Consider the following 69,997-nt stretch of genomic DNA (forward strand, 5'->3'; position numbering starts at 1 on the left):
GCAAGACTTTGATTTTTTATTTAAGGAAGCATTCTCCACAAAATTTACAAAATTCTTTTCAAATTTTTACACTCTTTTGACCGAATTCTTGAGAGAGAATGAGAGAAAATTCTTGCACTTGTTCTCTACGTCCCAGCCCCTATTTCAAATCTTCTTCCATTGTTCTTAATGTGTTCTCCAAGCACTCAATCCATACAAACACAAACTCTTGCATGTTTTTGCTAATCCTCGCGTTTATATCGAAATTTTGGCTAGGTGAACTCTTGTTCTTTCTCCTTTCCTTTTCTTTTTTAAAAAACAGTAGTCATGATGAATTTTTACTCTCCTCCATGTATAGAGAACTCCTCTTGAAACACCCATGGAGCACGCCTAAGGAGTTAGAGAGATTCGAGCTCAAAATAGTTGAATTTCGTCGTTTTTGCGACACTTTCGGCCAAAAGCAAAACTGCACCATCACAAGTTGTGCTTCTGCCCTTGTGTGCATGTTTTCTAGTATGTGAAAGGTTTAATAACTGAATTACATAAGAGGTAAGGGTTAGGATTAATTACAGTATGTTTGTGCTTGTTTTCGGTGTTCATATGAGCCACTTTGTGGTAATTTTGTACTTGATTCTTAATTCTGGAAATTCAGTGATACTTTTCTGTTTTGGATTATTATTTGAGTGATATATGAAACTTATTTATCTCTGAAAATTGTATGAAATCACTGAAATTATTTAGAGCACTTGGAATTTAAGTTTCAAGCCTTAAAAGTCACTAAAAGTGGATAAAAATAAAAAACTGCACCCCTGAAAATTCAGCCACTAAATGATCATGAAAGTCACATGTATAAGGGTTAAAAAGAGGTTAGAAAACTGATACTAATCCTATGAAACAAAGGTGTAAAAGTAAAAAGGGTGTTATGGTCATTTTTGAATAAAAAGAGGGTTAAAAATATAATTTAATTGAAAGATAAGTAAAATTCTGAACTTAGTGTTATCAAAGATAAATTAGTAATTATATAAATTAATTGACTCAAAATTGTAATTACAATAAAATTTTGAGCTTAAATAAAAGTTTTAGTAAAAATTAGAAATAAAACAGTAAAAAGTGGTAACTAGAATAAGTAAATAAATTAATAAAGGATAAAATAATTTTTTAGGTCCCTAAAGATAGAATTGATATTAACTAAAAGTATTATAAATAATTTGGTTATAGAAAAATATTAGGATCAATCCAATAACATTTTAACAGTAAATCAAATACAAGGAACATAAATAATTTCAAATTTTTGAATTTAGGCAGTTTTAAATTATATTAATAGAAATAATTATATTATATAAATATAATTAAAATTTATTTTAAATATAGAAGATAATATATATTGACAAATTTTAAGAATTCCTCATATATTTTAAAAATAAAAACATATTTTATACTAAAAAAATATGCATTATAAACCTAAGAGTGCATTAAAAAAAAAGCCGTTTTTACTTTTGCGACAAGACACAAATATAAATGTACATATAATAATAAATTTATTACATGTTCAACATTTCCCTAAATATGTTGTATAAGAAGCACATTTTTTTTTCTATTTTTGGGTTGCTACACATTTAAGTATTTTTTTTTATCTAAGTTCATTCAAGTAGGTCAAATACCAACAAAAATCACTCTCATTAAAAGAGCGTGATTACATGTACATCTTCTTTTTTTCTCACGCTCATTTACACATGCTTCTTCTATCTTCTTCTCCTTCTTCTTCTCACGCTCATTTACGCACAGAGTGTCTCCTTCGCCTTCTTCTTCGCGTTCCTCCTCCTCCTTTTTTTTCACATTCCTTCTTCTTCACGTGTTTTCTCCTTATCGTCATTCTTTTGTTGTTATTGTTGCTGCTGTATTTTTTTTCTTTTCCTCCTTCTCTCCCTGGTGAAAAAGTAGTAGAAGATGAGAAGGAAGAGTTTTGAATTGTGCAGAACAGAAATGAATCGAAATTATATTTAGAATGAACCGAAAATTAAATTCAGAATGTAAACTCGTTTCAAAATAAGCACAGACTAAATGCGCCTTATTTAAATCCAGAATGAATCGAAATTACTTAATGATTGCAACACACAAACTTAATTTGAAAACAAACACACAAACAAAATTGAATCATGAACAAAACCACATCCAAATCCATCAGGTGATTTTGCAGCATTATGTATTTCTTCTCTTTTATTTGATTAGATGAACGAGACAAGAAAAGAAGAACATGATGATGAGAAGTTTTGAGAAATTTTTTCGTCTTGTTTCTTCTTTTTTGTTTGATTTTTTTTCTCTTTTTCCTGGTTTTATTCCTCTCAAGATAATGAAATAAAAAGAATCATAACAAAATAATTCACTCAGAAATGGATCGAAATTATATTTAGAATGAACTAAAATTATATTCAGAATAAACCTAAAATTAAATTCAGAATGTAAACTCGTTTCACAGACCAAATACACCTTATTTAAATCCAGAATGAACTGAAATTATTTAATGATTGCGACACACAAACTTGATTCGAAAATAAACACACAAACAAATTGAATTATGAACAAAAACACATCCAAGTCCATCAAGTAATTTTGCAGCATTATGTGTATTTTCTTCTTTATTTGATTAGATGAACAAAACAAGAAAAAGAAGAACATGATGAGAAGTTTTGAGGAATTTTTTCTTCTTGTTTTTTCTTTTTTGTTTGATTTTTTCTATTTTTCTTAGTTTTATTCCTTTCAAGATAGTGAAACAAGAAGAAGTATAACAAAATAATTCACTCAAAAATTAACTGAAATTATATTCAGAAATAAACTCATTTCAAAATAAGTCTAGACCAAGTGCACCTGATTAAAATCCAGGATGAACCGAAATCATTTAATGATTGTACACAAACTCAATTAAAAAACAAGAACACACACAAAAATTGAATCATGAACAAAAAATGAGAAAAGGAGGAGGAGGAGGAGGAGGAGGAGGAGGAGGAGGAGGAGGTGGTGGTGGTGGTGGTGGTGGTGGTGGTGGTGGTGGTGGTGACGACGGTAATGAAAGTGAAAAATAATAAAAAAGGAGGAGAAGAAGAAGAAGACGTAGCATCAGGAAAGAAGCGCGGAGGAGAAGAAAATGGAAAAAAGAAGCGCATGACTCTAAATTACTTGGATAAACTTGGATACTAAAATTGCTTGGATGTGGAGAATAATTCTTTTCCATCAATATAAACATACAGATAAGAAATTTAATATTTTCTCAATATTCTTTAACAATTATTCTCCACATACAAGTAATTTTTTGATACAAGTCATTTATATTCACGCGTGCACGTTCTTCTTCGTGCCGTTACTGCACGTTATTCTTCGTTATTTTTCTCTTTCGTTATCGTCATCACCAACACCACCTCCTCCTCCTCTTCCTCCTTTTTTCATCGAAATTTTTTCTCCTCCTTCCTTTTCCTCATTCTCCTCCATCATCAGTTATCTCGTCGTTGAAGATAATGAATAATTCAAGTTCATATTGTCAATTGAATCAGAACAAAATTGATTATTGTTTTGAATCCAATCAAGTGGCTGAAGTGTGGTTCGATTCTAGTTAATTCTTCCATTGGTAGTTTATGATTTTGTAGGTGAATAATATTTCATCGTTGATGTTTTGAATTGAATGTAACGTAAAAATTCTGCATTAAAGAAAGTATTTTTTTGTATTTGCAGCAAATTTGGGTGTAACACGAAGATATTTAAGTGTATTATTTAAGAATTTTCGGTGTATGTGTGCTGATAAGTTCTGCATAATTCAAAACTCTTCTTCTCCTCCCTCCTCATCTTCTGTTGCTTCTTCTTCTTCTTCTTCTTCTTCATCATTATCATTATCTTTTTTTTCTTATTCATCTTTTTTTTTGTTTTACCTTCTCAAGTTTCTTCTTGTTTTACTCTTTTAACAAGAGTAAAAACAAAAATATCAAACAAAGAAGAAGAAAAACACATAATGCTGCAAAATTACTTGGAAGATGATGAACTTACATTCATTCAACTAAAAGAAAAAAATAAGGAAAGAAATAAGAAGAAAAAATCCAGCATTAGAGGAAATATTTTTCTGTATTTGCAGGAAATTTGGGTGTAACATGAAGATATTCGAGTATATTGTTTAAGAATTGTCGGTGTTTGTGTGTTGATAAGTTCTGCATAATTCAAAACTCTTCCTCTTCCCCCTCCTCATCTTCTGCTGCTTCTTTTTTTTTTCATCATCATCACCATCTTCTTATTTTTTTCTTATTCATCCTTTCTTTTTTATTTTATTTTCTCAAATTTCTTCTTGTTTTATTCTTTTAACAAGAATAAAAACAAAAAAATCAAACAAAAAAGAAGAAAAAACACATAATGTTGCAAAATTACTTGGAAGATGATGAACTTACATTCATTGAGTTAATAGTCAAAACCGTCCCTGAAAGATACCTCGATCTCCATTTTCGTCCCCAAAAGATAAAATTAATCAAATTCGTCCCCGAAAGATACTCTACCTGGTCACGATCGTCCTTCCATCATGTCCATAGCTGAGTTGGCAAACGTCCACTGACGTGGGCCGTTAACTGCCAAGGTGGCAAATGCCAAGCTGTACCATGTTGTTGCTGACCAGATAAGTCTTGTTTTAGGCGTCAAATTAGTCCTTGAAGTGGATAAACCCTAATCCCAAATTCAACGATAAATATCAGAGCTCAGATTGGTTCCGAATCTTTCATGGCTGATATGATGAAAAAACCAGGGTTATCCAGAACAAAATCCGAAGGAAATTTCAACTTTCAGCGTTTCATACATAGCCTTCAGTTAAAGTAGGTTTCTTCTCTTCTTCTTCCCAGGTTTTCTTCTTATTCTTTTTTGCATCATCTTCAATTCCCAAGCCTTTCAATTCATCAATGCAAGGTTCTTCTTCACCTTCCCCACAATTTAGCTCCTTCTCCAACCACAATTTCGTCCACAACCTCCTCCACTTCGCAGCTGCTACCACTGGAGACCTTCACCTCATCGTCGCTTTCTTCGCATCCTTTCTCGACGGTACATGCTCCGGACAGCTCGTTCTCCGGCTCGATCCCAATCACAGCATCGGAGGTTCCCTCGGCTGCGGCTGGCCACGGGTCGTTGACGCAATCTCCGGCGGTCTCGTCATCGTCATCGGAGAAAATCGCGGCGGCGGACTTCACGGCAGCGGCTGCTTTAAGGAATGCTTGGTGGATGGATTCAGGCAGAAGAGCACAATCTTCGAGGCCTGCATCTTCAAGGCGCGGGGGTAGGATCTGGTGCAGTAACCCGTGTTGTTCTTTGGTTGACTCCATTGGAAAATCAGGTTCCAATTCCCAATTAGATTTTTTATGATTTTTAAATTTTATGAAATGAAACCCTATTTGCTAAATCTCAGGGAGGAAGTTGAGCTATATTAGGATCCGGAATGTGGTGGTGACTTGAACCTCACTGTCTTTGGTCTAATGGCAGAAACTGTTGCCTGGAAAGATTCAATTTTGGGTGATAAGCCATTAATGGCACCTGCAAGAAGCTCAGAGAAAGATCTGAAAGTAGAACAATTAGGCCTTGAAGCAACTGGTTTTGCCACAACTACTCTCTCAGTTTCATTAATATCCATTTTCAGTCAGTACTTTTTACAAATAAATGGTCTGCAACTTCCACTCTTCCTCAAAAATAGCAGGAATTTCTCTTGATGATGACTTCAACTCATCCTAAGATAAGGATCACCAACCTGGAACACCTAACATTATGCCAAGTTTTAATATTAGTTCCTAATACAGAAAGAAATTTCACTATCATGATTATGAGTCTCACTCATGCTACTGTGCCTGGTAAAGATGGCCAATGTAAACAAAAGAGAAGACAAAACGGGGGTAAGGTTTGCAACATTTGAATCTCTCTTCTGAAGACAAAACGACGACGTTTCAAGGCTAGGAGAGCCTTCTACCATAACGGCATCATTTTGGTTGTCTGCCACGTTGGCAGTTAACGGTCCACGTCAGTGGCCGTTTGCCAACTCAGCTATAGAAATGACGGAAGGACCAACGTGACCAAGTAGGATATCTTTGGGGGACGAATTTGATTAATTTTATCTTTCGGGGACGAAAATGGAGATCGAGGTATCTTTCAGGAACGGTTTTGACTATTAACTCTACATTCATTCAACTAAAAGAAAGAAAGAAATAAGAAAAAAAAGAAGAAGAAAAAAATGCAGCATTAGAGAAAATATTTTTCTATATTTGCAACAAATTTGGGTGTAATACGAAGATATTTGGGTGTAACACAAAGATATTTGGGTGTATTGTTTAAGAATTTTCGGTATATGTGTACTGATAAGTTCTGCATAATTCAAAATCCTTCCTCTTCCTCCTACTCATTTTCTGCTGCTTTTTCTTCTTCATCTTCTTATTTCATATTCTCATAATTTTTTTTTTAGGAAAAAATTAAGCAAAGAAGAAAAAAATACATAATGTTGCAAAATGAATAGAAAGAGGAGGAGGGAAAAAATGTAGCAACAACAACAGTAATAAGAAAAACGGCGATGAAGATGAAACACGCGAAGAAAAAAGAGAAAAACGCAAAGAAAAAAGAAAAGAAGAAGGAAAAGGAGGAACGCGAGATACAAAGAGGAACAACGTAATTTTCCGCGCACATTATGTAAGTGACTTATACGACTTATATGTAAAAAAGACTTGTATATATAATCGTACTCATTTTTTAACAATCTAAAATAAAAAAAATTAATTATTGTTCAATCAATACCAATTATTTTTTCAGTTATCTTTTTATTAATTTTTTTTTCAAACACTATAATTTTATTTTTCATTGGGGTTGTCAACTACTATTTCTAGTCACTCTATATCTTAAATTTTAAATTATAAGTTTTAAAATATAAATTTTTTAAAAAATAAAATAAAAATTTAATTAATATTAACTAGTTAAAATTCCGATCCTATGCTTATTTTTTTCCTCGTTACCGAACTTAAATAATTAGGAGTTAGTGCAAAAAGGTCGTGAAGGTATTGGGCAAGTGCCAGATCATATGACAATTGGCATTCTAAGACCATCCAACGAAAAAAATAATCTGACCAAATTAGATTAATTTAATAATTATTTTATTAGTTTAATTAAATAAATATTAAAAAATAAATTTTATTTTGTATATATAATAATTTATTAGTTAATGAGAAATTTTGAAATAAAGTTAAAATTTATAACAAGTTAGTCTTTTACATACCGGGGAGATACTATTAAACGAAAAAAAAGGCACATCTCCACGCTCCACTCTGACGTGCTCATCACTGTGGTTTGTGAAGTGAATTTCTTCTCATTTCATGAGAACAATAGTCACGTCAAAATAATAATAATAATAATAATAATAATAATAATAATAATAATAGTGATTATAAAAGCTGGTACTACATTACACGTAACCATGTGACATATTCTAGAATTTCTTTGAAAAAGTCTAATTACTACTACCACTCTTTGCTGTCTAATAAGCTTCCCTGCTTTGCTTACTTCACTTCATTTTCTTAAAAAGCAAAGATTCCATTCAACCTTCTTTCTCATTCTCTCTCTCTCTCTCTCTCTCTCTCTCTCTCTCTCTCTCTCGTTTTTAGTTCACAGAGGAAGCTTAATTACAAAGCAACTCTGCAACTTCGATTATCCAAATTCCAATCTGTCTTACTTTAGATTCTCGCTGTTCTTCCTTTTTGTCTTTGTATATATCACTCCACACTGCTTCAGTTTGTGTTTCTATATCTCTTATATTTTTGGTCTCTTTTATATATATGCAGAGTCTTAAAAAAAAAACAAACTTCAATTCTCAAAAATATAAACTCTGCTCTCTAAGCTATCATATAATTTCAATTAAGACTTGCTTTATTTATGTTTAAATGAATCACTAAAATTTAGGTGATGAAAAGTTGCTTTGAGCTACGAATTTAGCATACCATATAATATGCCAGCATTAGTTTGATTTATTTCTCCGATGGAAGGTGAAAAATCTAGTCTCTTTTTTGTTCTGTTGTTCTTGAATGTGATATGGTTAGTGGGTTCAGTGAGTGGAATTGGTGTTAACTGGGGAATACAATCAACACACCCTTTGCCACCATCCACAGTTGTGAAATTGCTGAAAGACAATGGAATTCAGAGGGTTAAGCTATTTGATGCTGATCCTGATATCTTGGATGCTATGAAGAAATCTGGGATGCAAGTTATGGTTGGAATCCCAAATGACATGCTTTATACACTTGCTAATAGTGTTCAAGCTGCTGAAAAATGGGTTTCAAAGAACGTTTCTGCGCATCTCTCTTCTGGAGGAGTTGACATCAGGTATCATGTATACATACACTGATTCACCCTATTTCCATTTTTTGTTGACAGATTCATTCTAATGATTCTATTCAACCATTTTGGATTGGTTCTAGAGTGCTGCTCCATGCAGTTAATTTTAACTGTTGTTTGACTTTATTGATTCATGAAAATTAGTTGTTTGGGACTAAAATGAGCAATTTTTTTTTTAAAATAATAGTTTGTGATCGTTGAAATTTTAAGGAAAATGAGAAGGAAAATATATGGGTCCTACATGATTTATGTTCTCCTTGTTAAGAAAAATAATAATGGGCGTAGGGATGAAAATGGCTGTCCAGTTTTGACTTTGATAGGTTAAGTCTAAGTCAGTTATTTTTTATAGACTTTAAAGTTCCACAAGCGCATGAACCTATTTAAAAATATGTTTTGTGAATTAGACTCCAAAAAATAATAAATTTAAAATATTTAAATAGAGATTAAATGAATTCTAAAATTTATAATTTATAATTTATAAAAAAAATAATTATATATATCGATTTTTATATCATAACCATATTTATAATTTATAAATTTTTTTTAAAAAAAAATTATGATCTTAATTAGCATTGACTATTGATTCTTTTTAGTGTTATTTTGTGTTTAATATAAGTAGATGTTTTTTTGTGAGTAATATAATAAATATTTGAAAGTCTAAATTAAGAATAACTTCTTTTTACAAAGCAAATATTTTGACGAGTCGACTCAACGAATTTTGTTAATTTTTTTTAGTTTATGACATGACCTTTTTAACTAATAGGTTTCATAGAAGCTCAAGCCTAGCATGTTTAATAAAACGAGTCGAGTCACGAATTCCAGTTTAGTAGCCCGCCCAACTCGTTAGAGTTATTTATATTGTTATATTCTTTGAGTAATTATGGTGTGGATTTTGCTCATGCTGTCTCTTAATTTGGAAGTTCTAATTTTGTGTAGAAGTAGTTAACATTTTAAAATTAAACTAAATGTCATAAATTATCTGTATAAGTTACCAATTAAAAAATTTATTAGATATAGCCACAACTTTCAAGAACTAACAATTAAGCTTTCTTATTGCACTAATATAATTGTAGATTGTATGCGGATGCTAAGTTCAACTTGTTAGATAATTGTCATGGTTTCTTGGTTGTTTTAAGTTTTTAAAGTTTAGAAGAAGTACAGAGTTACAACTTAATTGCTTCCAAAATATCTTCCAATAATGATCTCTGTGATTTTTTTATCAGTTTGCTTTGTTTTGCCACGGGCTCTATTGCGTGATTACCTACGTTACCAACAAGAATTCTACTAACTTCTGCCAACTCTTGTTTATGATTGTGTTTAATGAAAGTGTCTTTGTAGATGTGTCTAATAAAAATGTCTCTTTTATAACTGTCTCTAATAAAAGTGTCTTTATAAATGTATCTTGGTACCTTATACTTTTCCTTAACTAATATAGGAACATTTTGATGTGATTTTTTTGCAAAGGTATGTTGCAGTGGGAAATGAACCATTCTTGTCAACATACAACGGTACTTATGAATCCACAACGCTTCCGGCTCTGCAAAACATTCAAGCAGCTCTGACGAAATCCGGTCTGAGCAACCGTGTCAAAGTAACTGTCCCTCTAAATGCAGATGTATACCAGAGCTCATCTGAGAAGCCTTCGGACGGAGACTTCCGGCCGGACATCCATGATCTCATGCTGCAGATTGTCAAGTTCTTGAGCCAAAATGGTGCACCATTTACTGTGAACATCTACCCTTTCATTAGCCTCTACTCTGACCCAAATTTCCCGGTAGACTATGCCTTCTTCAACGGCTACCAACCTGCCATCAATGACAATGGAAAAAACTATGACAATGTCTTTGATGCAAACCATGACACACTAGTTTGGGCCCTGCAGAAGAATGGTTTCACAAATGTCCCTATAATCATAGGCGAAATTGGTTGGCCTACTGATGGAGACAAGAATGCTAATCTTCAACTTGCGCAACGGTTCAACCAAGGCTTCGTGTCGCGCTACTATGTATCTCAAAAGGGTACTCCAATGAGGCCTGGTCCGGTCGATGCTTACTTGTTTAGCCTCATAGATGAAGATAACAAGAGCATTCGACCGGGTAACTTTGAGCGCCATTGGGGAATATTCTACTTTGATGGACAACCTAAGTACCAACTTAGCCTTGGACAATCGAAGGGGTTGGTAGCAGCTAGTGGTGTTGATTATCTGGCTAAGAAGTGGTGTGTGTTGAAGCCTTCTGCAAATCTTAATGATGACCAAGTTGCACCAAGTGTGGCATATGCTTGTGAAAATGCTGATTGTACTAGTCTTGGCTATGGAACTTCATGTGGTAACTTAGATGTTAAAGGTAACATATCTTATGCTTTCAATAGCTATTACCAGATTCATGATCAATTGGACAGTGCATGCAAATTCCCTGGCCTTTCTATGATCACTGATAAGGACCCTTCTGTTGGAACTTGCAAGTTTAGGATCATGATTCAGACAGATTCTGCTGAATGGATAGATGGGAGAACTTGGTTTCTAAGAAAAGTGTTCTTTGTGTTATTGTTTTATATTATTACTATTATTATGTAAACCTTGTAATTTGGCTATAGCCTTGATTTATTTTCTGTGGTACAAAATGTTGATAACAAATTCAATTACGCTTGATCCTATGTATCTACTGTAATCAGTGTAGTGCAGTTAGTTAGCCATGTATCTGTTTTTCTTTAGGGTCACACACATCAAGGAAATAACAATAGAGTATGTGGCATATACGTCTTTAGATCATAGTGATGCATGGTACACCATACTTTGTGTGGTCTACTACAACTTACGCCTACTTAAAGAAGCTTAGCTTCCTACAACACAAGTCCACAACCTATGTCTCAAGTTGTCGCTACTTAGTAGACTTAGATTTGTGTGGTAACCCTTTGCGTTTAGGAGAGAGAGCCATAGAGGGAGGGATCTCGTAGCTCATAAACAGTTAAAACCAATTGAGAGTACAAAATTTAAAATTTAGAATTTATTATTTAGAGTTTAGGTTTAGCTCATTTTTTATTTATTTTTTTTTCAACGTTGATAACAATGTTATTCTCTATATTTTATCTTTGGATTTAGATCCTCTAAAGTTTGAATTTCATTTTAGAGAGTAAAGTGTGATCTCTCACTATTAATTTTATAGGTGGGACTAAGAATAAATATGAAAGAGAAACTATTTAAGGATAGAAGATCACACTTTCTTCTCTAAAGTGAAATTCAAACTTTAAAGGATCCAAATCCTTTATCTTTTTATAGGTGTCTTTCACCTTCTATTATTATTTTGGGTAAAAAACCAAAATAAGCCATGGTTGGTTTAATATTACACGAATAAGCCAATGAAAAAATTGATTCAGCAATCAACCAATGTGCATAACTATGTAATTCGAATCACCACGATTCGAACTCAATTTGAATGTAGTTCGAATTAGTGCAATTCGAACTACTTACACCCATGCATCCAACGTAATTCGAATTGGCGCAATTCGAATTAGCTTCACTTAATTCGAAACATGCTGATTCGAATTATGCACGTTTCGCCACAAGTAGTAATTCGAATTGGGGTGTTTCGAATTACACTAGATTTTCCTATAAAAGGAGTTCGAATCCACCCCATTCGAACCACTTCCTCACTCTCAGACCCCACCAAATCCCAGAGAAAATGACCCAGTTTCGCTCCGATAAAGGCTGGAGCAGAGTATTTAGCTGATGGAGGACGATCCAGGCAGACTATATCGGTTGGATGGAGTGGCTCATGTTGCTGGGGTCATCAACGAGGAGGTTAGTTTTTTTTTTTGTGTTTTATTTTTGTGATGCTGCACATGGTTTTTGTTGGTGGTATTGCATGTGGTTTGTTGAAGTGGTTTTGTTTGTGGTTTGATAGGCGGTTTAGTTTAGCGGTTTAAGTTAGCGGTTTGTGTTAGTGGTTTTTTGTTAGTGAAATTGTAAGCGGTATTGTATGTGATTTATGTAAGTGGGTTTAAATGCGGTTTTGGTAGTGGTTTATTATATGGCTTTTGTATGTGGTTTATTATATTGCTTTTGTATGCGATCATTGTTTTGGCAGCCCCAGCGTTGCATCTCGAGCATGCGGCGGCAGCAGGGCATGCCACTGGATGAGAGATACGTTCCGTACCTACAGATGGCCGGATTATACCATCTTGCGAGGGTGAACGATAGATGGTTCTGATTAGATGAGCCCCTTGTTAGTGCATTCGTCGAGCGGTGGCGTCCGGAGACACACACCTTCCACATGCCGTTCGGAGAGTGCACGATCACACTTCAGGATGTGGCATACCAGTTGGGGTTGCCAGTGGACGGACGCTATGTCAGTGGTTGCCTTACGGATTTCCATATATACATCGAGGGTGGCCGTCCTGCCTGGGTGTGGTTCTAGGAGTTGCTTGGAGTGGTTCCTCTTCCGAGCCAAGTTCAGAAGTTCGCTGTAAACTGCACTTGATTCCAGGAGACTGTGCGGCGCTTCGCTCGTGCATATATCATGATGTTGTTGGGTACTCAGCTGTTTGCCGACAAGTTCGGCAACCGCATTCACATCAGATGCCTTCCATACGTTGCTTGGCTTGAGGAGATGGGTACCTACAGCTGGAGGTCTGCAGCACTAGCATGGTTGTACCGGTGCATGTGCCGAGTGGCGAACAGACATGTGGTAAAGTTAGCGGGCCCACTTCAGTTACTTCAGTCCTGGATCTTCTGGCGCTTTGCTAGGTTTAGGCCTGCTGGGTATGATACGTGCAGCTGGCCCTTGGCCTCGAGGTACCGTTCTTAGACCTTTCTATTTCAATTTAAAATAGTTGATTAAATGTTCGCTTCTTATGTTATACAAATCTGTCACACTTTTAATTAGCTGTGACACCGATGTGAGATGCAGGTGGTCAGGTTACAACCCTCCCGGTGGCGAGAAGGGACCTAGAGTGCAGAACTGGAGACTGAGGCTAGACATGTTACAGGCCACCGATGTGAGTATACTAACCGGCTATGTTTATTTAATTAATTAAACTTTATGACTTTAGATCATGGATTGAACTGAATGTTAGAATCTTTCTGCAGTTTATTTGGATGCCCTATAGCTCCCCCGAGGTACTGCAGGTTGTGCATCCGGAGGTGTTGGAGCCTCGGCATACGGCAATGTGGCGATCTGTGACATCACTGATCTACTTTGCCGTGATAGAGTGACATTAGATAGATAGGGTTTTACCGCAGTTCGGCGGAGTCCAGCCCTGTCCACATCCCGCCCTGAACATCGACTTTCTGATGTCAAAGGACGGGAGAGGGGGTGATCATTGGTTCCCGTTGGCTCTTCAGTTATGGCATCTTCATTGGGAGAGCCGTGCCGACCATGTTCTTCGGTTCGATGTTGTTGCAGACCCTGGACCATCACATGATTACTTGCAGTGGTGGAGTCAGCATGGAAAGAGGTTTCTGTCACTAGAGATGTATTTGGGTGATCCGAGAGCCGTTCCTATTCCTGTGGAGGCATCGCAGAGGGGTGCTGGGCGAGTTCCCGACATAGATCATGTTGACGACGTCCCGGATAGGCGTCGGGTCGAGAGGAGAGCTCGTGTGGGGACACGTCGGAGCCAACGCGAGTGGAGGTGGCTGGACCAGGCTATGGAGGAGGGTGATGGGGACGGCCGCCCTGGAGGAAGACGACGAGGCCACGGAGGCAAACGGAGAGGGCGTGCTGCGGCCGACGATCACGGACACCATGGTCATGACGACGACGACGATCAGCACGGGCCCGTGGGTGGGGACGCTGGAGGGCATGCTGCAGTAGGGGGTGTTAGTCCCCATCATATAGGGCATGGAGGTGAGTGATACGGCTCCGGTATGGGTGACGGGATAGATCAGGGTGATGGTGGACTTGGCTCAGGGCCGCTAGGCGATTACTTTGTTGGTGTCCCTGCCGATGATCAGACACTTTAGGAGAGTACGCCTTGGGTTAGCCCGGGTTCGATGTTTTCAGACTTCCTGGCAGCTGACGGGCTTGATGCGGCATACGACGGTTCACACTTTCTAGATGAGCTTACTACCATCATGCAGAAGGATGATGCGGCCCGTCGGCGTAGTCAGAGTTCCGGCACGCCTGCACCTTTAGCAGTCGATCTTAACGAGCCTCCTTCGATGCCAGCTACTGACCCTTTTGCATTGGGTGGTACTCCTCCTTCCGCCTATATTGCTGCGTCACATTCAGGTACCGGGCCGTCTGGGGCCTCCGTCCAGCCTAGGCCACCTACACAGCCTGCCCCGGACGAGGAGGATGATGAGATTGAGGACGAGGAGCCGCTTATCCAGAGAGGCCAGAGGACACGGGTACCCCGTCGTTGCTTCACCAGTTCGCATCTGTTTAGATGATTGATGTATCTTGTATGGCTTTTTTTCATGTTCATTGTTGTATTTTAGCGAACTTTATTATTGTATTTTGACTATTTATGTTTCAGTTCGTTAGAATTTTATCATGATGTTGTACTTTAAAAACGGCATTTCAATGCTACTTTCGGTAACTATGTTATTGTCCCCCACATGTATGCATTTAATTTGTAGAGCTTTTCTTTGCCTTATGTTTTCAACAGACTTCTCGAATAATTTTTTCTCTTAATCGATCCTCTGTGGTGAACCAATATTACAAAACGTGAACATCCTCACTAATTCGAACTAGCACATTTCAAATTGACCAATGTGTAATTCGAAACACCCCAATTCGAATTACTACTTGTGGCGAAACGTGCATAGTTTGAATCAGCATGTTTCGAATTTAGTGAAACTAATTCGAATTGCACCAATTCGAATTACGTTGGATGCATGGGTGTAAGTAGTTCGAATTGTACTAATTCGAACTACATTCAAATTGAGTTCGAATCGTGGTGATTCGAATTACATAGTTATGCACATTGGTTGATTGCTGAATCAATTTTTCTATTGGCTTATTCATGTAATATTAAACCAACCATGGCTTATTTTGGTTTTTTACCCTATTATTTTCGCTAATTTTATCATTTCATTTTTTTCATGTATTTTATCTTTGTTTATATGAATTTTTTACCAGTTATTTTTTTATATAGAATATTTTTTCTTTATATTATGATTCTATTAATTCTATTAGAATATTAAAGAGTAATAAGAATACTAAAAATAATATTAAAATTTATTTAAATATTTAAAATAAAATTATAAAATAATATAAAATAATTATTTAAATTTATATCATTTTTAATAATTTTTATTATATGTGATTTTAAATAATATTATTCAAATAACATTTAATTTATTATAATCTATTTTACTATAAAAATTATCAAACATAAATCACATTAATATCAACTTATTTTTTATCAAAATCAATTTTAAAAAATCAATTCCATACAAACTTTCATTTAAAAATTTTAATCCAAATACATATTACCTAATTAGTAATTACATATGAAGCACGAACACTTTGTTGAGTTGTCGTGTCCACGTGTCAGATCGGGCACGACACTCATCGACACTCGTCTGACACGCGTGTCTGCGGTGTCTAACCGTGTCTTAAAAAAATAAAAAAAAAATTTTCAGACATACTTGGACACACCTAAATACCATCACGTGTCCACGTGTCCAACTTTATTCTTAACATATATGGTTGAAATGAGTTTAGAAATAGGAAAAGTATAGGGAACTAAGTGTGTAACCAGCCAAGAATTGAACAACTCAATTAATTATAATTATTAATAATTAATTTTAAAATTTTTAAATTCAAAATTTAAATAATTAGAAACCGATTAATTAAACCTAATTAAAAACTATAAAAACCCTCTCCTTCTCTTCTATATTAACCTGCACACTCCCAACAACAATACACACAGATTCTCTCTCTCAAAAAGTTCGCCGCCGAATAAGCAAAACCATGCATAAAGACGATCTTGTTCTTGGCCGATTCTTTTGGAACACCAAACTCTTTGTACGCCAAACTGTTTCAGGTGCTTTTCTTGGATGCTGATGTTGTTCTACCCGATCTAACCACAGTCGTAGTGAATGATAATGCAAATGAAATTGAAAGTGTCTCCACTGAAAGTGCTTCACCTGAGGAGTTTTATGAAGTGAAAGAGATTTTTAGCAATGTAATTGATGGACAGGAAGGTAAAGGTGAGTATGATTCTCATGCTAGTAATGACAGTGCTGTCTTTAATGAAAATCATAAAGAGGTTTGGAAGGGGGAGTTGGATTCTCACGGCTTTCAGCATTGTACGCCAGATGATGGGCTTCAAAAACGGCTTGATGAGATGGATTCTGGTATTAATGAAGTAAAAGACATCTTTGTTGATGATGTGAAATACAAGCTTGATGAGAACATGGATTCAGATCCTCATGCAGTGAAGGACATTGCTGTGGATGATGGAAAAATTAAGTCAACCGCTGCAATATTTCCAGACATGAAAACAATTGCAAAAATATATTAAAAAAACATCCATTTAATATAAAAAAAGACATCCTAATGCTTAACAAAAGAAATGTCCAGTTATAGGATTTAAAAAAATCATTTAATTCTTAAAAAAATAGAAATATCTACATCAGTAATACAAAAAATTTGAAAAATACATTAAAAAACATCTATTTTGTAACACCCTATTACACAGAGCTTTACACCTAGGATGTAAAACAAAGGTGGCGAGGCGCTATGACTGCTAAAATAAAATACATACATATAATAGTAGAAAGAATATAATAAACTAGGAGCCTTGAAAAATGGGTAAAACAAAACTCGTAAAATAAAAAGCGCAACGCTCCGAAACGGAATAACTTGCGTACGAAGAAACCTGAAGATTAAAGATATGAATAAGTGAAAGAGTGAAAAGAGAGCCATGACTACAGCATAACTAGCTCCTGACTCAGCCTGCGAAGCCAAGGCACATATATATATATATATATATATATATATATATATATATATATATATATATATATACACACACACGTACATATACAAGTATCCCAAAAGCCAAAATACAAAAATAAAGTCCTAACTCTCCTGTAATCTCTATGAGGAACAAAATAATTGAGTTTCATGGAGAGAAAGCTAAGTAACTAAGTACATATATACATAAGCTGATAAACCAAAATATCCCAGGACTACTCCGCTTCAGGAATCCAGACGCCTAGCGAGAAGCCTTTCTACCTACATCTGAAAATAACAACACAGTATGGGGTGAGAACCGGAGGTTCTCAGCATGGTAAATGTGCCACAAATATAATATATAAGGTCCTGGGAATGCCAGAGACAATCCTAGAACTCCAACATACAGTTATAAAACTTAAACTCTAAGCAGAAGCCATAAAAAGGGGTAGATGACCTAGATGTCCTAAACTTACTTACTTTAAACCTAACCATTCCACCATTTCCTCCGCGCCTCCATAATTCAAGGATTCAGCAAAGACAAATAACCAAACAAGTTCACGCACAAGTAGGAAGCAGATAGTACAGATAACAAATGTAACAATTAGCAGGATATATGATCAGTGAGGCAATCCCAAGTAATGCAAAGCAGACAAACAAACAAGATGCATATGATGTATGCCTATCTTATGGCTGATGATATCATCTGTCAGTTATATAGCCAACTCGACATGTCCTGGTAGCTAACCATGGACTGAAACACCCATGCAGAGTAAGTGGGTTTGAGCTACAACCCCCTTACTACTGCCCGCTTAACCCAGAGCCAGTGGAATAACCACTACTGCGGCTACTACCCAAGCGGATGTTTAAAAGCTGAACCTGGAGCAAGTGGAAGATCCACTACTGCTGCTACTACTCAGGCGTCACAAACATACAATTATTCAATTTAAATCAAGCATGATCATTATCAATTCTCAAACATTAACTTGGAACAAGCAGGACGAACCACCATCCTTGCTACTACCCAGGTGTCTCAAGCATACATTCATTTATTCCAAATGAGTTCAATCATCCATCAACATATCACTATTACAAGTGTTCATCATTTTTCATAACATTTTCACCCTTCTTATTCATAATCCATCATTTTAACCTTTATTTCACCCTCAAGTTACCTTAATTTCTTAACTCCAACTAATTACTAAGCTTACTAATAAGTTCTAGGGTTAAAAGGATAAAAATGGAAGCTTAGAGGTTCGGAACCATGTTTGAATTATAAAAATACAGGCGCTGGAAAGTCAGAGTACGTGCGGATGTACACAGGTGTGCGTGCGCACAAGTGCGTGCATGCGCACACCAGCCAAGAATTACTTGGTGTGCGTGCGCCTCACTTATGCGAGCGCCACCAACAGAAGGCATATCCTGGTGTGTGTGTGCGCACAAGTGCATGCGTACACACACTTTCTAAAAACACCAGGTGTGCGTGCACACAAAGGCGTGCGTACGCACAGGTAAAATTTCTGCTTCTGTTAGGTGCGTGCGCACAACAGTGTGCGTGGGCACACACCAGAAAAATCTGATTCTGCTGCAACATTAAAAATTTCAGTTTTTTGCACCGATTTTCTGGTGTCCATAACTTTCTCTACAGAATTTGGTTTTTCGCGAACCTTATATCAATCTCAAGCTTATAAAATATTCTTTAATTCAAAACAAACTTCATTTTCATCCAAAATTTGAGGAGCAAGTTATGGACTACCAAAATTCATCAAAAATCAAGTTTTACTAGAACATGCCAAACCCCATCTTTACCCAAAATCACATTCCTTTTTTCAAACTCAATATCCTTTAGCTCAATCATACCATAACTATCAATACAATTTACTCTTCACCATAACACAACAGTTCTTGCAACCCTTGCATTTTCTTAACTCAACAACACCTCATTGCAATCCAACTTTACAAGTTTTACTGATAAAGTCACAACTAACATATTATTTCATACACATGTTGTCACCATCATAAAATACTTCAACCATCATCACAACATTAATCAATATAACAATACCAACAAATCCACATAAACACCACTCAATCTCAACCATATCATTACATTGCCATAATTATAAATCCTTCATCCATCATCATTATACTAGCATACATATATATGTCTACATTCAACCCACATTATCAATTACTCAACACATGCCCACATCAACTTATCCATCAATATCATAAAGACTAATCATTTAACACATTTAATCACTTCAACTTATCCTATAGTTCTCTAGCCTAAGTTTTTACAAAACCTTATATATTAAACGCGCGAAACTTAAACCATACCTTGGCCGATTTCCGCGTATTTTTCCAAGGAAACCCACTAGGCAAGATTGCAAGCCTCAACACCAAAAATTCAGCATTTAGTTTCCAACTCCAAGCCTCCAATCAAGCTTCCAATGTTCTCAATTAGCTTCATACATATATACACCTCTCCTCACCAACAGAGAATTGGGACAAGACTCGGCAAGTCTACCAAGTTAATTTGATCCTTACGATGTACGGACTTTGTAGAATTCGACGCCGCGGACGCGTGACCGCAAACAGTGCGACGATCGGAGCTTCGGATCAAAAGTTACGTGAATTTGAAGTTGAAGTGAGGGTTAGGTTTTGCTTTTATTCTTCTCCCTCCATGAAATGTTTCCCAGCGTGAATAATGAAGAAGAAGAGAGATAAGAAGCTGTGTCTCTTTAATGGGTTGGGTTCGGTTGGGCCTTGGGCCCGTTTTGGATCCGGTTTAACCGGTCTGGTCCATCCGGCTCAAATTTGGACCAAATTCTTTAAAATTAGTGTCGAAATTCTCATTTTAACGAGCTCTATCTTATTTTAATATTATATTTACATTTTTAATTTTTCATATTAAAATTTAATTTATAAAAGTAGATTCACTTGGCTGTATTTTATGAAATTAAAGAGTGAAGCTAGTGAATTAGTCAAGAATTTTGTTAAAATGATTGAAACTCAATTCAGAGTAACAATTAAGAAGATCCGAACTGATAATGGAAATGAATTCAAACTGAACAATTTTTATGCATCCAAAGGTAATATTCACCAAACTTCATGTGTTGAAACTCCCCAACAAAATGGCATTGTAGAAAGGAAGCATCAACACATTTTGGAAGTCACAAGAGCTTTAATGTTCCATTCTAACATGCCAAAGAAATTTTGGAATTTTGCAGTAGCACAATCAGTTCACATTATTAATAGAATTCCTAGTGTGCTATTGCAAAATCATTCTCCTTATAAAATTTTGAAAGAAAAACAGCCTGATATATCTTACCTCAAAGTCTTTGGATGTCTAGGATTTGCTTCAACAAATTCAGCTCATAGATCAAAATTAGATCAGAGGGCTATTAAATGTGTGTATTTGGGTGTCAAAGAAGGTGTCAAAGGGCACGTTCTATATGACTTGAAAAGCAGAAATATTTTAATGTCAAGGAATATATCATTTTATGAACATGTATTTCCTTTTTCATTGCAAAATTTAGTTGACAATAACATTGCTATTGATCCTGCACCTATTACTACATTAAACAATCTAGCATTTGATGATCCATTTTCTGAATTTCATAGTAGCATTAATTCTCATGCATCACCATCAGTCAATCATTTAGATGAACATCAACATGAGAATATTATACCTGACATCATGCCTGCATCTTCACAGTCCAGTGATTCACCACATCTTAGCATGGCATCTAATTCACCTCAAGAGATTAGGAAGTCTACAAGAAATAGAAAGCCCCCTGCATATCTAGAGGATTATCATTGCATGCCAGCTGTGTCATACACCAATTGTTCCTCGAATTCAACTCTTAATTCACATCATTCTCATCAAATTTTCTTGGAAAATTTTGAAAACATGTTACATGAGCAAACAACAAATTTCTTTGATCAGTCCACAATTTTATTTTTTGAGTCAGAATCACCTTCACCCCTCCTCCCAATTAATGCATCTTCAATTCTATCCACCACACATACTTCTCAACTCAAACACAAAGAGCCAAAATGCTATGCCGAGGCCGTTTGTGATCCTAGTTGGCAGGAGGCTATCAATGCTGAATTAACTGCTCTAAAGGAAAATAGAACTTGGACACTTACCAAGCTTCCTGATAGAAAGAAGGCTGTCGGGTGTAAATGGGTGTTCCGGTTGAAACTAAAGCCTGATGGTTCAATTGATCGCCACAAGGCCAGGCTGGTTGCTCAAGGGTTCACCCAGACAGCAGGGGTGAATTATTTTGAAACATATAGTCCTGTGGTGAAAATGAATACCTTTCGAATCCTCATGTCCATTGCTGCAGTGAGAGGCTGGTTTGTCCACCAATTGGATGTCAACACAGCTTTTTTGCATGGTGATTTAGCTGAAGAAGTATATATGCGCCTTCCCCAAGGTCTCCAACTACCCTCACCAGATTTGGTCTGCAAATTGGACCGTTCTCTTTACGGCTTGAAACAAGCCAACAGACAATGGAACACAAAATTGTGCACCACACTACTTCAAGCTGGATATTCTCAATCACGACATGACTATAGCTTTTTCACAAAAACAAACAAGGGCAAATTCACAGCCATTCTGGTGTATGTCGATGATTTAATACTGGCTGGAGATGATATGTGTGAAATAAGGTTCATCAAGCAACATCTACATGATCTCTTCAAGATCAAGGACATTGAGGACCTGCAATTTTTTTTGGGACTGGAGGTAGTTCGAAGCAAGGGGGGAATTGCAATATGTCAAAGAAAGTATTGTATCGATCTACTCCAAGACTACGGGTTAATGAAAGCCAAGGCAATCTCAACTCCAATGGACTACACCAGCAAGTTGACAAAGAATACTGGAACTCCGCTTAGCTCAACATCTGAATATAGAAGGTTAATTGGAAGATTACTCTATCTAACCAATACAAGGCCAGATATATGTTATGCGATTGGAAGATTAAGTCAATTTTTGGAGTGCGCTACTGACAAACACTTTGAGGCAGCTATAAGGGTACTTAGATATCTCAAGAATGAGCCAGCATTGGGGCTGTTCTTTTCATCTCAGACAGATTTGGAGCCAACCGATTTTTCAGACAGCGACTGGGGCACCTGTTCGGACACAAGAAGATCAGTATCTGGTCATTGCTTCTTCATAGGTACTTCTATTGTGTCCTGGAAAAGTAAAAAATAAGGTACAGTAGCCGTATCTTCATGTGAAGCAGAATACAGAGCTCTTGCTATGGCCACTAGGGAGGCCCAATGGATTACTTACATCTTAGAGGATTTGCAAGTGAAACTTCAGAAGCCAATTGCTATGTATTGTGACAGCCAATCAGCCTTGCATATTGCGGCAAACCCCGTCTTCCACGAGAGAACCAAACATATAGAGATGGATTGTCATGTTGTTAGAGATAAATGGCAAGAACAAGTAATCAAGTTGTTGCCTATTACCACAATTAACCAAACAGCTGACATATTAACCAAAGTATTAGCTCCTAACATGTTTCAAAAATGTTGTAGCAAACTCAGAATGGTTAATGTCACCAATTCTGGTTTGAGAGGGGGTGTTACGTGAGCTAATGAGTCATGTGTAGTGGTTAGCAAGCCAATTAGTTAGGAGTTGCGGATATAGGCAGAAAATTAAAGTGAATCAATTCTTTTAGCAAGGCCCGTTTTGGATCCGGTTTAACTGGTTTGGTCCATCCGGCTCAAATTTGGGCCAAATTCTTTGAAATTGGTGTCGAAATTCTCATTTTAACGAGCTCTATCTTATTTTAATATTATATTTACATTTTTAATTTTTCATATTAAAATTTAATTTCTTGACTAGTTATTCGCTAATTTCATGGGGTTTGCATATTTAGTATGAAAAAGAAACATCATAATATTTAGCATAAGAAATATCCATGTATATTAACTTACCTTTGTTAAGACGGGTTTCGAAATCGGATCCATTAAAAAGTTGGCAGAAATTGGCTAGACTCTAGTTAGTTCTCTAGCAAAACTCAATATTGTTTATTAAAACAAAAAATATTTTAGATACTTTTATATAGTTAAAAAAAGACATTAAAAACAGTTAAAATTATTTTATATTTTAACAGTAATAAAATATAAAAAATCATTATAATTTATTTAAAAAATACATATATATATATATATATATATATATATATATATATATATATATAATTTTAACATGTGTTGTATCGTGTAATTTACTTTGGGCTGATGTCTCTGAAGGCACCGTCCATTCCAGACCTAATTTTGATCAAAGCCATTAGCTCTTCTCGCAGCCACCGGTTCCCGCCGCTTTAGTTCCTCTGCTTCTGCCTCTCCTCGCTTCTGTCAACCAGATTCTTCTCAACAAATTGAACCAAAAATACGACTTTTGGTGTTCTTCTTCTGTTCTTGATTCGCAGGTTTCGTGGTAGCCGAAAAGAAAATTAGTTTTGCATTTTATATTTCCTACGTTTTCAACTTCTAATTTTTTAGGAGGGGCCAGCATGGATAGTTGCTACCGTTGTAGCCATGGATGCTGGGAAGGATGAATGGTACTATAAATCTTGCTGGAGGTGTTCCAAGAATGCATGGGCAAAGGGAAGTTATTTCGGTGTGAAAACTGCAAGGAAGGTGCATACGTGAGGTACCTAAATTCATTATCAGTAGGTTTAACCTAGATATATACAGCAATGATTTAGATTTCAGAAATGTGGCCAATATGCCAGCATGGAGATTTTTCTAAATTAGATGTGGTTTCATTGACAGATATAAGTTGAATGTATATTTGACTGATGTCATTGGCAACTTTTGTACACTTGAATCTTTAACACATCCAAAAATGAAAACAAGGGATCAGTTTTGGGTCTTGCAACTGAAAGGAGTATAGAAAAATGGGGAGAGCTCCTTGCTGCTAGAAAATTGGATTCAAGAAGAGTAACAAATTATCAATTTGCATAAAATGCACAAAATTAGGTAAAATTCATCGGTTTCTTTTTGCAAATGATTGATAAAAAAATATTATTTGTAGTTGCAGGTACTAAACGAGGATAGAAATTGTATATCAATTGAGTTCTCTTTGTCATGGAACTTTTTAATTGAAGTGGGAAAGGAAGCCTCTTTTCTATTTGTGCTACAGTTTGCTTTTGTTTGCAAATTAATGTTTATGTTTACGGATGATGTGCTTAAAGTATACTTGCTTCTAAGATATAAAACCTACTTCAAGTATCATAGTTTTCTAAGGAGCTAATTAACCATTTCTGTGCACATGAAAATTGAAAACCAAATTAAGCATACAGGTACACTGGATCAAGATGCTTATGTTTGTGAATGTTTGCTACTCAGAGAGGTTGGATTAAGCTGATTATACCTTTTTCTTGCCTCAATTTAAGATATCTAAAGCAATGTTGCTTAAACACTGCTCAAATCCGAAACATATTTTTCAACACAGAAATGTGCACACCCTCAAGGAGACAATTCTTGGGCAGATAAAGGGATGTGTGACAACAAAAACACTGGAATTTGTCTATGCCTCCATGATCAAGACCAATGCCAACCAAGATTGCTTCTTGATGAACCAGTTTATAAGTGCATGTTCTCTATTTTCTTGCATAGATTTAGCAACTTCAGCTTTTACTTGGATGGAAAGTCCTAACGCTTGGGTTTATAATGCATTGGTCAGAGGCTGTGTTCATTGCTGTCACCCAAACCAAGCGTTACTTTATTATACACATATGTTGAGGAACAACGTCAAGCCTACCAGTTATTCGTTTTCATCTTTAGTTAAGGCCTGTACTTTGTTGATGGATTCAGTTTCAGGCAAAGCTGTTCATGCCCATGTCTGGAAACATGGATTTGATTCTCATGTGTTTGTTCAGACTACGCTCATCGAGTTTTATTCAATTTTAGCCGAGCTGCGTGACTCCATAAAGGTGTTTGATGCTATGAATGAAAGAGATGTTTTTGCTTGGACTACAATGATTTCTGCTCATGTTCGAAATGAGGACATGAATTCTGCGCGCCAGTTGTTTGATGAAATGCCTGAAAAAAATATTGCTACATGGAATACCATGATTGACGGGTACACAAAATCAGGGAATGTTGAGTCTGCTGAAATCTTGTTCAAGCAAATGCCTTCTAGAGATGTTATTTCTTGGACAACCATGATGACTTGTTATACTGGAAACCAAAGGTATGGTGATGTAATAGCACTTTTTCATGACATGATCAACAATGGAATGATCCCTGATGAAGTGACTGTGACCACTGTCATTTCAGCTTGTGCCCATCTAGGAGCTCTTGAATTGGGAAAGGAGGTACACCTTTATTTGATGCTGAATGGATTTAATCTTGATGTTTACATCGGCTCTTCGCTTGTTGATATGTATGCAAAATGTGGGAACATTGATAAGTCTCTTTTGGTGTTCTACAAATTGCAAAGGAAAAACCTGTTTTGTTGGAATGCTGTGATTGATGGGCTTGCAACACATGGATATGCAGAAGAAGCATTAGGTATGTTCGGCGAAATGGTGAGGAAAGGAATCCAACCAAACGCAGTTACATTCATTAGTATCCTAACTGCTTGCACCCATGCTGGGTTCGTAAACGAGGGTCGTCGCTGGTTTATGAGCATGATGCAGGATTATTGTATTACTCCTCAAATTGAGCATTATGGATGCATGGTTGACTTGTTGAGCAAGGCAGGGTTGCTTGGGGAAGCTTTAGAGATTATTAGAACCATGACATTTGAACCTAATTCCTTTATTTGGGGTGCCTTATTGAACGGGTGTAAGCTTCACAAGAACTTGGAGATTGCTCATATTGCAGTTCAGAATCTGATGATTCTTGAGCCGGGTAACAGCGGGCACTATAGTCTTCTTGTTAACATGTATGCTGAAGTAAATAGGTGGAATGATGTTGTGAAGATCCGGAAAACCATGAAGGATTTTGGCATAGAAAAGAAATATCCTGGGCATAGCTGGGTAGAAATCAATAAGAAAATTCATCTATTTGCAGCATCTGATAAACATCATCCATTGTACGGTCAAATTCACTTGTTGCTAGCTGAACTCGATGAGCAGTTGAGGCCAGCTAGCAATGTCTACGATATGGAGCTTTTTGTATAATGACTTGGACTCTTTAAGCAAGAGTCTTTAGGAGTTAGAAGGAATATCATTGTATCAAAGAAAGGTATAAAATGTGATGAAATTTGTACATAGCTAAACAGTTGAAGAGTAAGCCCAAAAGAATGCTTAGCTTCCTTTATGTGCTGTTAATTATTGTCTTTTGGCAGCTGATATAAGTTTGGTCTATACGAGGCTTTGATTCATTGTTTTATGAAAGACCTTGCATTAACGGGATTTATTATCTCGATGTATTTGATGATTGATATGTGAGTAAAGTACCAAAATTACCCACAAAGTTCATGTCACTAATAAAATTACTTCTAAAAGAATGTTGCTGAGAAAACTACTTATAAAAGCCAAAGAAAAATCGTCCAGAGCTCCCAAAACGTTTGATTTATCTAACAAGCTTGCTTGTGTTAATTGTGGCCTACAAATTAAAGAGACTTTAAATTTAAGAAAGTCCCAAATTTAATAGAGTTTATAGCCCATCCACAATAGATGGGTAGAAATTATAGAGGATATTAGCAAGTTTTATCTAATGAATACAATTATAAAAAGAAAAATCATAATTATGGTAACCATGCATGAAAAAATAGAGAAAATGGTGGTAACTAAAATAGAAATACTGATGTAAATTTTGTAATTTTAAGAAAAAAATATTTAACGAAAGTTGCAAATTAACATGTGATTATCACATGGTTAACAAAAATGTTATGTGCATACAAAAAAATCATTCACCAAATATTTGTGTATTAATACATATATTGTTTATCTCATTTTTAATATGTATTTTATATTCTAACATATAATCATGTATTCTATACAAATGACTAATTTAGTAATTGACTTTTTATGTACAAATAATATAATTACATAGTTATTCTAACAAAAAGCTAAATTTTGTTCTTCTAATTATAAGTTACTGTAATGTAACATTAAAATTTAGTAGCTAAATTAGTTTTATAGTTTATCAAATTAGTTTCTTAAAGTTAACATTAACTGGTCAATTTACAAAAATACTAATTACATTTACAATTCAAAATTAAAAAACTAGTTTGCTCAATTTAAAAACTAAAAAAATTAATTTAATTATCGCATAAAAAAACTAATAGACTAATTTAATTATTATCTCGTATGTATGAAAAAAACCACATTTTTTTTTTCATTGCCCATCCCCCGAAGAACAAGCATCCACTGATTCCACTCTTAACAAAAAACCCACTCAACGTACAACACTCTTTTTTTGGGTAGAGTGAGAGATACGGGATTTTGTAACACCATAGAGAGCGCACTTTCAGTATCAGGGTGTGGTTCAAAAACTCTAACTCTTACAACAATCTTGGTCACTGATTTTGATTTTGGATCCTATGTGTTTTTGGACAAGGATTTTGGCTATCTTAATTCGAAAATAGATTTTCTCAATTTCTTTTTTCAATTATTGGTAAAGCTTCATATTTTATCTTACATTTATTTTAAGTGGGACAAAAAAATATTAAATTATAAAAAATCATATTTTATCAAACAATTAAAAAAAAAATTGGAGAGAATTACTATAGAAATCCTAAGAATTTGAGCAGCAAATGTAAATGTATTAAGTTTTTGAGCAGCAAATAGTCATGATATGGTCCTGTAAGCAGAATATCTATTTTTTGGGAGTTTGTTTGTTTGGTCTTGTGTGTTTTGGGAACTTTGTTCAACCAAATAGAACATCAGCATTATGATATGGGCTTTCAGCGTATGGGCTTCACAAGTTCAGTGGTGGACCAGTAGTTGTTGGGCCTATTAGGGTAGGGTTCAGAACCGGGCGGGTTATATCGCGAAGCTTCCGACCCATCTATCATCATGCTCTTGGTGGTATCGTGCACTTTCTCACTTCCTCTATTTCCTTCTCCGTTTATACCAATTTATGCTCTTTTTTCTTTCTTTCTTTCTTCCTTGCTTCTTCTTCTTCTCCTGCTGTAACTCCCCAACAACACAAAAACCTCAATAACACAAACCACACCCTATCTCTCCCTTTATATTAACAACACCAGATCACTAATATTAATAATTAATCACCGAGTGGATCAAAAGGTTCCTTCGGAGCAAATAAATTTTCGCACGGGCTGGGGACATGATGAGAGCAGCAAATATGGCTCTGGAATGTGTACCTTATCACCCTAACTACTAGCTCTAGATCAGGAGAGGAAAGAGCCCTCGGTTTTTCTTTTCTTTTTAATTTTTTTATTTGCACTTTTCTACACTCTTTTTGATAAACTCCATGGAGGACCAAGCGAATCAGAACCAAGGCCAAGGTCCTCCACCGCCGCAGCCTCCACCACTTCCGGCGCCGGAATCTGAACCACCGGTGGAGGAGGAGGAAGAGGATGAAGAAGACGATTCCAAGAAAGAGGAGGAGGAACTTGTCGCCAAGGTTAACAGGCTCATGGAGAAGATTATCTCTGCGCCCGATAACCCTAAGCCCGCGGTTCTCCACGCCCTGGCCTCTATCCTCGAAACGCAAGAGTCACGGTGTGTTTTGGCTCTTTTCTTTCTTTCGTTCGTTCGTTCGTTATTGTTATTGTTTAAAATTCGCGGCGGTTTTCAGTGTATTCGTTGTGTTTAGGTTTTCATAGAAAATATGAATTCAATTGTGTTTTTATTGTACCTGTATATGATCATTGATGCTAATGTGCCGTTGATGATTTATATTTTGGAATGTAGATACATGGAAGAGAATGGTTATTCTTCTTCAAGTAATGCCCGTGCTGCCCATAACATTGGGCGCCTTGGGAGCTTAATTCGGGTATTTTCACCTAAATGGTCTTTTTTTAAAAAATCTCTTTGATGGAGCTTTTAATGGAGTTAAGCTTTGATGTTAAATGCTAAAATAGAAGTTATCTGATCTGACGTGACCATTGTCCACAGGAAAATGACGAGTTCTTTGAGTTGATATCTTCGAAGTTTCTGGCAGAATCGACGTACTCAACTGCCGTTCAAGCTGCCACTTGTAGACTTCTCTTATGCTGTTCACTGACTTGGATTGTAAGATTTATTTTTCATGCGTAGTCTTTTTTTTTTTCCAATGTATGTTACGCAAGATGTGATAGAGTGTAAATGCGCAGTATCCTCATGTTTTTGACGAACCTGTACTGGACTGCATCAAAGAGTGGGTGCTGGATGATAATGGTAGACTATCTGCTGAAGAGCAAAATCTGAAGCATAACTCAGGGAGAAGGGATGCCTCAGATTCTGAAATGTTGAAAACCTATTCAACAGGAGTTCTTGCTGTGTGTTTGGTTAGGTATGTTACTGAATCACTAGGCAATTTCTTAGAGTTTAATCACAAAAATCTGGCTTATTTTACTGTGATGTATTATTATTATTATTATTATTATTATTATTATTATTATTATTGCATGTAGTTCAAGTGGATGATGCTCCTTATCTTGCTTATCCATGTATGTTTAGTTCTAATTTTCTCAATTTTGCTTATTAATAATGAATGGTCTCAGCGGAGGTCAAGTTGTGGAGGATGTATTGACATCTGGATTGTCAGCTAAGCTCATGCGTTATCTCCGTCTGCGTGTGCTTGGTGAGACAAGTAGCAGCCAGAAAGAAATTACTCATGCAACAGATAGTAGGCATGCATCAGGGAATAGTTCAGTCAGAGTTAGAGATGATGGTCGTGGAAGATTTCGCCAGCTCTTGGAACCTTGTCATTTAGATGATTCACGGATGGTTGATGATAGATCTTTAGATGATGTATCTCTTGAAAGGGGTCTTGATAAAAGCATTAGTGGACAAGAAGATTCCTGGGTTGATGGCGAGCCCCCTGACTTGCTTGGCAAAAATGCTGATATCCGTGAGGCAGATGCTGATGATGAGGATAGATGGCACTGTACAGATATAAGTGATGGAAGGATGAAATATGGCGAGCATGATGACAATTTGAGAGATGATTCTTCGAGAAGGCGCACAAATCGTGGATGGGGAAGATCCAAAGGAAAAGGAAGGGTCAACGAAGGGACTGTAGAAAGTGAAGCCATTGTTTCATCACCTGGTTCTGGTAGTCGACTAGGGCAGGGACGTAGTGTCAGAGATAGGACCATGCAGAGGAATGTCGATGTTAGAAGGGTGCCTGATTCTAAAAAGAATGCTAGGACAACTTCAGATGCTTCTGTTTTGGAAAGAGGGGATAATGATGATTGCTTCAGAGACTGCCGTATTGGAAGTAGAGATATTTCTGATATTGTTCGGAAAGCAATCTGTGCTGCTGAAGCTGAAGCCAGATCTGCCAATGCACCTGATGAAGCTGTTAAAGCAGCTGGTGATGCGGCTGCTGACCTTGTTAAAACCACAGCTTCGGAGGTATGATAATATTTGGATTCAAATGCTAAAACTGTAGTAGTTTATACTTTGCATTCAAATGTTAAAATTGTTGCTTCTAATATTTTTTCAGGAGTTTAAATCCACTAATGATGAGGATGCTGCTGTTTTGGCTGCTTCAAGGGCTGCATCCACTGTTGTTGATGCTGCATCTGCAGTTGAGGTTTCAAGGTATCCTACGCATATTTCATTGTTTTATGTGCATGATCTCGGTGCTTACATGACAACTGCAAGGATAGTAGGATAATACTTTTAGTCATGGTAATTGCCTAATTGGTTATAATGTTCTTCTCTGGTTGGTCGCAGGAGCTCCATTAGTATCAATACTGAAACAGAGAATGTGAGTGGCGCAGAACCGGAAATTGTTGAGGATGTTGAAGAGTACTTCATCCCAGATATCCAATCCCTTGCACAATTGAGGGAAAAGTATTGCATTCAGTGCCTTGAGTTACTTGGAGAATATGTAGAAGTTCTTGGCCCCGTGTTACATGAAAAGGGAGTAGATGTATGTCTTGCTCTTCTGCAGCAAAATTCCAAACATCGGGAGGCATCCAAGGTTGCTTTACTGTTGCCTGATGTCATGAAGCTGATATGTGCTTTGGCTGCTCATAGGAAATTTGCTGCACTATTTGTGGACCGTGGGGGAATGCAAAAGCTGCTAGCTGTCCCTAGAATGGCTCAAACTTACTTCGGCCTATCGTCTTGTCTATTTACCATTGGTTCCCTTCAGGTACTTACTTGTTTAATAGTCATACCTGATGAGTTATAAGCCCAATAACACTATATCAAATCTTGTAATTTCAGGGAATAATGGAAAGGGTTTGTGCTCTTCCGTCAGACGTCGTTTTTCATGTTGTTGAGTTGGCTCTCCAACTCCTGGAGTGCAACCAAGATCAAGCGCGCAAAAATGCGGCATTGTTTTTTGCCGCTGCATTTGTCTTCAGAGCAGTTCTTGATGCTTTTGATTCTCAAGATGGATTACAGAAATTACTTGGTCTTCTAAATGATGCTGCGTCGGTAAGGTCTGGAGTAAATTCTGGAGCCTTGGGCTTATCAAGTGCAGGATCTCTTCGGAATGATCGATCATCTGCAGAAGTGCTGACATCATCTGAGAAGCAGATTGCCTACCACACTTGTGTTGCTTTGCGACAATATTTCAGGGCACATCTCCTTTTATTAGTTGATTCAATTCGCCCAAACAAAAGTAACCGTAGTGCTGCTAGGAACATCCCAAGTGTAAGGGCCGCGTACAAGCCACTTGATATCAGTAATGAGGCCATAGATGCAGTATTCCTACAATTACAAAAAGATCGGAAGCTTGGTCCTGCATTTGTAAGAACTCGCTGGCCAGCTGTGGAGAAATTCTTGGCTTATAGTGGCCATATTACTATGTTGGAATTGTGTCAGGTATGATACCTTCAGTTTGTGCATCAATGGATATTGTAATTATTGTAGTTTATCTATTTATTGTTCATTTGGTTGTTTGTAGGCCCCACCTGTGGAACGATATCTGCATGATTTGCTCCAGTATGCATTGGGTGTTCTGCATATTGTGACTTTGGTACCTAGCAGTCGTAAGATGATTGTAAATGCAACACTAAGCAATAATCGTGTTGGTATAGCAGTGATTTTGGATGCTGCAAATATTGTTAGTAGTCATGTGGATCCGGAGGTAAGTGTCTTACGGTAGCAACTTTAGTGTTTAGTACCCTAATTTTTTGTATAGGAAGTTGTTAGACATTTTTTTGTGCCTGTTCCTCTAGTATATGATATCTCATTTTCCTCAGCATATGCTTCTGCATTTCAGATCATCCAGCCAGCATTAAATGTTTTGGTCAACCTTGTTTGCCCTCCACCTTCAATCAGCAATAAACCTGCTTTGGCTTCACAAAGTCAACAGTCTGCTTCTGCCCAGACCTCAAATGCTCCACCCTTGGAGAGTAGAGACAGGACTGCTGAACGTAATAACCCGGATAGAGTGGCTGCTGTTACCAATCAGACTGATCCTAGAGAAAGGAATGGGGAATCCAGTGCTGTAGATCGAACAACAACAATATCTAGTTCACAAACACTGAATAACACTCCACAAACTCCTGGTTCTGCAACAACCTCAGGATTAGTTGGCGACCGGAGAATCACTCTGGGTGCTGGAGCAGGTTGTGCTGGCCTAGCTGCACAACTAGAACAAGGATATCGTCAAGCAAGAGAAGCTGTTCGTTCTAATAATGGTATAAAGGTTCTTTTGCATCTCCTCCAACCTCGCATATATTCACCACCTGCTGCTCTAGATTGCCTTCGTGCTCTAGCATGTCGAGTCCTACTTGGATTAGCTAGAGATGATACAATTGCACACATATTGACGAAGCTTCAGGTGAGAAACAATCACTGATTTTATTGCCCTTGATAATTCCGCTTAACTTCTACTTGCGAATCTGTTAAATTCTATTCTTATGATGCTTTTAGAAATTTGAAACAAAATATTGTGGAAATTCAAAATCCAAATTTGGTGGCTGTGTCCTAGGTTGGGAAAAAGCTTTCAGAGCTAATTCGCGATTCAGGCAGCCAGACAACTGGAACAGAGCAGGGCAGGTGGCAAGCTGAACTTTCCCAGGCTGCAATTGAGTTGATCGGGGTGAGCGTCTCCACTTTTTTGTTCAGGAGCTAAGTTGTGTTTGCTTCAATATTTTTCTTGTGCAATTGTTTTCATAAAAAAGTTTTCTCTCTTTTTTTCTTTTTTCAGTTTGTCTTTTTGCTGCAACTAATCCGATTATTTACCCCTTTTTTTACTTTTTTGGTATTGGGTTTTGATTGTTGTCAAGGAGAGTGTGTGTGAATTTGCTTTTCTATTTGTGGTCTTGAAAGATATTTGAACCATGCTGCTAGCTAGTCAGCTAGTCTCAGTTTTGAAATTTTAAACTCTTACTGCAAACTTGCCATAAATTAAGAAAGCTTATTGTGTCAAAGTCTTTATCACACATTTTAGGCGAAAAAAACTCAGTAGGTTATAGACATTCTAGGTTTTATGGGCATTAGAATTCAGAACTCATGCTTAACAAAGATATATCCATATATATATCTTCACTTCTAAGAGGCTGGAACTGAAATACTGACATTTATATTGAAATTTATTTGTAGATTGTGACTAATTCAGGGCGTGCAAGTACATTAGCTGCTACTGATGCAGCTACTCCTACCTTGAGGCGCATAGAAAGAGCAGCTATAGCTGCTGCTACTCCTATTACATACCATTCAAGGTATTTTTTTTTTTTCAGTTGATCATTCAGAATTTTGCAAGACTACTTTATCCCTCTTTCCCTCCTCTCCTCCTGCGTGTCCCTTTGTGACCCTTCTGATGTCACTGATATGTTTTTCTTATGCAGGGAACTTTTGCTCCTAATTCATGAACACCTGCAGGCATCTGGATTGTCACAAGCTGCTTCTACGTTGCTTAAAGAGGCTCAATTGACTCCCTTACCATCATTGGCTGCTCCATCTTCTCTTGCACAACAGCCAACAACACCAGAAGTTTCCTCAACATCAATTCAGTGGCCATCTGGCCGGGCCCCTTCTGGATTTCTCAGTAATAAATTAAAAGCTAATGGAAGGGATGAGGATGTCAGCTTGAAAATTGATTCTTTCTCTGCAAAGAAAAAATCATTGACCTTTTCATCATCTTTTGGTTCACATTCAAAACGTCACCTTGCTGATTCACAGCAGCCCCCATCCAGAAAATGGTTAAGTGCTGGGAAGGAATCTTCAGATACTAGTATTCTAGAGATGGCATCTGAATCCTCAGGGAAACATAACATTGATACTGGATCTCACTGTAAGACTCCAGTGAACATGCCAACAAAGCGCAAGCTTTCTGATTTAAAGGATATAGGAATGTTCTCATCATCTGCCAAGCGGTTAAATGTTGGGGACCAAGGACTTCGCTCTCCTATTTTTTCAAGTTCAATACGGAAAACTACTCAGCATGCTGATTTTGCCGGGCTTTCTACACCAATTTCTAACCTAAGAAGTACAGCTGACAATGGGGATGAGAACCAATACAGTATTTCAAATCCAAGTCAGATGATGCCATCCTCCCAAGTGTTAAATGATCTTCAGCCCAACAACCCAGAACGAGTTACCCTTGATTCTCTAGTGGTTCAATATTTAAAGCATCAGCATCGCCAATGCCCAGCTCCTATTACCACTCTTCCTCCACTCTCTCTTCTTCATCCTCATGTTTGTCCTGAGCCAAAGCGAAGCTTAGACGCGCCTTCTAATGTGACTGCTCGGCTTGGTACACGTGAATTTAAACTTGCATATGGAGGAGTGCATGGGAATCGCAAGGATAGGCAATTTGTTTACAGCAGGTTTAGGCCATGGCGCACTTGTAGGGATGATGCTGGTGCCTTGTTAACATGCATTACCTTCCTTGAGGACTCTTCTCATATTGCTGTTGGGAGCCACAATGGGGAGCTAAAATTGTTCGACTCTAACAACAACAACGTGGTGGAGAGCTACACCGGTCACCAGTCTCCTTTGACGCTTGTTCAGTCTTTTGTTTCTGGTGAGACGCAGCTGTTGCTTTCATCAAGCTCCCAAGATGTTAGGCTGTGGGATGCAGCATCAATTTTGACTGGTCCTACCCATTCATTTGATGGATGCAAGGCTGCCAGGTTTAGCAATTCTGGGAATGTCTTTGCAGCCTTGTCAACTGAATCTACGCGGCGGGAAATCCTCCTGTATGATATCCAAACTTGTCAGCTAGAATCGAAGTTGACAGATACATTTGCAACTTCTACTGGGCGTGGTCATGTGTATTCTTTAATCCACTTTAGCCCCTCTGACTCAATGCTGCTTTGGAATGGTGTCCTGTGGGACCGGCGGGTTTCTGGCCCTGTTCATCGTTTTGATCAGTTCACAGACTATGGAGGTGGAGGCTTTCATCCTGCTGGTAATGAGGTATGCAATCTTTTATCCGTCTTAAGCTAAAGTCCTAATTTTGTTGGAAGATTATCTGAAGATGACTAAAAGTGGTAAGATAGTTATATAGAAGGTATACGTAATCTCTATGGGAGGGATGAATTGATAAAGGATTAACTCAACTTCTAATGTGCATCCATAATGTATAGATTGTGGGGGCGGTTTATCAAATTCTGCCCAGTTATTTAGATGGTTGAGCTCAACACCAAGAAATGATTCTGTAGTTTGTTATTATTATTATTTGTTAAATTTACTTATATTTTATTATTTCTTCAAGTGTGTTTATGACCTTTCATTTATTGGGGAAAAAATGTTTAACCAGGTAATTATAAACTCAGAAGTCTGGGATCTGCGCAAGTTCAGGCTACTACGTAGTGTTCCTTCATTAGATCAAACATCAATAACATTCAATGCACGTGGTGATGTAATGTATGCAATCTTGAGGAGAAATCTTGAAGATGTGATGTCAGCAGTCCACACACGTCGTGTCAAGCATCCTCTTTTTGCTGCATTCCGAACAGTTGATGCAATTAATTATTCTGACATAGCTACTATACCTGTGGATCGCTGTGTCCTTGATTTTGCAACTGAGTCAACAGATTCATTTGTTGGGTTGATTACTATGGATGATCAAGATGAGATGTATGCATCGGCTAGAGTCTATGAAATTGGTCGCCGGAGACCAACTGATGATGATTCTGATCCCGATGATGCAGAAAGTGAGGAGGAAGATGAGGATGACGACGATGATGATGGTGATGTAGATCCACTGTTAGGCCCTGGTTTCCGTGGTGAGAGCGATAGTGATCCTGATGACATGAGCAATGATGAAGATGATGATAGTATAAGTGAACTTGATGATGATGAAGATGGTGACTTTATGTTGGATGATGTCGAGTTTGACGGAGGACCTGGGATATTGGAGATTTTGACGGAGGGGGAAGAGGAGGATGATGAAGACAGTGAAGTACTCGAATCCTTAAGTAGCGATGAAGAGGATTATGTGGGTAATGGCTTTGGTTATTAACTGTTAATCAAAGAGGCTGTAATTATTATTTCTTTCTTTTCATTATATTCATTTTTGGCCGAAAGGTTTTTCTTTTTATAATTTTTGCCTCAATTTTTCTGAGATCTCTTTCAAATGATGTCTCCTTCGAATTGATCACTATAGTTATTATTATAACAGAAAGGTCAAGAAGCGTAATTGTACATGTTTCAAAACAACATTTTTCCCCCTTAAGAACAACGTGGCTTCTTTTTTTTAGTCCTAATGTTTGAAACAGACATGTCCTTCCCGGAAGGATGTAATATTGAGAGGGAGAAAAATAAAGTAGTACTTCATAATACTAAATTAAGAGAGTTAAGTTTTAATGTAGTCTTTGAAGTTGCACTCGAGTTTTATAGTCTGAACTTAAAAATTATTCATATTCATCTCTGAAGTTGTACTTCGGGATTTAAACTTGTCCTTCCGGCAATTTCTGGCCATCTGGCGCTACCGAAAAGCTGAGCTGGCAGGCTTCGTGACACGTGAGCATTATAGAAACGATGCCGTTTTTGCTGTGGCGCCAAAATGACATGAAACGATGTCGTTTCATGCCGAAAATCTCCCCCCCTCAACGTTACACTAACATATTGTCTCCCTCCTCGCAAGACACAAAACAAACACAACACAAAGTGAGGTTTCTTCTTCTCCGATACAGTCACCAATGGCGCATGTGCGATTGCATTAACCGCACCGATTTCAGTCGAAAATTTAGGTTCTGGAGCATTGCTGTTGTCATCTTCTTCATACACAGAGTTGGGAAGGCTAGTTTCTCTGAAACAGGTAAGCCAAAAATGAAAAAAATATGTGGTTTCTCTGTTTTTTGATATTGTTATTTTAATATTCACAAAAGTTCAGGTCTTTTTTTTATTGTAAGTTATGGGTATGAACACTTCTGTTTTGTGCTCTGTGCTAGAGTTTGATTAGAACTGGGTTTCTTAGTGGTTTGGCCAACAAAATTATAGACTGGGAATGTTTCTTGTGTTTTGATGATATGGAAATTTGTTCTTTATGTGTTAGGGGTTTACTGCAGTTAGTTATGGAGTTTCCAAATTGTTAATGTGTTTCAGGACAATGACTCTGATCAATGAATTTTTTTTTTTTAAATTGCAGATGGGTGATCCATTGATTACTATCATATTTCACCATGGAGGGTTGTTTATCACAGAGACTGATGGAAGTATGTTTTACAACGGTGGAGAGATTATCCGAGACTATCACAAGAAAATTGGGTATGACAAGGTTAGCCAAACTTGGTGGCTGGTGCCTAATAGGTCTTTGCAAACTGGTTTAAGAGCAATAACAGATGATAAGGAGCTCATGGAGATGTGTTACCTGGCTCAGGAGAACAAGGGAGTTATTCATGTGTACTATGAACATGGAGTATCTGAACCTGTGTATATTGAGGAAGTAGAACCAGTGGCATCTAAAAGCAAGGAGCTGATGCTGATACCAACCATTTTTTCCACCCCAAAATCCACCACCAATGCCACAACCGAACCAATTCCACAACCGAACCAATTCCCACCACAACATCATGCACTCCAACTTCTGAACCAAAAAAGCCTACCGATACAACAAAACCAAAGGAGCCACCTTCTTCAGTTTCTGCTGGTAATCGAAACATACCAGAAAAAATTCCCCCCAACCCACTGCAAGTCTTGGATCTAAGCTCAATCCACCACCAAAAACAATGGCCCAACCTAGTAAAACCAAACCCAAAATTTCACAAAAAAAATGGCCCAACTCACTGCAATTTCTAAACCTTGGTCCAAAGGGAAAGAAACCAAGAAGGCTATACCAAAGAGAGGCTGTAAGAATGTAAAAATAGCAGCAGCATATGGAAGGAGGCCACTGACAAGAGCTGGTACTACTGGAAATATTGCAAGAACAATTTGTAAGGAAAAACAGCCAAAAACAGCCTTTGTTGCTTTGTCTAGCTCAGATGAATCCTCAGACAGCCATGACAGTGATGATAGTGCAGAGGATGAACCATATAGGCCTGGTGGTGATGAGGTGTCCAGTGAAGAAGACTTGCCTCTGGATAGATCAGCAACAAAGACTAATGTGAAACTGAGAACTAGGACAGAAAACTTACATAACTAAAGAAGGCTATTATGGTTGAAGATGATGGTCCTGTTTGTGCAGGCTCAGATTCTGAGGATGATGAAATAATTTTTGGACCGATTTCTAAGTTTGGATCATCAGTTGCTCCTTATCATGATGTGCAGGATGAAGCTTATAATGATTCTGATGGTGGAGAACTGGAGACTCATGGCACTCGGAAGAAATGAAGACTTCTTCGAACTCTGAGGATGAGTTGGAGGAAGTTGATTCAGATGACGTCTTCCTTGCATTCAAAGAAGGAGGGAGGTTTGGAGAGCTTAGGCTTGAGGTTGGAATGACATTCACTACGAAGATGGAGTTCAAAGAGGCTGTGCGTGAATATTGTATACAATAGGGTAGAAGGATTTGGTTTAAGAAGAATGATAACGTGAGGATGAGAGCTGTGTGTAAGGATGAGAGCTGTGGCTAGCTTGTGTATGCTTCTAACAATACTGAGAACAATTGCTGACAGATCAAGACGTTCATGGATGATCACACCTATGCAAGAGAGACCAAAAACAGACTAGCTAATAAGAAGTGGCTAGCCTGCAAATTGGTGAAGAAACTAAGAAAATATCCGAATCTGAGACACTTCGAGGCTGCACAATATTTTAAGACAAAATGTGATTTAGATCTAAACAAGTCTTCACTGACCAGGGCCTTAGGAGATGCTAGATCTATTGTGTACGATGATGCTGCTGCCCAATATGGCATGGTGAGGGATTATGGGCTGACACTGCTGAAGAGCAATCCAGGCTCCACTGTCACAGTTGGTGTTATACCTCAACCCAACCCTGATGATAATCCAATATTTGAGAAGATGTATGTTTGTTTGGAGGGATGTAAAAAAGGATTTCTGGCTGGTTGCAAACCCCTGATAGGCTTGGATGGAGCTTTTCTAAAGACTCGGCATGGTGGTCAGATCCTGTCTGCCATTGGCCAAGATGCAAACAACCATATATATGTGATTGCCTATGCAATTGTCCCTGTTGAGAACACTAAGAACTGGAGATGGTTCTTGGAATTACTTCATCAAGACTTGGGGGATTATAAGAAGAACAAGCTGTGTTTTATCTCAGATATACAGAAGGTATGCAATATTTGTTGTCTTTATTGGTTGTTACTTATTAGTTATTACTTATTAAGTGTGAATCTATTGTTACTTATTAGTTGTTACCTATTGGGTGTTCTTCAACATGTTGTTTATAAACTGGGCTGCTATTTATATATGATGAATTATTCCTGGGCTGATGGTGGTTATACATGCTGCATAATGTCCTGTTTGTATGTAACAGTGCTGTTTAGGGACTAGTCTGATGTCACTTGCATAAGTTTAAGGACTAGTCTGATGTCTCTTGCATAAGTTTAAGGACTAGTTTGATGTCACTTATAAAAGTGTAGGGACTATTTTGGTGCTCGAAAACAAGTGTCTGACACATTTTTTTTATATCTCAAACAGGACCTTATAAATGCAGTTAAGGAGGTTTTTCCAGATGTTCATCACAGATTCTGTGTTTGGCATTTGTGGAAGAACTTCAATAAGCAATGGAAGGATCTCCAGCTTAGAGGGCTACTATGGGATTGTGCAAGGTGTACTAGCCAAGATGGATTCCTTGAAATCATCAAAAGGATTGAGAAGGTTAATAAGGAAGCCTGTGAGTATTTGAACAAGTGGCCTAGAGACTCTTGGAGCCGGGCATTCTTCAGTAATGCACCTAAAATAGACAACATCTGCAACAATGTCTGTGAAGTCTTCAACTCTAGGATCAAAGATGCTAGAGCTAAGCCTATTATCACACTCTTGGAAGAAGTCAGGATGTATGCAATGAGGTCGATAGCTAGGAACAAGGTGAAGCTTAATTCAAACACTGAAATTCTACCTCCTATACAGCGCAGCAGGTTAGAAAAGATACGGAAGGAATCAAAAGTTGGGTCCCGATGTGGTCTGGTGACCCAGACTATGAGAAGTTCGAAGTTCATAGCTGGTCAACCAACATGGTTGTGGAATTGGGAAAGAGGCTCTACACATGTGGTTTCTGGCAATTGAGTGGTAATTTTTTTTAAATTCATTGTTTTAATCTTATTATCATTATCAGCCTTTGTTGTTGGCTTACTGTTGTTGTCTTTGTTGTTGTGTGAATTGTAAGACCCTAATTAGCCTAAGCCTTACCTCGCGTCGTAAAGCAAATGTTAATCAAAAGTTACGATAGTTCTAAGCTCATACATATAATATACAGAAAGAATTAGTACAATCTAGAATCCCGATGAAGGATATAGCTCAAAAACAAGATTTGAAAAGCGCAAAACGTACTAACAGAGCTACTAACTTAAAGCACAAGATATAGGTATAATATAACAAAAGATAAGAGTTTAATATCATAAGAATCTAGCCACGGCTCATGGAGTTTAAGCCGGCTAGCCATATATACAGACAAAACAAAATCTGAAGTTTAAAATAGCTTATACAAGTTTTTCTCTCTCACTACAAGCCTCTAGGAAAAAGCAAAATACAAAAGTGAGAGATATATAAATAAAATAATCAAAAAGACTCTAAAAAGTATCATGATCCTCCGCTTCTGTCATCATCCAAACAACTCACCAAGGTGGGTTGCGACCTGCATCTGAAAAATAACAACAGAATATGGTATGAGAACCAGGGGTTCTCAGTATGGTAACAGTGCCCAGTGATGTAAGATATAAGACCTCGGGACGCCAAAGGCAATCCTAGACTTCATATCCATCACAAGATTCAATCTTAGGGCATAACTAAAAACAGTAAAGCATATATAAAACCTTAACATAACTTAAAAGCTTAACATAACTTAAGGGGCAATCTAACTTAAGGGATTTTCTAGTCTAACAGTCCAATGCTGTCCCACAGCCTTCACCAACCTATCCTTCATGCGATCTCATCGCCACTGTCTTCTGAACCTCCTCAATCCCAGTAGAAAACACAATTAATTACAATGCAAGTAAAACACAAGTATAGGCATATATTTCAGGCAATTCAAGTAGGCAATTAGACATGTTATACAAATAGGCAATCAATTACAAGTCGGCAAAGCATACAAACAGATAGAAGATGCACATGATGAATGCCTGTCCTATTGGCTGTGATATCACATTGTCGGTTCAACTGCCAACCTGACACATCTCCATGGAGATGTCGCCCTTCAGAATCATCATTGGGAACCCTGAGATATAGTGCTTGGATCGCCGTCCAGGATTTTTTGCCTGCACACTCTATTGATCCGAAGGGATGCGAGCGGGATACTCTTGCCACAGACCTCACATCTCAACATAAGCGGGATTAACCACCGTCCTTACGCAGGCGGGATTAACCACCGTCCCTATCGGGCGCATAGCGTCTCAACAATCTCAGTATAAAATGATACATCAGTGGTTTTTCAGAAAACATTTTCAGTATATCATGGATCCATCATCTCTTTCCGAGTCCTCGACTTATCTCAACCACTGTCAAATTCAACATTTCCATTCCGAACTCATTAGTTCATCCCTTTCTCAATTCATACATCTTTTGCCCTTCTCAGTCCCCCAAATCCATCCTCAGTACACCAGAAACCTAGCCTCTGTTCTCTAACATTTCAAAGAAAATACCAACTAAAATCTCCTAAGACCTTTCCTATGTTTTAATGCTCGATATTAAACCCAAGAGTCTTAATTAGGTGTCATAGAAGTATACAAACCTGTTGGAAAAGTGAAATAGTTTAAAAACAAGGTTTAAGTTATAAAACAGGGTGTGTGCATACGCACAGGGGTGTGCATGCGCACGCTCAGGGAGAGTTTCAAAACGTGTGCGTACGCATAGGGGTGTGCGTACACACAAGTGCAATTTTTCACAATTTTGTTCGCTCGCACAAGCTGTGCTAGCGCCCCCAACAGACTGTCTTTCCCAACGTGTGCGTGCGCACAAGGCTGTGCGTGCGCACAGGTTGTAAATCTTCATTGGTTGTGTGCGCGCACAGGCTGTGCTAGCGCTGCCAACAGCAAGCCTTCCCCCGTGTGTGCATGCGCACAGGTTCGAAAAAATCACAGGGATGTGCGTGCGCACATACCAGAAATCACAAAATTCTGTAACTTTGCAGAATTTTAGATTTTGACACCAAAATTTGAATAATCATAACTTCCTCTACAAAAGTCCAAATTTTACAAACTTTATATCAATTTGAAGGGTTTTCAATGGACTTTAATTCTAAACAAAATTCAACAACTTTTGAAAATTGAGGCACAAGTTATGACCTGTCAAAGTTCACTAAAAACCAGTTTTTACCAAATTGAACAAATTCTCAATTCCTTGCAACACACAACCAAAACCAATTTAAACCATTCCAAACTCAATTTCCTATCAAAATCTACCCCTTGTATCATATTACACCATTCTTACCAAATTTTCCTTCACATTGCATTATTTTCAACCTCAACATTAAATGTATAACACTATAATCGATCCTCATTCAAATTTTCTGTCCACATTACCATTTCATCAACCTCAACATCACATATATCATACCAAACAACTTTTCAATCCTCACAATCATTCATCATCATTATCATTATCAATCATCATAATTAAACTAAAAAATCATCAACCCATCATAAATCATCATACATCATCATTCAACAACTCAACAACCATTTTAATTCAAATCTATCCTATGGGTCACTAGCCTAAGTGTCCATGAATACTATATACTACATAGAGAAAACTGAAACCATATCTTGGCCGATTTCCAATATGAACCAAAATCCCAAATTGAGCACAAGCAAGCTTTCAACCACAATCCAAGCCACCAACAATCACCAACAAGCTCCAACAATTTCCAATAATCACAACTTCAAGCTATAACACACATAATTTACAATAATTCAACCTAGGACTCATTATAATTAAAATTTCACAAGAGTTCAAGATCTCTTACCTTTTCCAACAGTTTCCATAACCAAAATTCAATGCTAATCAAAGGCTAGAGTGTACCCAAACACCCAAAACACAATATTTCACTCAAAACCAAACCCCGAAATTCGAATTTCACAAGGGCACGAAAACTGAGCAAGAAATCTCGAGAAAATTACCACAAGGTTTAGATAGAAGTGACGGCCTCGGCAAGAGCTTCGCGTAGCCGCTGACGGCACGCGAATCGGAGCACCGTAGCTCGAGATATCGCGGATTGAAGTGAGAAGTGAATAGTGTTTTCCCCTTCTTCTTTCTCTCTTCTCATGCAGCTGTGCGTTTGTGTAATGGAGGAGTAAATGAACTCATTTGGGTTCATTTAAGTTTATATATATGTTGGGCTTGGGCCCAACTTGGGCCCGGTCCAACCCATTAGCGTTTTTAGTTTGTTTGGCCCAACTTTGGGCCAAACTTTTAAAATTAACGCCCGGTTTTTTATTTCTAATATTTTTCTAAGGTTTTTTACTATTTTCACTTTTTCTCGCGCAGCACCGGGCAGACTTGAACCGATTCAACCGGTTCGACTATCGGTTTGCAGTTTTTTACGGTTTTTTGCCAAGAATACATTTTCTAACTTAGAAAAACCCACTAAGTCCAAAAATCACATTTAAATCCTTAAATTCTCACTCTAAATTTTCGGAACCTAATATGGACAACTTAATTATCTAATTAGGTGGTTAATTAGTCGCGGTTCTTACATGAATGCTGTTTAGGGATGCCATGTGTGCATGCGTGTGCTGCACTGGCAAGGGTTGGTAAGAGACCGGAGGAGTTTTGTCATCAATGGTTGACCATGGAAGCATATAATAACACATATGCCTTCCATATCAATCCAATTCCAAGTTAAGTACTATGGAAAAAGTCACCATATAACAGACCACAAACACCAAAATTTAGAAACAAGCCAGGACCACTTAAGAAAAAAAGAAAAAATGATGCAGATGAGGAGCCAAGTGGGAGTAAGGAGTTGAAGACCAAGATGAAAAGAATTTATAAAAAAAAGGTCGATGTCGTTATTGTGGCGAAACAGGACACACCAAAAGGAACTGTCCAAAAAGAGCTTCTGATGAAGAGGCTACTGCCGCTGCACAACCCACTGCTGCTAATGGTGGTGAAGGTGAGGCCAACTCTGCTGCCCCTGTCCCACAAGCCCCAACTGAAATCAATCTTGACCTAAGTGAACTACCCTTGGAAGCAACTGATGACTCTCAACAGGTTCACAAACTTAGATGACTTTGAATTTATTATATTCATATCCTTACCTAGTTTACTAACTATCTTACATATTTTCGCTGATGGGTTTTACCCTCACCGGTTAGGCCACCAAAGCTCCCTCTAAAAAGAAAGTTCGCCAAGCATCATGAAAAAATAGCTTCAGGGAGTAGCAATCCACTAGCAACCACCCCACCTGATGCTACCCCACCAGGAAGCAGTCAACCAGCAAGGAATCCCCCACTTAACCCTATGCAAGGTGCAACACAGGGGACTGCTACAAGGCTTGCAAACTTCATGAAGTTTGTACCCAACCCTGGATTCAAAGCATCCAGACACAAAAAATGAAGATTAGGATGATTATGTTTAGGGACACATGGTGTCTTTGTGTATCTATTTTACTGAAGTTTTTTACCATGTATGCTTTCTTAAACGTTGTCCTAGTGTTGGGGATTTTAGTATTTGAAACTTATGAGGTCAATATGTTAACAACTTTGATATACTTGGTGTTTTGGCTCTATAATGTCTTTTTGGATGAAACAGTACCAATATGAATTATGACTTTCTTGAATTGAGTTTTGTCAGCTTTTTGGTTATATTTTGTCCTCTGTTACAGACTTAAGAGTAATTCAAATCCTGTCTATTTTCATTTCATTGAACAGAACACCAGGAACAGAAGTATGCATACAATCAAACACTTTAATTTGCATTTCTTTCAAACAAAAGGACAGGAACAAGTACATGAACAACATATGCATATAACATGCATGTCATTTGTTTTTTGCTAGATACAGTTGACCATGTTGTCTATCCAACCTTAATACAAGAACACCAACTACAATCAGCAGCATGAACACAAACATCAAAATCTCCCCCACCCCCTCCCCCAAATTTTTAGAACCCTAATTTCAGCCTCTAATTTACCAAATTTCCAAGCAATCTTCATCTTCCATTCTTCATTATCAACTGAATATCTTGTTCTATCATCACATACTATGACATCTTCTTCCAAAACTTTATCAACCCACAAAAACAATCCACACCATTTTTTACCCACAGTCTGCACAGCCAAAAAAATTGAATCAACAAAATTTATATCCATAAATACAGCAGTCAACAACAATAATACTTACATTATAGTTTGGGCAACCCAGAAATGGTCTTCCTAGATTAGAATCCGTCCCTGACCACCGCAGCACTGGTCTCGACCCGCAGCCACCCCATTCTGGCAAACGCGCTTCTCTGTTTCTATTCATTCTCCTCATGATGCTTCCAAATGATCGTGGGTTGTTCGAGCTCCCAGCTGCATTGCTCGCACTTGCCATAACCGTCGGGTTTCAAAGATGGAGAAGACAAGAACCGCAGAAAAGAGAATAGAGTGAGCACTGTGGGCTTCAAAATTGAGGATTAGGGTTTTAACTTAATTTGAGGGACCAACTTGATTCAGGACAGTTTACTCTGCCACATCAGCTAGCCGTTGTAATGTCCACATGTCACGAAGGCTGCCAACTCAGCTTTTCGATAGCGCCAGATGGTCAGAAATTACCGGAAGGACAAGTTTGAGTCCCATAATGCAACTTCAAGGATGAATATGGGTAACTTTTAAGTTCAGGGACTACTATGAGACTCGAGTGCAACTTCATGGATTACATTAAGGCTTACCTCAAATTAAGAAAAGGAGTCGAAAATTCATGTATCAGTTCCTCACTTCCTCTACTAAAATAATCGGAATAATCATGTTATGTGAATAGGAAATTCTAGCAGGAAAAGAATTTCTCCTAACATGTCATTTGCTTAGAGTGCTGGTTATAGTGTAACGGTTCTAACCTCTTTTTTATTTTTTAAATGTTGGAGTTATTAGAATTTATTATTTTTTATCATTATTTAGCTATTAACTCAATTTTTTTAATCTAATTCTTTTAGTGTAATAATCTAATAATATATTTATTCATATTTTAACCCAAAAAACATAGCTAGACTAAAAAAGAATAAAAGCTCACCCAACGAAGGTGGCCTCGACAGTTCAACCTTATTTAAATGAGTAACTAACTCCTATAATATCTTCTATCTATCTAGAGGGAGATTTAAACAACTTCCCTAAAAGAGGGGAACGGTCATCTACCATTTTAGGTGGAACTCTATTCTTTTAATTTAATAATCTAACAACATATTTGTTCATACTCTGGTCCAAAAAACATAGCCAGACCCAAAAGGAATAAAAGCTCACCGATCCAACGAAGACAGCCTCATCTATTCCTATCCGACCTCATAGAGATCGGACGCGACGACAGCAATACAGTCTTACTTATAAGTAGCTAACTCCTAAGAATCTCCTATCCAACTAGGAGGAAAATCTAAATAACTTCCCTAAAAAAGGAAAACGATCATCCATCATTTTAGATAGAATTACTCTAAAAGGTGGTTATCTTTTTTATTATAAATATACTGACACATTTAGCTATATTGAGAACCCAATCTAAAAAAAAAAACTACTTCAAGTCCTTGTTAACTTAAGCATTAGAATCCCTTTTTCCCACCTGCTCACAAGGAACTCGGACGGCGGCACTTCGGCATCAGCAAAGTCGAATGATGCCCTAAAAGGAGTCTGGACTCTGGACTTCACGTTCAGGTCTAACTCCATCCGTTACAGATAACCATCAGAACAATACTTTATTCCATATTTTTAAATATTGATGGTTAATTAATGACCAAAAATAATAAATTCTGATAATCTTTTAATATTTTTTTATTGATTGATTTTCACTATAATTAGAAACTTTTGAGTCCCTTTTTAGTTCTTACTTTTGAAGAAAACAATTAATTTTTGTCGGAAGGATGAAAATGTATATAACATAACCAGTGAAACTTTAAAAAAGAAAGTTGGTAAAGTAAAAAATAAAAGTTTAATTATAATTAAAAATAATGTAAAATGCTAGGTAATTAATATTAGAGATTAATTAATGTTTTTATATTTTATTATATTTATATAATTACTAGTATATATAATAGTTACAATTATCTTTCCATTAAAAGTTAAAACTAAATTTTTCTAATGCAAAATCTCCGTTCAAATCCAATGCTTATGTTTAAAAAAAATGCTTCGTCAAATAATAAATTTCGTCTAATCAGGAAAGGTGTCAGTGAAACAACCAACAAGCAACTCGAGATGTAAAGTATCAAAATGATTAAACAAACAGAGACTCACGTGGAAGGAAAATGGCTTTAAATAAGAGATTTTCTTTTCTGTATATGGTGAATTTATTTTGAAAATAAAAGAGATAATAAGTTTTTATTTAAATAAATATATAATAAATGTATTAAAAATTTAAATTTATATATTTATAAAAAAGTTTAATAAATAATATTAGATGAAGTGCAATCGACTTTACGTGAAGTTGATATCTAAAAATTGTTAGATAATTTAACTGATTTAACTAAATTTTTATTTAACGTCTCTCAAATATCAAAAGCGACTTAGTTTTCACTATAATATTAAGATGTGTTCTTAAAATAAAAACACCTGTTAATCAAACATGATTTCAATGTAAGAATTTCTCTTTAAATGGTAAAAAGTTAACGGTGGTCACTATGTACGCTACTTGTAATTCTGAGCATATGCAACTTTCGCCTCATACTCTGACAGTGAGAAAACACAATGTTGGGAGTGGCACCAAAAACCCTCACAAATTTGCCTCCTCCTTCATTGTTCCCATTCAGCTCAAAAACCCAAACCACATTACCTTCCAATCTCTCTTTCCCTTCTTCAACTCGCTTCACCCACAAATACCCAACCGTTTCAGCCGTCTCCAACCCGGTTCACGAACCCAAACTCGCTGAGTCACTCTCCCCGGGTCAGTTCCGAGTCGACATCCTCTCTGAATCGCTCCCTTTCATTCAGAAGTTCCGGGGAAAAACCATCGTCGTCAAGTATGGCGGTGCCGCCATGAAGTCACCGGCGCTGCAGGCATCCGTGATCAACGACCTCGTACTTCTCTCCTGTGTCGGCCTCCGCCCCGTCATGGTCCACGGCGGGGGGCCGGAGATCAACCACTGGCTCAGCCGACTCAACATCCAGGCCGTGTTCCGCGACGGACTCCGCGTCACCGACGGCGACACCATGGAGATCGTGTCCATGGTGCTCGTCGGAAAGGTAAACAAGACGCTGGTTTCACTCATCAACAAGGCCGGCGCCACCGCCATCGGCCTTTCCGGCATGGACGGCCGCCTCATAACCGCCTGCCCCAGCCCCAAGGCGGCGGACCTGGGGTTCGTCGGAGAAGTGGAGCAAGTGGATCCGTCGGTGCTTCGGCCCCTGATTGCGAGTGGGTACATCCCGGTGGTGACGTCAGTTGCGGCCGACAAATACGGTCAGCCGTACAACATCAATGCTGATACAGTGGCGGGAGAATTAGCGGCGGCGCTGGAGGCGGAGAAACTGATTCTGCTGACTGATGTAGCTGGGATATTGGAGAATAAGGATGATCCAAAGAGCTTGGTGAAGGAGATTGATATAAAGGGAGTGAAGAAAATGATGGATAATGGGAAAATTGGTGGTGGAATGATTCCCAAGGTCAATTGCTGCGTGCGATCGCTAGCTCAAGGGGTGAGGACTGCCAGTATTATCGACGGCCGCGTGCCGCATTCTTTGCTGTTGGAGATTTTGACGGATGAAGGTGCTGGAACTATGATCACTGGCTAAATTTTTTAGATTGATTTTGTAGTGTTTCTTGTTTTTTATGTGATAAATGAAGCTTGCAATGAATGATGCAAGGTTTTGCTGCTTTTTGTGCCCAGCTTCTAGTAAATCGTTTTGTACTTCGCTTTTAGTAATGCATAAGGAAAATATTGATTTGGTTTCCTTATGTTTTCGTTATGAAGTTTTGGGTCTTTTGGTTGAACGAAATACTTGTTACTTGCAAATCATTTACCAGGAAAGTTTGTGTTCTTGCCTTTCGGTTCGAGTTCCAACTCTGAGGAAATTACAGTTACGGTTGCTCATCGAATGAAATTAATCCCTATATTGTATTGTAAGCAGTTAAAATTGGCAAAATCAAATTAATCGATTGCTTAGTAAAGGTTTTGTTGCTGATGAAAAAGTGCAAAATGCATACAAATGAAATCCTCGGATAATTAAAATTTAAACGGAGTATATACATCAGAACCAGTAGAAATTACCAGCATATAGGTTTTTATCCATCTACATTTATATCCCAAAATATAGTTCAGAAATATCTCGCACAACGCCACTTAAGCAAAGTGTGGTGCATGGATTACCAGACAATACTAGGTGCAAAAAATATCTAAAAATCCTAAATTGTGATTGACCTAATGCTGGTGTTTTTCAAGCTTACAAAAATGTGTTGACTGTTGATGCAAGCATATTCATAAAACCACTGCTAAGCTTGCATACTTTGTCAATATCTATGGTAATACCAAGGGCCTAATTGGACTCCGAAATGTCTTCATTCTCTTGTTCTTCATCATCTGAATCTGGAATAACAATAGATTCTAAGGCAGAATTTCGAGTGGGTCTCTGTCTCAGTCTTTGCTTTGAGACCAAACCTCTGCTTTCTGCAAGGGTATGGCTAGGGACTCCAGCTAACCGCTTGCTGTAGCGAACTCCCCTTGGATAAGAAACTGCGTGGCTTGAATGCACTTCCTTTGTATAAGGAGCTGCACGGCTTGAATGCGCTTCTGAATTTCCCAGCTCACTACTATCAGCATCATCATCTTGCTCCTCACTGTAACCACAATCCTCATGTTCATAACCAGTATCATCACTGTCTGATATGGGAACCACATCCTGTTTGGAATCACTCTCTGATGAATCATCCTTGCTGTTGGATTTATCTTCTGATCCTGTGTTTTTGTCTCGTTCAGTGCCTGAAGACCTTTTCCTTGTACTAATGTCAAACAAGGAAAGTAGAAAAGCAGCATTAGATTCAGAAATGAGGACATTATCTATTAGATAATTGGGATGAAAAATGACAGAATCCAAAAATATTAAATAAATAATATATGTTACACCAAAAACATCTTGGGCTAGCCAGTGCTAAACGGCCATGCCATTCAACAGTCAACACAGGACTATCTACTTGACTACTTCCATATCGATGTGTATGTATAATTACATATGTATATATAAGGCATGAAGCAACCCCGCAAAGTGTAGGCTGAAGATAAATTTAAGTTCGCTAATCTCTTTTTTTTGGTTTGGTTATTGACTTATTATCCAAACAAACCCCTGGACATCGTTAGAAGTAGAGCATGAACCAAATATATATATATATATACACAACATACTTTATTAACTGTATAGCTTCCTTCATGGTACGATCATAAGCTTCTGCAATATTTCCGAAAAAGAATTTCATTAGCTTCAAATATCCAATTCGCATCAAAAGATGCATAAAGAAGAAATCAATCATTCGCATCAAAAGATGCATAAAGAAGAAATCAATCAAGACAAGTTAGATGCAATTTCAATTGAAAATTCACTAGGCATTTAACAGAGAAAAATGTAAAATTCACCAGGAGAGTGTCAAGGAAAAATGGTTAAACAAATAAAATGTAAAATCCAAATTCATAGAGCGCCTTAATATTAGGCAACGTTCTCAACATACAAATTAATGCAACGGCAGCATGTCACAAATAATAGTCTAGAGAGAAAGCCGACATCTCGTTTATGCAGAAACATCTCACCCATTTAATTCACAAGACATACACACTACCAATGCAAGTAATACGTAAACCAAGAAAAGAACAAATTCAACTCCATTAGTATGCACTATGCAGGATGACGTTGACAACAGTATTGTGCATCAGAACAGGTAGATCACATTGATTTAGGAATCATCATTCATCAAACAAATGCGAATGCCACATAATTGAACATACAATACCCATCTTACCAAGTGAGTAATTAACAGGCCTGCGAGTGCGACAAGAGCGTGTATTTCCTGAGCAATAATTCCGAAAATCAGTTGATAGCATCTCCTGTCGTTGCTTTCGTATTGCTGCTCTTTCTTCATTCTGTGAAATTTGAAAGTGATGTTACTTCAAATCAATACAACAAAGATATGGACACGCCGCTAAGTATCATGAAAGACCTATCAAACACTAGACAAGATTACTAATTGCTATCATACCTTTTTAAGCTTTTCAAGAACAGGAATGACATCACTTTCAAGTTTCTTACTAATAGCAACTTCAACAGAAGATTTGCTACATGAAAATGTTTCCTGCAACCAACATTCAATGATAGTAAATTAAGAACTGAAATTTAGGATGTAGGAAGAAGATAGGGCAGTGAATTTGATCTTACAGCTGCTTTTGAAAATTCTTCCAGATTGGAGGCAAGTGTTTCCCATTGAAAATTGATGGGAATTGATAAACAGCCATTGACATCATTCTGTGAACTTGAGTCTGATGTGATTATTTCCCTATACAATCTGTGACTCTTGCATTTTGCATTTGCATCATACCTATGATCAACAAAGTGGTAATCAATATTTTGAGATTTAGAGAAATATGAAAAGACCAGAACATTTCTAAAGATTACCAAATGGAAGTGTCAGTTCCATCTCTTCCTAAGGCTACTTTGCGAAAAGAGGTAAGTTCTGTTCCTTCTTTTAAAGAATCATTAATGTATGATACTGCATCATTTTGCTGAAGATAAAAACAAACCAGCAAATAAAAAAGGGGACATTAAAACATAGACTTTGAGGATAGATTGTCTAGCCAGGAAAATGCAAAAGTATCCTATATATTAATGAAACCACAAGAGGAGATAAGAATACTTCAGCTCGAACTTCACATAGTGCTTTTAGCAGTCGCAAACGATCCAGTGGAGTAAGTTCCTTGTATTTGGATATCTCCTCTCTGCATAAACCATCCATGACATCAATTATTAACATTTTGCAGCAATCATTTTCAGCACAACATTATTGGTACATTTCCAGTACCCGTTAGACGGCACAAGTGGAATCTTCCCCTCAGCAACCTATGAAAAGGAGCCGAAAAGCATCAGTGAGACAATGGGAAGAGATAAAAAATAATTAAAATGTAAAAAGTCAAGTAACAAGCAAAGACTCACCCATGACCACCACATAGCTAGTTTCTTGCAAAGAGCAGTCACCCATTTGTCAGAATTAACCAAATTTTTATTCACTGGTGGTATCCCCTGTGAAAAATGCAAACAAAATTTAAAATTTAGAAAGAAACCAACGATGGACCAATATCCAAATAATGATAGTATAGGATAGGAATACTATGGACTTAAAAATACAAACCATAAAGGGTAAGGTAAGGATGGTTGGTTTGATTTGAAAAGTTTGCCAATTTATCATCATATTCATATTCATATCTTAGGCTTTCCTCCCAAAACATATATCCCAAAATAATAATAGAAATAATAAGAAAATAAACCCGGCTTATCTCCCTGCATCACTCCTTAATTTGGTGAAAATTGTCTTAAACAGTATTTTATCCAAAAAAAATTATGAACACAGTAAAGCTTTGAAGTTGATGAGTTCAATACATCCCTGTTGTAAAGGTGAACGCAAAAAATTAGCTCTTTTTTTGTACTAAAATGATTCGCTTGAAATGAAAAGAAATGAACAGTCACGTTGTTACTATAATCTATACAAAAGGTCATAAGTTTGATAAATTAAAAGATAAAAATAATAAATAAGAATAAGAAAGTACCTTCAAAAGTTGAATGTGAAGCTGAGCAAGTGCAGAGTCAGGCTTGACAATCCCAATTTCTAACTCTTCAGCAGAAAGCTTGAATTCTTTGCCGAGTATTGAGCTAAACACCTGAAATCACCAAAACCACCTTCACTCATTGATTTATACCCTACTCTCACACTGAATCCTACATTTTAACCCCCCAAAAAAATTAATAACAATTATAATAACAACGTCTACGATATCATGACCTAAGAAAAATTAGAAAACAACGATTTTTCTTTTCAGGAAGCGCGAATATGTTTCTTACGTCGAAGAAGTTGAGAACAGAAGCGAGTTCCCATCGTCCTCGTAGCCTCAGAATCTCATCCTCCATCGTATTCTCCTCGCCTCCACTGTGTTCTTCTGCGTTCGTCATTTCTCTTTCTCTCTCTTCGTTGCGATTTCTGAGAGAAGAAACGTTAGAGAATGATCGAATAATGGAGAATTAAAAGAAGAGGAAGCGTGATCGACAGGGCAAGACGCAAAACGGTGAGTTTTTTCTTTTTCCCGCCCGAAGCGCTTTTTACTCGCTTTTATTTTAACCTGCTCTGAATCGCAGTGGACAGTGTGGAGTGGAGTGGAGTGTTGGATTTTTTATTTATTTTAGGGTTAATTAATTTTGGGTCGCGCCCTTTTGGATCTTTTCCCTCGCGGCTTTTAAGGGTCGTGTATTGCTTGTTTGCTATGGGCCAAGGTGAAAATGAGATATGGGTCCTTTAATTATTTTCAGGATTTTTTTAACTAAATAAAATAACAGTTTTATTAGGTAACCAACTAGGATAATAGTTAATTGCACAACTAATATATGAACTGTAAAAGAAGTCCAATAAAAAATTACAAATTTTAAATCAAGAGTAATTTTAATTTCACTTTTACTTTTATTTATAGTGAAAAAATAATTACAAAATTTTTTTCCTTCTCTCCAGGTCTTTTGGTCGCACTATTTAGTATCACCTCTAACTACTTTAGTCACCGTGTCACGTAATAACTGTGCTGTTGCGTCAGGCCTTCCATCGCTCAAAGCGACAATAGACGTTTTTTTTAAGAATGTACAATAAAAATAAATAAATAAATTTTTTAAAATAAGACATCATTTTGGATGTTTTTTATACCTAGATTTCGGATGCTTAAATTTTAGAAGTATCGAATAACAAACAAAAATTCAAAACATAAGAAAAAGAAATATTTAAAAACTAAGAAAAAAAATCTAAAACTACTTAAAAAATAATCTAAAATTAAAAAAAAAATATTCAAAACATAAAAAAACATCTAAGACTTATAAAAAGACACATTTAAAATCTTGGAAAACGAAACATCCAAAACTATTAAAAAGAATCATTCAAAACCTAAAAAAAAAGCGTGGAAGCTGCTTTGAAAAAGAAAAGACGTAAATGAGAGACGGGAGATGCCAAAGGATTGAAAGGTGTTGCAGTGAAAGGAGTTACAGGCGAAAGGTGCAACAGCACGGCAAGACGAGTTAGAGGGGAAGGACGCGGCGAAAGGAGTTGGAGGAGGAGGTCACGACGTGAGAAGTTGGATTTGGGAGAGCGCATGTTTTTTTTAGCTCAATCCTAGTTTTCTTAAATTTTAAAATCAGTATTTTGAAAAATCTACTAAGTTAATTAGCTAGCTGCATATAGATTTGGTTATTTGTACTTTCTCATAAAATAAAGGATAAAGTATTAGTTTGGTCCTCCAACGTTTGAGCCAAATTCTAATTTTGTCCCTAACTTTTCAAATGTCTAATTTTTGTCCCAAAAAATTTCAAATTGATTCAATGTGTTATCCTATTGTTAAATTTGACACGAATAATTAAGAGAATGATTGACGTAGGTGCTAACAACTTTATTATCAAATATTTTCTTCTATGTATTAGAAAAACATAACCAAAACCTTTTCATCGATCTCCTTTGTGTAAAAAAATCCCAAATCGTATCAATCAATCATCAACGCTCTGGAATCAAAGAAAAATTTTATGTTAATGATTATTAGTGGATTAATTTTATTTAGGTATCGAAATCAAATATAATATTGACTCTTCAATATGTTAATTGTTTATTTCAAGTTTAATTGTGAGACAATATTGAACACATTTAAAATTTTTTGAGACTAAAATAAAAAATTTAAAATTTTTTAGAACTGAAATAGAATGTTTAAAATGTTAGATATCAAACTAGTACTTAGTCCAAACATTAAAAACTAAAATATTATTTTATCCTAAAATAAATTAATTGTTTAGATTGGATTAAATTATATATCATCCGATTTCAAGGTCTATTGTAAAGTGTTCTACCAAGGTCTATGTTTAAATAAATAAAAGCTCACAAAAATGGGTTAAATCGTGCTTTGAAATTATTTTAGATCTGAAACAAAAAATTTAAAAGTTTTTTAGTCTTTAGACTTATATACAGCAAAATGTGTTAGTATGTAGGTTTTGAAAACTTTGTTTTTGAAATTCTTTAAAATAGATCTTGAGATACCTTGATTTTTGTTAAACATCTTTTGAAATCTTACCAAGCTTGAGAAAAGTTTTAGAATGCTTTTTAATATATCTTACATTAAACTAGAAAAGTGAAACACCAACTTGTAAAATAATAAACTTTAAATGAACAAAGATAAGAGTTCAAAAAATATATACAAATCATATAGTAGTAAAATAGCTATGTCCAGCCTTCAATCAAACTTAAGAGTTTCACTATTAGAATAATTAATTATATAAGAGATATTGTTTTCCAAATCTTGTCAACCTAAATATTGACTTACGCTAGAGTGAAACACCACTTAGGGTCAGTTTGGCTAAATTTTTTAAATAAGTTCTTTTGAAATATAAGCTTAAAATATAAAAATTTTTATTAATAACAACTTTTAAATAAGTTATTTTATATTTAGAAAGTTATTATAGAAGTCCTTGTTTTAAAGTTGTGCATTAAATATGAGTGATAAAATAGCTTTTGAAAATAGAAAAAGTTACATTTTTTAACTTCTTCAAAAGCTCTTAAATAACTTTTTGAAAAGTTAAAAGTTTATCTAAAAAATTGTACCAAACACTATTAATGTAACTTTTTATAAGTCAAAAGCTAAAAAAATTAGCTTTTAGAGTTTCCCAAACGGATAACTTTAGATATTATCTCTTCAATAATCTTAGAATTTTAAGGCTGCGTTTGTTTCTAAAAACTAAGAGATTGAGATTCAGTATTATGTTCGGTAACTAGAGACTAGAACTAAAATTTCAATCTAGATACATAAAAGTTCAATTCCTTCAGTACTTGCAGAACGTGAAAATTCATGGGACTAAAATTTTTGGGAATAGAGACTAAAACTTTAATAACTTTTATTTACCAAAAATACTTATTAAACTTTTCAATTTTAAAGTCTATCCCTCATACACACATTAAAAATATAGAGAAGAGAGACATCATAGAACAGAGAGGGAGAAGAATGAGAGGAGGGAGAGGCGGTGGGGGGCCATCAGCCACCACCACCACCACCACCACTACCACTACGACTCCTCCTCTGTTGATTCCAAGCCATCCGCTTTGTCGCCGTGACGCGCCCCCTCGAGGTTCATATTTGTGTACGTGGGTCAAGAAGGCAAACTTTTCGTGATACCCGCAAGGTTCCTTAACTTGCCGGTATTCGCTAGTCTCTTCAAATAAACTGAAGAGGTTTTTGGTCTTTGATGCAGCAACAGTTCGCTCCTTCCTTGCAAACTTGTGTTCTTCAATAACATGGTGAAGCACCTCGAGAAAGACGAACACACGTACAACAAGCTTTTTTTAGAAGTTTTCGTGAAATTGTTTCTGACTCGGCTTCTCATTTTTGCTGCAAAGAAAGCATTGTTGCCCTCACTCCTCTCTTGCAGAAGTAAGGGTTTAGTTTCAATCCCACTAGGTAACCAATAGGAGTTTTGCCAACTCCTACCAACTTTTATTGGGATGGACTCTAGAGCCCATTTCAGGAAAAAAAAATATATGTCCAATCATCCATGGTAAACTTAATTCAACTCCAATTATCACTAGTAAACATAATAAACCCTATCTTTTACAATTCAAGTCTAACCTCATCCCCCAACCCTGACGGCTACCCCTTTCCGACCTCCCTTCTCCATTAGAAGACACACCCATTTAAAAGACACATCCACAAAAGACACCTCCATTAGAAAACACATGTATAAAAAGACACTTTCTAAAAACACGTGCATAAAAAGACACATCAATTAAAAGAACATTCATAACCCACATCAATTGATGATGCATTTGTTCCTTCTTCTCCAAATATACATTCCATCGACGAAGCTGTCGGAAGATGCAGGATTTTTGTTTGCGACTTTGGGACAACGTCGAGAGATACACGTTAGATGGCAATCGGGTGATGGAACACGCACGCGTTTTTGCGATATCAGATTTCACCGTCATGAAACGGCGGTGCACTAATGAACCGGCGACGCAGCGGTTATTGCGGCTGGAACGACAGCGCACCGCAGTGGCGGCGAATCGGCACCTGAGTCACAAGCTCAGCGTACTTCACCTTTCTAGGGAGGGCTAGGATGCTGAAGCCATTGTTACGGAGCATGGCATCTCTGAGCATCAAGCGCATGATAGCAAGCTACACCGAATTGAAGTATTAATATGTTGACCAGAACGATGATCTGGATGGAATGGGAACGAGAGCGAGGTCATCCTCTCCACGTCGCAAGAAAACGGAGCGATGAAACCTTGAAGGCCATGAATAACCATCATGCCGTTGTTGAAGAGATCAGGTTGCGTGATCTCCACCCCCTCCGAAAGAAGATGCCGCAATGATAGGAAGAAAACAGACGCTGATCACAGTGACCTTGTGGGCAGTTACTTAACACAATCCTTATTATTCAAATCTTTTATTAATGTCATTTTTTGAAAATTCAAATTTCTTAAAAATAATTTAAAATTATTAAATATTAACTGAGTTGTGAAAAATTGGCAGATTGACTCTTGGTGCCCAATACTTTTCCTGATAAAAATTTCTTATTTCTTTCTATTTTATTTTAAGAGTAATTATCTAAATCAGTCCCAATGATTTTAAAAGTTGACATTTTAGTCCCTTAAAAAATTAATATACAAAAATATCTCCAAAGTTTTACTCCGACAGACAAATTAATCTCCAATCTATTTTCCGGCGGAATAATTACCCAAATCAGTTTTCAAAGATTTTAAAAGCGAACATTTTAGTCCAAAAAAGAAATTAATACACAAATCAATCCCAACGTTTGTCTTTGTCAGACATAACAGTCTTCCATCAATTTTCCGACGTAAGTCACTAACGGAAAATACAAATTTGACACATTTTTTTATTAACATGATTTTGGCGCATATTATAAATCAAAGGAAAATAATTTGTATGTGCCACATGGATGTATATGTTAAGTTAGTCTAATTATGGAATAGAAATTCAGTTAACTTTTTAAATTAATTGATAATTTGGTGATCAAGTTAAGATTCAAGTGAAAATAGAAGAATAACTTTGATTATAATTAATTCCTAATTATCCGACCAAGCTAAGTTATATTAAATACAAAAATATTAAATGGTTTCAACCTTGAGTTTTTTTTTTTTAAATAATCTCTAATAACTTTATTGAACATTATTATTATTATTATTATTATTATTATTATTATTATTATTATTATTATTATTGAGTGACAATAAATATATATGTATATATGCTTTTTTATATTTTTTATCCATTTTTTTATATTATAAATATATATATATAAATTTAACGAATAAATTTATCATTATTTTTGCTCAAAAACATGCAAAAAATTATGGCACATTATTATTGTGTAATTACTAATAATAATAAGAATAAAAATTTTATTTTATTTTATTTTTTATGTAGTATAATTGATACTAATGAATATCACTAAATATGTCTTTGATGATGATGATTCTATAAGCATGTCTACTTATGACCAGTTTGGATAGATCCATAACCAATTTTTTTTTTTTAACTTGTGAAAAGTTATAACATTAGTGTTTGGTGCAATTTTTAAAACTAAATTGTAACTTTTTAAAAAGTTATTTAAGTACTCATGAAAAAGTTAAAAAAAGTGATTTTTATAATTAAAAACTTTTTATCACTCTTGTTTTAAAATAAGCACTTTTAGGACTAAAAAAAAATCAAACACAATATAATTTATCTATAAGTTATTTTTAATTTAAGCTTTTATATTTTAAGCCTTTTTTCCAAAATAGCTTAATTAAGTTGTTTGTCCAAACTAGTCTTTGCAATCTTACATAGTGCATACATATGTATATAATCAATGTTTGGGCCACTTCTTAATGAAAGACATATCTAACTTGGAATTAGAGAATACTCAACATAACAAAATGAAACGTACAAACAACAAAATATGAAACTAAACAAACCATAATAATATGCTTTTAATAGGTTAAGTACGATTTTGGTCTCTAACGTATAGGTCGAAAATTTTGTTCGTCCCCAACTTTTTTTACAAACAAAATCGTCCCTAAAGTTCGAGTTTGTTTAAAAATAGTTTTACCCCTAAGTTCGTTAGTGTCCATTACTCATTGTTTTAACAAATAATTATAATATTCATAATAATAATAACACTAATAATAATAAATAGATAAATAATGAAATAAATAAATAAGGGAGCAGTTTGTGAAGAGGATAACATGATCGTCTTCTTCGGAAGCTCAACGGAGGGCAGCATCGCTAGGGTACAACAAAACAGAGGTAGGGAACAACAATCAATCGTTCATGGCTTTTTAGAGTTCAAGATATTCTTGATTTCATTCACCTGCGAAAGAGTTGCTATGTAGACATGGAGAGAGGCCAATTCTATGAACTTTATCAACGAAGGATAACCCAGCGCGAAGATTTTGGGGTTGCGTATACTACGAGGTATGTTGTTGTTCCTCATTTGCGAATATGAGTTCGGGGATTTGAGGTTTTTTCACCTACATTTCTGGCTTGTGTCAGGTTCAGGATGGTTGTGATTTTTTTCGTTAGGTAGATCCGGAACCTGAAGGAGCTCAGCATCACACTGAAATTGCAAAAAACAGGAGAAAAATTATAAGCTTAAAATCAAGATTGAAGGAGGTTGAATGGAAGTTTAGGATTATTGTTGCTTTAGGGATTGTTGGCTGGATTGGATTTTTATTTTTGTTGCTACAAAATCTATATAAGTTAAGGCAACCATATGGAATGTACCCAAATTATAGATGATTAGTTAGGCAATTTTAGGAGATTGTTGTATTCTACGGATAAATTTTGAGGATAATTTGTGATGTTACAATAGTTTAATGTTGTATCATTTGTGAGCCTATTTGAAGCAATGAATGAAAGTGATGTTTAGGGGTGTATCATTTGTGAACATGTTTAATGGTGTATCATCTGTGATGTTTTAATTTGCAATCTTAATGCAGAAAAATAGTAAAGCAATATGTAGGAATGAGATTTGTAACTCCAATAATGACCTAATGACCAATTTCAATTAGAGACATGTTAAAACAAACACAAATCAACCTATAAATTACACAAGTCTAAATTGATACCATAGCTTACAATGGATGTCATGCCACTAAGACAAAAAAACAAGATTCAAAATAGTGTACTGAAATACCTAATACCAAAAATCAGGATTTAAGATAGTGTGCATAAAGCATTGTTTCCAACTAAATAACACAGTGAAAACAAAAAAATATAACAAGCAATATCTAAAGATTTTTCTATTCACTAGGAGATAATTTTGTCATTAGCTTGAGCTTCTGCAGAGGAACATATGGTGCACCAGTCTGGATGACAGAAAAATGTATCTTTCTCTCAGTTGGTTGACTAAGTGACTGTTTCTTGTTGGAAGAGGTTACTGCTGTTGTACTCTTGTTCTTGGGCAATGGTTGAGTTGAAAGTGCTTTAGGGTTGGACTGGAGTTGGTTGTTAGGCTGAGTTGATACATTCTTAGGTTGAGCTGTTGATTTTTAAGGCTGAGTTGCTAGAAGGTTGGGTTATGAGGATGAATTCTTTCTCTTCCTTCCTATCTGAATTGTTTAACTAGGAGGTTGTTTGGATGTAGGCTTCCTACCTCTCTTAGGAGCTTTGACAGCTTGTTGTGTTGAGATTTGGGCCTATGAAGGTAATGACAATTATATAGAAAAAATCAGAATTAAATACGTAAGTAAATAGTGAAATATATACATAGCATAATATAAACTAAACCTTATAATATAATGGCACATTCACTCTTGTTAGGCTTTATGCAGCCGGTCTTGTGTCCTACATCACCAAAGTTGGAGCATATTTGAATTTGATCCCTCTGTGACATGTGATTTTGGCTTCTGTTCTCCTTATCTCCAGGTCCTCGTTTTCTCTTCTTTACAAGTCTGTGATTTGGCCTCCTATATGGAGGTGGCATGACATTATCATATTGAATTCTCTTCCATAAATCCAATCCATTCACAGGGTGTATCACCTCCTGGTAGCACTTTCGGTAAGCATCCTTTTTGTAGCAGTCATCCATATAGGATTCCAAATCAAATCCTTTAAAGTTAATGCAACTGATGGCATGAGAACATAGAATGTCACTCATCAAAGCATACATAAAGTCTCTGGAATACGTAGTAATTCATGAAGCTTGGATTTTGGATCTCCTGAGCAAAATCCGGGAACCGAATCACTTTCAGGTAGACGGATGATTTTGGATTTTCTCTTAGAAGTTCAGAACAATAATCATTAATCCTTTCATACTGCTACCTAAATGCATCCTAAATCTGGCTTAATGCCTCTTGCTTGGTTTTTGCTATCATTGATTTAGTCACAATCAGATTCCATTTTTTATGTGTCTTTGTCACCAACTCATTTATCTTGATTATTGGATTTGACTCTACCTTCTTCTTAAATTGGTTGTCTAGCCATTTAAAGTGTATTATGCCAATCCTGTGTGTCTGCATGCAAGTGTGTTGTAAATTTATGCTTTTTAATTGCCATGTTGACTCCTATCCAATCCTGTGTACACAAAAAGAGCATTCTTTGTGACAAACAGGCTTACCCTTACCAAGTCACACTTCTTGAACTTGATATTCCTAGCTGTCTGAACTGCATTAGCTGCCACAGTATCCTTAAACTCTTGCCTAGATTCATAAAGTGTTCTCACCTCCCATTTGTAGTTAGTCATATTTTTTGAGGTTTATGGATTGAAAATCTTTGGCCCTCACATTCTGATCCACCATCAGCATCCTCCTCTGCATTATTACTAGGGGTGCACATGACCCGACTCGATCCAAACCCGAATACTTTGGGGCTATGTTGGTATGATTTCATCAGGTCTAGAACTGGGTAAGGGTCTCAAAATTAGACCCGGTCATTATTTAGGGTCGGGTCCGGGTCAATAGTTCACCCAGCCCATGTGTAATCTAGGGGACTAAAAAAGGTATATATGTTTTAAATTAATTCCAATATTATGTTATATTAATTATAAGCTTATTGTTTTGTTTTTAATCACATTTGTTGAATTAGGAAATAGATCAAAGAAGCATGAAATTAGAATTTATGGACAAATTCAAGTTCAAGTATGATTATCAACTTCTCTATAACAAGTATTTTTTTTAATAAATGAGTGCATCATACTTTTTTGACATAAAATTTATCAAGATTCGGACTTCACCCGGTCGAGACCCGATTTTAGTGTGGCCTAAAAGTAGTGTGATTTCACCAGGTCTAGGGTCAAGTAAAGGTTTAAAAAATAGACCCGGTCGTTATTTAGGGTCGGGTCCAGGTCAATCCAAACCTAGTTTCACCGGGCCCCATGTGCACCCCTAATCATCAGCCCCTAAGTTATCTCCACCAATCATATAGTCTACTTCCAATTCATCACTATCTGTCCCTTCCACATCACTTAGCTCACTTGTAACAACCCTCTTGCCCTTGGCCGTAGTGGCCATCTTTGGCACAGAATAATTTTTTTCAAATCCACAATCATATTCATACTCTTCCTCACTGTCAGTGAAGTTGATGTCTTTGGCAATATCCCCCTCCTCATTAGATGGCAAATATTCAGGGTCATCACTGTCTTCATCACTATTTTCATGGCGATCTCCTCCAATCTATCATTTACCGTCTAACTCTACTGAAACACCCTTATTCTGAAATTATATTTCAACCACATTCCCAACTGCATCAGTCACGGGATCATCATCCTTTGCTATCACATTCTTTTCTTGATCTCCTACAAATATCACTATCTGAAGACCACCACTATTAAGTTCCTCAGTTTCAACAACCCCAGTATCTCTCCCTACGTCAATATAACCAACTTTCGAAAATCCATCCGCATCCCCAACATCTGCACCACAATCAAATCCACTAAGCCCATCATCTCAGCTATTTTGCACATCGCAATTGCATCTAAGTCACCTTTCAACATCTTCAAGTTATTTTTAGAATCATTCGCAATTGGATCTTTACCATAATGCTGCAATGGCTGACTCCAAGTATTCAAAGTGCCTTAACTCTTCATATGCCTCAAACACATACCACCAATCGCCATCAATTTATTTGATGATTGTAGTTTGCCCATTCAAATACTTAAATACCCTGTTCTCATATCCGAATGCACTTCCATGATGCACCCTCATGTTAAAGTACACAATCTTCTACTCAAACAACCCTATTATTCAACACAATACATTACTAAAACAAACAAGAAAAAAATAGATCATCACAAACCCTAACTTTATTCACAGTCAATGCAGCCTACATTAAGCTCTATACAACTTAGATTCATCAACATTGTTCTAAACCTCAAACCACAAAAATGTAAGAAATAGTTGAGGTGAAACAACATTGCATGGATAGCAAGTTTACCTCAACAACGGCTATCTGTAGCGATGAAGATGAGTGACGAATGTGACAACACAACCTCGATCGAACTCCCAACAACACAATGTCTTCAACCAATAGCGTAGGTCGTCCTCACAGGAACGTTTTTGTAGGGTATGACGCAAACGTTTCAAAGACCAAGTGTGTTCTCAAACATTGTGATTTATTTGAGGAAGACGAAATGATTTCGCGAGAATAACATGAAGAAAAAGAAACCATCAAGGGCAAAATCGTCTTTAAAAAAAGTAATTTTTTTGTCCGAAGAACGATTTTAAAACCAACTCAAACTTTAGGGACAGTTTTGTATGCAAAAAAAAGTTCAGGACGAAAAAATTCTCGACCGATATGTTAGGGACCAAAATCATACTTAACTTGTTTTTAATTTAAGAGAATATGAGACTTAGTACATATCTTTTTTTTTATTATTTGAAATTGTGTATGTAATGAGAATGATTCAATATTTTTTTTTTTGAAAAAATACAATATTAGAAACCAAATAGATTTAACTTAACCTTAAAGGTTAATTTGATTATAATATCTACTAATATTATTTTTCTAATAAATACTTCAAAAATTTAGTGGTTATGCCGAAAAATGGACAGAAGACTATTATGTCTGATGGAAAAAAAATTAGAGATTAATTTGTGTATTAATTTTTTTGGGATTAAAATATCTATTTTTAAAACTTTTGAATACTGCTTTAGATAATTACTTCGTTAAAAAATAAATTGAAAACTAATTTGTCTGTCAGAATAAAACTTTAAAGATATTTTTGTGTATTAATTTTTTTGGACTAAAATATCTATTTTTAAAATTTTTACAAATTAATTTAAATAATTACTTTTATTTTCATATTTACTTTTCTTCTTAATTTATTTAAAATAAATATTCATATACAAATACCTTTGTAGAAAGATGATAATTAAAAATCGTTAAATAATATTTTAGTTAAATTTATTAAATTACCCTCTACTAATTTTTAAATATCAACTTCACATATTTCGTATACAAAAAAAATCAAGAAAATAAGGAATGTTTTGGGGATTCACTTTTTTCTTTAAAAAACGAGACTAAAAAAAAAATTAATAGTCAAATTCATCTCTACAAAATTACTTATTCCTTAAATTAGTCGCCAAATAAAAAAACCGGACCCAAAAAAAGAGGAATACTCTCTCTTACACACTCAGACACGCAAGTCGCTGCCCAGCAATACTCTCGCACACAATCACAATTCATAAAAACAAGATTCGGTAGAGGAGATTCATGCAGAAATTCAATCACAGCTTCGGATGAAGTGAACCGGCAACTACACCACAATCGATGTCGAAGGAAACGGAGTTTCTCTCTCGCCTCGCCGCGAACCACCTCCACCTCGCGCAATTCGAGCCCCTCCGCGCCGTCCTCCTCGCCCTCCGCCCTCGCAACCGCGACCTCGCCCGCCGCATCCTCCAAACCCTCGTTGCCCGATCTGGCCGCTTCCACAACATCCTCTGGTCCCCCTCATGCCCCTCCCCTTCCCTCCTCACATACCTCTCCACCCTCGAATTGCTCCAACTCGATAACGCCTCTTCCCCTTGGGGATTCGATTCCGAAACGCTGCGTTTTCGCGCCGAGTTTCTGCTTTTCGTGCAGAATTTGATCGACCTGGTTCCAGAACCTTCGGATGATGAAGAATTAAGGTGTAGGAGAGTTCTTGATGGTGTTTTGGAGCTTGGTGTGAAGAGGTTGAGAGTGGATGGTGACGATGATGATGTTGGCGTTGGGGATTTTGAGAGGAGTGAAAGTTCTGCTAATGCGAGCGTTGCGACTGTGGTTGAGGAAGGTGAGTTGATGAGTTTGAGGAAGATGGTTTTGGATCATGCGGGTGTTTTTGATGCTCTGTGTGGGAATGTGTATAAGCAGATTAAGCGGTGGGAGAGTGAGGACCGTGGATTGGAGGTCACTGTCAAGCGAGACGAGGGCGGCGGAGTGGTGGTGGAGGAGGAGGAGGAGGGGGCGGAGGAGGAAGGGGATGTTAGGGTTCTTGGTTGGATACTGAGGACTATTCAGGTTATTCATTTGGGTGCTATGAGAGAGAGTCTTGAAAAGGGGGATACACAAGGAGCGGTTTCCCATATTCGTTTTTTACATTTTGATTATGGAGTGGAGCAATCTGAGTACCGGTATGTTGACAATTTCCCCCCTCAATTTCCTTAACTTTTTGCTACATGGAGACTAATTCTGATGAATTTGATGTTTTTGTATACATGATGAGTTTAATTACTATCTACTGAGAGTGCAGAGATTGTTGGTAGATTCTATTAAATGTTTTTGTTTTTTTTTTTACACTGGCATTGTGTGCAAAATAAATCTATATATAGTATGATTCCCATTCAGATGAGGAATTCCAGTTAATCTTGGTGTGTAGTTTAGTAGTTTTGCTTCATATAATTATGCCTGTAAGGTAGGACATCTAGTTTAGTGTGGTATCATGCCCTTTTGTATCTTCTTTATTTGGGCTGCCCTACATTATCTTCTTTCTACGCATGTTTTGATGGCACAATAACTTCGTTTGATCTGTATGTTGTTGAATATAGACATAAGGGTATGCTTGGTTCTTGTTTTTAATTGTGTTTCATGTCTTTCGTGAAATAAGGAGTGAAAACATCTAAAACAATAAAATACCTGAGGAGATTTAAAACAAAAATATTGTTTCAATTTTCATCATTTCCTTCACAAATCTTGTTTTCATTATTTTCTTCAAAAATTCATAGAGCAACAACAACAATAAAACCTTTTCCCACTAGGTGGGGTCGATTATATGGATCAAACAACATCATTACGCCCTATCATAAATCATGTTAGAAATTAGTCCATCTATAAGTAAATCTCTCTTGATCGTCCTATTCAGAGACTTCTTAGGTCACTCTCTTGACCGGATGCTTTGATGGTCTTCTCCCAACAATCAACATGCTCAAACCACCTAAGGTGAAATTTTTCAATCTTTTTAACAATAGGTCCACTCTAACTTTCTCCCTCATATTTTTGTTCCTTATTCTATCCATTTGAGTGTGACTACTCATCTATTAAAACTTCCTCATTTTTTGCCACACTAAACTTATATTCATACTTATCCTTTACCCCCCTTACACTCTAGCCCATACAACATAATTGGTCTAATTAGAATGCGGTGAAATTTATCCTTAAGTTTCAGATAAACCTTTTTGGTTGCATATGAAGGAAAACGCATTCCTTCATTTTGACAAATCTGCTTGAATCCTTCAGTTCATATCGTCTCTATCTCTCAATTATATTCAATAATATAACCAAGATAGTTAAACCTCTTGACTTTTGTTAGGGTGTTTTCTCCAATTTTCATTGCAATGTTTGAGTTTACCCTTTGTTTGTTGCACTTACACTCCATATACTCCTTATTGCGGCTTATGCGTAAACCATGTATTTCCAAAACTTGTCTCTAAAATCCAATTTCTCGTCCAAATCTTCCCTCGATTCGCCTTTAAGGACGATATCATCGGAGAAAAGTATGTTCCATGGTATGGGTTTTTGTATATGCTCAATAAGCACTTACAAAACTAGTGTGGAAAGATATGTGCTTAGAGATGACTCCTGGTGTAATCCTACACCAATGAGAAATTTCTCTGTTATACCACGTGTTTTTCTTTTGGCAATTTCTTCTCACCTTTCACCAGACTCGGAAATCTATAATAAGAACCCTATGTTGAGTACTTGAGTGGTTTAGCTCTCTCCTGGATTAACTTAGCACTCAATTATTTGATTACTGCAAAGTTTCTATCAAATTTTCTCAACAAGAAAAAATCAATTTGAGAGCTTGTGAGTCTACTCTTATGTGTTATAAGGTGATCTTCTTGTTTTCTGAAGCGAATGTTTGCTATAAGAAACTCAAATGTTAAGGAGAAGTTCAAGATGACTTTACCCCGTGTTCACTAATCCAAAACCATGACCTTGGTGTATCCCTTTTGTACATGCTCCCATCCTTCCTATCATGTCCGTTTAAATCTCCTCCAAAAAAAAAATCTTATCTTCCAATGCCTTGGATTAAACCTATTGGATCTCCCTAAAACTTTTTTTTTTGTGGTCCTCTTCCAACCAACTTGTGGTGCATAGGCACTAATAACATTAAAGGTCTCCCCATCAATAGCCAGTTGGAGTGATGATCTGATCACCCACCTTTTTAACATCTACCACACCATTCTTCTAATGTTTATCAACAATAATGCCTACCTCATTTTGGTTCTTCTCGTTTCCTATTTGCCAAAGCTTAAAACTTGAGATGTCTAATTCTCTTCCTTTGCCCTCACCCAAAAGTTTTTTTCTGTAGGCACATAATATTTATTTTCCTTTTTGTCATGGTATCCACAGCTTCCATTGATTTCCCTGTACGTGTGTCTACACTCCATGTCCTAAATTGCGACTTACCCACCTTTACATTTGTGAATTAGCTTATTTACCCTTGCTTGTTTACGAAAACATCGGAACCCTTGCTCATTTTGCACTACATTTGCGGCATTGATGCAACAACCTTTACTCATTTGACACTGTATTCGAGCCATACAATGTGTTGCTTCTGAACAACATAGGTTTAGTGCAATCCTGTGTTTGATCTTTTGTTATTGGAATTCAACTGAGTTTTATGTTGGCTATTGATAGCCTAACACAACCCTTCTCTTTTATCCAGATTTGGGACCATGTAAAATGTTTGCAACAAAATGAAAATAGAAACCACGGAGTTCCTAGCTTCCCTTTTCATATTCAATAGAAAGATGAAACTTTAAATGCATGGTTTGCACTTGGGGACTTGATTTTATCATGAACTTCTATAAGCCTCATGTCTATTGTAGATACCTGTAAAAGCTTAGGGATCTAGGCTTATTTGACTGATGTAATTTGTAGTGGTAAGCACTTATTTTAGTGAACTACTTGTTTGGTCCTTGACAATTTCATTCCTCACTACTTCTATTATACTTTTAAGTCTCCAACCATGCAAATAATGGGACAAATAGTCTTCAAGATTTGAAAATAACGAGTTTATCCGCAACCACTTCCTAATTGAACAAGTGTATCTCATTATTAAAAAATGTGGACATATGAATTCTTCATTGTGTATGGCAGGACAAATTTGTCACCATTTTTCAATTGGTGGTGGATGAGTTTGTCATATTAAATCTTTAATTTGTCTCATGATTTATGGTTAGGGACTTGAAAGATAAAAAGGTTATGAGGGATGAGATTGTCCAGCCTGATAATTATCAGGGTCTAGTTGGGTCTTGCCTCTTTTTCT

At 36.6% G+C, this 69,997-nt stretch overlaps 9 protein-coding genes across 23 annotated transcripts in view; 7 read left to right on the forward strand and 2 right to left on the reverse strand.

Moving 5' to 3' along the window:
- Positions 1-4,916: 4,916 nt before the first annotated feature.
- Positions 4,917-5,318, reverse strand: LOC112770492 (uncharacterized). The gene has a single exon (XM_025814842.1). It carries the CDS (start codon positions 5,316-5,318, stop codon positions 4,917-4,919), a length of 402 nt encoding a protein of 133 aa, XP_025670627.1.
- A 2,127-nt stretch (positions 5,319-7,445) lies between these two features.
- Positions 7,446-11,049, forward strand: LOC112771723 (glucan endo-1,3-beta-glucosidase 5). The gene is made up of 2 exons (XM_025816534.3): positions 7,446-8,343; positions 9,820-11,049. Exons 1-2 carry the CDS (start codon positions 8,000-8,002, stop codon positions 10,928-10,930), a joined length of 1,455 nt encoding a protein of 484 aa, XP_025672319.1. The 5' UTR covers positions 7,446-7,999; the 3' UTR covers positions 10,931-11,049.
- Positions 11,050-12,626: 1,577 nt separating this feature from the next.
- Positions 12,627-13,567, forward strand: LOC112770494 (protein MAIN-LIKE 1-like). Its single transcript, XM_025814843.1, has 4 exons — positions 12,627-12,758; positions 12,840-13,147; positions 13,263-13,350; positions 13,442-13,567. The coding sequence occupies exons 1-4, from the start codon at positions 12,627-12,629 to the stop codon at positions 13,565-13,567; spliced, it is 654 nt and encodes a 217-aa protein (XP_025670628.1).
- Positions 13,568-23,491: 9,924 nt separating this feature from the next.
- LOC112770835 (pentatricopeptide repeat-containing protein At1g06143) lies at positions 23,492-26,711 on the forward strand. Of its 10 annotated transcripts, XM_072224421.1 has the most exons (5): positions 23,493-23,713; positions 23,787-23,937; positions 24,060-24,266; positions 24,583-24,639; positions 24,742-26,711. In XM_072224421.1, the coding sequence occupies exons 3-5, from the start codon at positions 24,253-24,255 to the stop codon at positions 26,414-26,416; spliced, it is 1,746 nt and encodes a 581-aa protein (XP_072080522.1). In that variant the 5' UTR covers positions 23,493-23,713; positions 23,787-23,937; positions 24,060-24,252; the 3' UTR covers positions 26,417-26,711. The 10 variants fall into 10 exon arrangements, with proteins under 10 accessions (XP_025671036.1, XP_072080524.1, XP_072080526.1 ...); XM_025815251.3 differs by having other exon boundaries at positions 23,492-23,937; XM_072224426.1 differs by lacking the exon at positions 24,583-24,639 and having other exon boundaries at positions 24,973-26,711.
- Positions 26,712-28,258: 1,547 nt separating this feature from the next.
- On the forward strand, positions 28,259-36,979 carry LOC112769343 (DDB1- and CUL4-associated factor homolog 1). The gene is made up of 14 exons (XM_025813837.3): positions 28,259-28,927; positions 29,120-29,201; positions 29,324-29,440; positions 29,521-29,699; positions 29,911-30,766; positions 30,858-30,955; positions 31,091-31,514; positions 31,589-32,191; positions 32,274-32,456; positions 32,592-33,155; positions 33,306-33,416; positions 33,920-34,038; positions 34,165-35,737; positions 36,081-36,979. Exons 1-14 carry the CDS (start codon positions 28,677-28,679, stop codon positions 36,783-36,785), a joined length of 5,865 nt encoding a protein of 1,954 aa, XP_025669622.1. The 5' UTR covers positions 28,259-28,676; the 3' UTR covers positions 36,786-36,979.
- A 1,143-nt stretch (positions 36,980-38,122) lies between these two features.
- LOC112769344 (uncharacterized) lies at positions 38,123-41,127 on the forward strand. The gene is made up of 2 exons (XM_025813838.3): positions 38,123-39,996; positions 40,366-41,127. Exons 1-2 carry the CDS (start codon positions 39,391-39,393, stop codon positions 40,951-40,953), a joined length of 1,194 nt encoding a protein of 397 aa, XP_025669623.1. The 5' UTR covers positions 38,123-39,390; the 3' UTR covers positions 40,954-41,127.
- A 7,497-nt stretch (positions 41,128-48,624) lies between these two features.
- Positions 48,625-50,040, forward strand: LOC112770920 (acetylglutamate kinase, chloroplastic). Its single transcript, XM_025815403.3, has one exon. The coding sequence runs from the start codon at positions 48,746-48,748 to the stop codon at positions 49,787-49,789; it is 1,044 nt and encodes a 347-aa protein (XP_025671188.1). The 5' UTR covers positions 48,625-48,745; the 3' UTR covers positions 49,790-50,040.
- Positions 50,041-50,194: 154 nt separating this feature from the next.
- Positions 50,195-54,452, reverse strand: LOC112770919 (DDT domain-containing protein DDR4). Its single transcript, XM_025815401.3, has 11 exons — positions 54,089-54,452; positions 53,797-53,907; positions 53,186-53,272; positions 53,055-53,092; positions 52,890-52,971; positions 52,652-52,758; positions 52,415-52,574; positions 52,239-52,331; positions 52,002-52,122; positions 51,394-51,436; positions 50,195-50,993 (listed from the first exon to the last, which is right to left on the reverse strand). The coding sequence occupies exons 1-11, from the start codon at positions 54,194-54,196 to the stop codon at positions 50,531-50,533; spliced, it is 1,413 nt and encodes a 470-aa protein (XP_025671186.1). The 5' UTR covers positions 54,197-54,452; the 3' UTR covers positions 50,195-50,530.
- An 11,290-nt stretch (positions 54,453-65,742) lies between these two features.
- LOC112769257 (uncharacterized) overlaps positions 65,743-69,997 on the forward strand; it is a 34,152-nt gene continuing 29,897 nt past the window's right edge. The window contains exon 1 of one of the 6 annotated variants that reach the window (XM_072224427.1): positions 65,743-66,860. In XM_072224427.1, coding sequence (XP_072080528.1) covers positions 66,019-66,860 — 842 coding nt within the window. In that variant the 5' untranslated portion in view covers positions 65,743-66,018. The remainder of the gene's footprint in view (positions 66,861-69,997) is intronic. The other 5 variants (XM_072224430.1, XM_072224428.1, XR_011875982.1 and 2 more) reach the window with 5 other exon arrangements.

Source organism: Arachis hypogaea, chromosome 18 (assembly GCF_003086295.3).
Source record: "Arachis hypogaea cultivar Tifrunner chromosome 18, arahy.Tifrunner.gnm2.J5K5, whole genome shotgun sequence".
NCBI lineage: Eukaryota > Viridiplantae > Streptophyta > Magnoliopsida > Fabales > Fabaceae > Arachis > Arachis hypogaea.

Excerpts from the sequence above, each read along its gene's own strand:
- LOC112770835 (XM_025815247.2), top strand. The coding sequence starts at position 23,882 with ATGGGCAAAGGGAAGTTATTTCGGTGTGAAAACTGCAAGGAAGGTGCA. Across the intron at positions 23,938-24,582 it reads AAGGAAGGTGCATACGTGAG|CATACAGGTACACTGGATCA; the intron begins GTACCTAAATTC and ends AACCAAATTAAG. Across the intron at positions 24,640-24,741 it reads AATGTTTGCTACTCAGAGAG|AAATGTGCACACCCTCAAGG; the intron begins GTTGGATTAAGC and ends TTTTCAACACAG.
- LOC112769344 (XM_025813838.3), top strand. The coding sequence starts at position 39,391 with ATGGATGATCACACCTATGCAAGAGAGACCAAAAACAGACTAGCTAAT. Across the intron at positions 39,997-40,365 it reads TTATCTCAGATATACAGAAG|GACCTTATAAATGCAGTTAA; the intron begins GTATGCAATATT and ends TATCTCAAACAG.
- LOC112770492 (XM_025814842.1), bottom strand. The coding sequence starts at position 5,318 with ATGGAGTCAACCAAAGAACAACACGGGTTACTGCACCAGATCCTACCC.
- LOC112770494 (XM_025814843.1), top strand. The coding sequence starts at position 12,627 with ATGCCGTTCGGAGAGTGCACGATCACACTTCAGGATGTGGCATACCAG. Across the intron at positions 12,759-12,839 it reads AGGGTGGCCGTCCTGCCTGG|GAGACTGTGCGGCGCTTCGC; the intron begins GTGTGGTTCTAG and ends ACTTGATTCCAG. Across the intron at positions 13,351-13,441 it reads ACATGTTACAGGCCACCGAT|TTTATTTGGATGCCCTATAG; the intron begins GTGAGTATACTA and ends ATCTTTCTGCAG.
- LOC112771723 (XM_025816534.3), top strand. The coding sequence starts at position 8,000 with ATGGAAGGTGAAAAATCTAGTCTCTTTTTTGTTCTGTTGTTCTTGAAT. Across the intron at positions 8,344-9,819 it reads TCTGGAGGAGTTGACATCAG|GTATGTTGCAGTGGGAAATG; the intron begins GTATCATGTATA and ends TTTTTTGCAAAG.
- LOC112769343 (XM_025813837.3), top strand. The coding sequence starts at position 28,677 with ATGGAGGACCAAGCGAATCAGAACCAAGGCCAAGGTCCTCCACCGCCG. Across the intron at positions 28,928-29,119 it reads CTCGAAACGCAAGAGTCACG|ATACATGGAAGAGAATGGTT; the intron begins GTGTGTTTTGGC and ends TTTGGAATGTAG. Across the intron at positions 33,417-33,919 it reads CTGCAATTGAGTTGATCGGG|ATTGTGACTAATTCAGGGCG; the intron begins GTGAGCGTCTCC and ends ATTTATTTGTAG.
- LOC112770919 (XM_025815401.3), bottom strand. The coding sequence starts at position 54,196 with ATGACGAACGCAGAAGAACACAGTGGAGGCGAGGAGAATACGATGGAG. Across the intron at positions 52,332-52,414 it reads AAGAATTTTCAAAAGCAGCT|GAAACATTTTCATGTAGCAA; the intron begins GTAAGATCAAAT and ends TGTTGGTTGCAG. Across the intron at positions 52,123-52,238 it reads TTCTTGAAAAGCTTAAAAAG|AATGAAGAAAGAGCAGCAAT; the intron begins GTATGATAGCAA and ends CAAATTTCACAG.
- LOC112770920 (XM_025815403.3), top strand. The coding sequence starts at position 48,746 with ATGTTGGGAGTGGCACCAAAAACCCTCACAAATTTGCCTCCTCCTTCA.